General features: G+C 33.4%; 1 protein-coding gene and 1 long non-coding RNA gene across 29 annotated transcripts in view; both read right to left on the bottom strand.

Annotated features, from left to right (window-relative positions):
• Window positions 1–2,817, bottom strand: part of LOC107845265 (protein LATE ELONGATED HYPOCOTYL) — a 46,722-nt gene extending 43,905 nt beyond the window's left edge. Inside the window, exons 1-6 of one of the 7 annotated variants that reach the window (XM_016689483.2) lie at window positions 2,499–2,757; window positions 2,364–2,389; window positions 1,894–2,095; window positions 1,697–1,808; window positions 1,484–1,519; window positions 1,328–1,389 (exon numbers count right to left, since the gene is read on the bottom strand). In XM_016689483.2, the coding sequence (XP_016544969.1) occupies window positions 1,328–1,389; window positions 1,484–1,519; window positions 1,697–1,808; window positions 1,894–1,932 (249 nt within the window). In that variant the 5' untranslated portion in view covers window positions 1,933–2,095; window positions 2,364–2,389; window positions 2,499–2,757. Of the gene's footprint in view, window positions 1–1,327; window positions 1,390–1,483; window positions 1,520–1,696; window positions 1,809–1,893; window positions 2,096–2,215; window positions 2,390–2,498 lie in introns of all 7 variants that reach the window. The other 6 variants (XM_016689484.2, XM_016689485.2, XM_016689487.2 and 3 more) reach the window with 6 other exon arrangements.
• Window positions 2,818–26,336: 23,519 nt separating this feature from the next.
• On the bottom strand, window positions 26,337–37,989 carry LOC124887999. Of its 22 annotated transcripts, none has more exons than XR_007045780.1 (7): window positions 35,108–37,989; window positions 34,888–34,957; window positions 34,715–34,771; window positions 28,471–28,525; window positions 27,970–28,050; window positions 27,711–27,814; window positions 26,337–26,746 (listed from the first exon to the last, which is right to left on the bottom strand). It is a non-coding gene; the product is annotated as an uncharacterized LOC124887999 (long non-coding RNA). The 22 variants fall into 22 exon arrangements; XR_007045797.1 differs by having other exon boundaries at window positions 27,711–28,050; window positions 34,888–35,460; window positions 35,608–35,650; window positions 36,400–37,940; XR_007045799.1 differs by having other exon boundaries at window positions 27,711–28,050; window positions 35,115–37,988.
• Window positions 37,990–72,089: the final 34,100 nt, after the last annotated feature.

Raw genomic sequence — 72,089 nt, forward strand, 5'->3', positions numbered from 1 at the left:
CAACAAGACATTATTTTGGAAAGACGATTGGTTGGGCCCCATAAGTTAACAGGATTTGTTTTCCTGATTTATATGTCTTAACTCAGCACCAACAAAGTTCAATGGCAGAAATGTGGACTCCTTAAGATTGAGACCTGATTTTAGAAGACTAATGAATTATTGGTAGGTAACAAGGCTGATAGAATTTTACAAACATCTAGAAACATTCAAGGGATGCAGGGTGAAGTGGATTGTTTGTGGTGGAATGGACATAGTTGAGGTATATGCAAGGTGACGGCAAGCTATTAGATTTTGAATCACACTAAGCCACAAATCACTAACTGGCCATGGAAGCACATGTGTTAACTTAATATCCCTCACAAAGTAGCTTTCTTCATATGGCGATTAGCAACGGAGGCTGTTTTGACACATGAAAACTTGATAAGAAAGGAATATCCCTATGTTCAAGTCGTTACCTATGCGGGAATGATGCTAAGACAGTCAGTCACAAACCAGCTCTAGAAGAATCTATCTTAGAAACATTTGACGGACAATGCCTAGTAGGATTGTTGATACTCTTTTTAGCTGGGAGGAAGCTGAAGTTGATGCATGAGACAAAAATAGATGGAGGATTATCCCAGCATGTATATGGTGGAACATTTGGAGAGAAGGAAATGCCAGATGTTATGATGATAAAAGTAAGAAGTAACACAATACAGAAGATTAAGCTAAACTTCATTTTGTTATTTTGTTTTTGGTGTATAAAGATTTATTTGAGGATGCAAAAACAAGCCTAGAAGTTTTGGATTCCTGTTAGGACTGTAATTCAATTTTTGTTTTCATTTTTCTCCGTCTTTCTTATAAATATGGTTTTTTTCAGTATAAAATTTTGTTACTGGTTCAAAAAATGTAGAACAGAAACATCCAAACAAAGAGGATTGGCTAAAACATCTGAAATAGTAGAATTCACCTCTACTTAAAAGATTCAGGCTTTTAGGAGAGAGACACATTCACATTTCCTATTTATATTATGCTCTCAACACATTCACTTCTGCAGTTGTGCCTGATCCAAATAATTGTGAGTCAGGCATGTGGAAGTTTTTCTATCATAGGTGGCAAACAGACTTGAATATCATCGCCACTATTATTTATATGACTCACAACGAAGTTATCAATTTATTTATAATATGTACGCACTGACAGCAAACAATGATAACTATGTCTATAAAGTGTAATGCACACTAAAATTAAATCCTGCAACCATCAAGTAAATGATATAATAAAATTAAATCCTGCAACCATCAAGTAAATGATATAATCAAGCATAAGATCAAAGGTAGCTAATGACCTTTGTAAAAAACTTTTGCGCATGACTTCTGATCTGCACAGCAGTTTTTGTTCCTATGTGTTCTGCACAATAGCAAAAGAATAAAATAACTAAACTACCACATAAAAGCCTCAAGGTAAGAGAATACATCGACGTATAACAGATAGAATGTTGAACCCAATTCCTGAAAGACGAGATATTCAGTAGATTGAGCTGCAAGTGATAAAAGAAACATCACAAGAGTTATCAGATTAAGTTGATGGGGGCACAAACATGTGCACTAACCGATTATCTGCATATGCAGTTGTCAGGAATGATATTTATCAGAAAATTACTTAAGCTAATAGTGCAAGTTTCAACAAATAAACCGAAAGAGGAACATAAACTGACCTTCTATGCGCTGCCAAGCACGCCCATAGAGTTTCAAAGCTTCTAGGAACCTATTGTGCTCCTCCTCCGTCCATCGCTCACGTTGCTTAGTGATGGTATAAGGTTTCCTTGTCTGCAATAAAACATCAATCATTAGACTTGAATAAATAACTAGCTTATCAACCAAAGTTAAAAGTCATACACAAAAAACAAGTGACCTTAACGACAATTTCCTCCCCAGAGGAATAAGGGTCCATCAAAAGACCAAAAGTAGTAGCTAGCGTTGCTTCAAATCCTCAGGGACAAAAAGGGGATACAGAACAAATCTTCTTCTTCCGATTCTCCCCACAACATCAGTTACTATCAAATATAGCTTATCCGTGGTGTTGTAGTACAAACGAACCTGATAATGTAACACTACTGCAAAAGAGAGCAACATGTAATAAACAGACATTGTATAATGATCCACCTGCGTTTCTCCATATCGCAATACCTTAATTTAAATAAAAATAATTTTTAAAAATCATAAATATCTCAGACCTTTCTCCAGATTCTAAAACTCATAGCAAATACTACTATCTGCTAAATTAATTTTCATTTTTCTCAAATAATAATATTCTTCAAATTAAATCACAATCCACCAGCATAGACGTAGTAGACAGAAAATTCCTTATCCAGAATTGCTCACCAAAACGAACCGCATGATTCCTAAACCTTTAACAAAATTAAGCAATTCAGCATCAACTTCAAAGTCAGTCAAAAGAAAAAAAAAATCAAATCTCAAAAAGAAAACACAAAAACCCTAGAAATTCGGAAAAAGTACCTTCGAAGAAAGCCATATTGTAAGAAGACACTAGTAGCTTCGGTCATGCATGAAGTGAAAACTCATCCACCGCACATAGTTTTTTTGGTTAATATACTGGGTATGTTGTTGTTGTAATAGAATGACGCGGATCGACCAATCAACAAGTCAAAATAGCAGAATAAGCACACAGAGTATGAGAGAGCAACAGAGCAGCAGAAGAAGAAAGAAGAAAAGTTGAAGATGAAGAAGCACCAACAATTAAGAGGTTTTTGATTTTTCAATAAATGTGGAAAAAAATCTCAGCCACTAACTAGTTTTCGTCTAATAAATTTATTTTTCGATAAATAGAAATACAGAACAAATAACAAATAAATTAGAGGCTAGCAAAATACTAAGGGGAAAAATCCACGTGGATGTTTACGATTTGTCCAAAGGCCATTAAAGTGGGTCCCGCCTTGCACTTTTTCGAAACGATAGAAAGTGGAAGGGTTGCAAATCGTAATCTTAGCCACAAATTCGGTGTGACCAGTTGGGTACTGAGTTAGTGAGTTAACTCCATGAGTTAAGAAAAAAGGTTAAGAAAAGTGCTGCCACGTAAGCAATATGGGGCCCGATGGATGACGTGGCTTTTTGGGAAGCGCGTGTGTTATTGTTGCCAAGGAGTTCGTGAGGTCAAAATTGGTTAATAGGGAAATGTGGTTGATGAAAATGCCACTTGGCGATTATTGCTTTTTTGAAAAAATATTAAGTTCACGAATCTTCCAAGTGTTTATTTTTTTTATAAAAGTAGAAATAATGTTTATTTAATTTAAAAAGGAAATCCAAATGCTATAGTCAACAAAACTTAACATTAAACTTCTTTTTATCTCCATCTCAATTCATATTATTGTTTCTCACAGGTCACAGCAATTTTGGTACTACTCCCCTCCCTTCAACAATACTTATTGATTTAATAGATATTTAGTCATGAGTATTTAAAAAATTTGGAGTTAGAGTTGGAGTTGGAGTTGGAATTAGAATTGAAGTTAAAGTTGTATTTGATCATATCTTTTTGAAAAAAAATTTATACTTTTGAAAAGACTTTTTTAAATATAATTTTATATTCCTAATTTTTAAAAACTATCAAAATCCTTCACTTAACTAATTTTCCTACAAGATATCAAACGTGAGAAGAGACAATAATGTTGTCTTTGTTGTTGGTGTTGCAAAGAAAACAATTGAAGGTGTCTTCAATTTTGAGATCTTTTATCGATGGAAGTAGAAAAAAGTGAGCAATGTGGTAGTTAGGCATTTGGTTGGTTGAAATTAATAAGGTGTTTTTATAAAAATTAAAAAAAAAAAAAAGGGTCATTTGTAACAACAAATAAAGTTGAAATTAAATTTGAAATTCTCGTGGCCAAACACCCTAATTTTCACGACAGTGAAATAATTTTTCGGAGAAAAATGAAAAATTTTATGGCCAAGCGGGTCCTTCGCACATTTATTAATAAATAATAAATAATAGAAATAATTTCACTATATCTGTTACAAATGTATTATCATATATAGTGAATGTTTATTTATGAAGTTAGAAATTCAACTTCTGGAATAAAGTTAGTTTTCCCCTATAAATAAAGAGATTTTCCTTCGTTGTAATTAACTCTTCAAGAAATCTCTCGAGAGAAATAAGAATCACTTTCTCTTTTCTCCATTCTTCTTCTTATTATTTTATATTTCATAACATGTTATCAATACAAAACTGTAACCAACTTAGTCATTGAGGCCATGGTATATTATGAGATTGACAAAGCCAATTGCTCTTATTTTGATTGGGGATTGCTTAGGTACTACTTGTTAAAGAGCACTAACAAAAAGTTAGTGAATATAACAAAAGGTTAGTATGTCCTTCATATTTTATGTTTTTGAAATTTTGTTATTAATGGTACAATTTAATTGTGTCTGTTTGATCGGAATAACTAAAGTGGTTTACTTGACTATTTATGCATCGATTTGCTCATGAAGTAGCAATATATTGAAAAAAAATCTAAGCTATCATAATTTGATAGGCTTAAGGCACGATTATATTTCATTTTCGGAGAATGAAAATTTTGATTATTGTAAGCACAGATTCATTTGCTAGGGTGAAAGTGATCATACTTAGTGAAGTTTATCAATGCAAACGTACACTTGATTGATGGTATCACAATTCACCTTTGAAAGAGGCAAAATAATTAAGAAGAGTTATTTTGAAATCTACTTTCAATGTAGTAAATCTGAAATTTATTCATGTTATAATAAATCAGAAGTTTACTAAAGCAGAAATCACATATCATAGTAAACTTAGAGTTTACTTGTACAAACAAGTTCATAAGCTGATATGAACGATTATGACACCCGAATATGTGCATATTGAGTATTGGACACGTAATGAAGAGTGTTCTCATAATAAGTTGGTTGGACCAACTAATGTTGAGATTAAATTCCTTAAATCTCGAAAGGATAAAAGGTGAATATGGACTCGTTCACTTATCATGTGATATATATTAAGATGCATCAATATAAAATGATCGCATATGCGTTCCTTGTCAAACTACAACTTGACATCCATAAAAATGTTTGCTCAATATAAGTTGAGTTAATAGCATAATTTTCAGATTGATAAATATCCAAGTTGGTTTGATATTAAATGTCTTTAGAAAATAAGTTAAATCATTGCTTATGAGAACAAAACTTCATGTGTTGGTCTAAAGTATGATATATTGTATACAATAGCATTTATTTACATCAGATCAAAAATTATGATTAATTTCTCTCTCTCAACTGGTTCAAGGTCAATCTAATAATTTTTATGTGTAGCATATGATTAATGAATATACAATGATACATAAAGATAGATTCTCTAAAGTAATTTGAGATGTATGTTTGTTTTCCTAACATGAGAAGGAGATAATAAACAACTAAAAAATATGTTGTGAATTATCATCAATATGATCCTCATTCATAAAATAATTCAAGTTCAAATGCGGGGAGCATTTGCTGTTCCGATATTAATATCATATTTAGCTGTAAATGCTTCAAAATTGAATGTTCCTGAAGGACAAAATATACTACATACATGAAGCAAGGTAGATCAATTGATTTTGAACGCAATAATTCTTTAAAAAAAAAAAGTAAATGATCATAATAAAGAGGCAATGTGCTCTTAAAGAACCTACGACATAATACTTCATGAAACCTTATGAAAGGTTCAGGTACCTGAAAATAATAAAGTTATGAGATCTCAAAATGTTATGTCATATTATGAATCGATACAAAATGATATATCATCGATAATATATTGCGCAATGTTGCAAAAAATTACGAAAATCTGAATTCTATGTTTATTTAAGTATGCTGACATACAAACATCTATCAAGTGACATGAAAGGATGCATCTTGGTAAGTATAAAACTTATTTGATTTACAGTTCAGACACTTGAAGATGTCACATTTAAAATGTTGTATTGTCACTTGACAAATTCATATGAAAACTTCTTTTTAGGATTCAAAATGTTTGAAGCATATAAAAGTTTATGGAAACTTATTTATAATACTTATATCGCATAATTTTATAACTTGAAAATTATTGAAACTCTTTGAGAGTTTTCAAAAGCAATAGATTATCTGCTGAAAGAAGTCGACATGAGAAACATGCAAAATTGAATTGGATCCTGAAGTATCATATCTTGTGCAATTTATGAATTTACACATCTTGCTGCAACTATAAGCATGATATAATTTTACTTCTACATGGAGATAGTAAAGTAGATCACTTGCATATTGCAATTAAAAGTCTTTGTATTAATGTGTTTATGGTAACACATAGTGTCAAGTTTTTTAATACACATAATATTCATATGATCGACATAATGATTCGATACAAACATATTACCTGTTGTCATGAAGGGTCAATGTCATACCATGCATACATGACATTCATATTATGCAAAGACGATAGTTATTCATAAAACAAATCGAGAATGTTTGTGACTGGGGTTAATGATACATCTCATTTGAGAAAAATGTGGTTTGAAATGTGACAAAATATTTATGATTTTGTATGAAGATAATGCAACATACATAACACAACTCAAGAAAGTATTTATAAAAAGAGATAGAATGAAACACATTTCGCCAAAACTTTTTTTACATATATGAGCTCTAAAAAATGGTGATATCAATGTGCAATAAATTTATTCGGGTGATCATATGACTAATTTATTCACAAAGTCTTAATCAATTACAACTTTTGAGAAAATATTGCACGAGATTCAAATGTGAAGAGTCAAGATTCGAAATTGATGTTCTCATCAGGGGAAACAAATACACGTTGTACTCTTTTTTCCTTTCAAAGTTTTGTCCACTGAATTTTTCCTGTAAGGTTTTTAATGAGGCAACCGAAATGCGTATTATTAGAGATGTGTACTTTTTTTTTCCTTCACTAGGTTTTTTTTTCATTGAGTTTTTTCTAGTAAGATTTTAACGAGTCACATTATCTATCAATTAGACATTCAAGGAGGAGTGTTATAAATGTATTACCATATATAGTGAATGTCTATTTATGAAAAAGTTAGAAACCCCCACTTTTAGGACAGAGTTAGTTTTCTCCTATAAATAAAAGGGTTTTAATTCATTGTAATTAATTCTTCGTTGTAATTAACTCCTCAAGAAATTCTTCAAGAGAAATAAGAGTCACTATGTCTTCTCTCTCCATTCTTCTTATTATTATTTTATTTTTTATAACAATATCATCTTTTTAATATAATTAATTTATTATTTTAAAAATACATTAAATAATCAGCAATTATTTAATACCAATGATAAAATGGACTTGTATTGCCCTTTGATTTCAAACTGAATAAGTATTGTTAGACATCTACATTTAATATAGTGGGCAAGTATTGTTGGACGAAGATAGTAATAAATACTCCTTTCTTTCAATTTATGACTCTTTCACCACTCACTTTTATTTATGCACTTTTACTTTGCACATTCCTCAAAAAATAATGATTGATATGAGTACTTTATTATAATGCTCATATGAATTGATGGTTAATATCATGTCATGAATTTTTTTTTTTTGAAAATAAGTAATTAATGTTAATTATAAATATTAAAAAATAATTATTTTTCTTGATATTTTAAAAGTGACAAGCATCACACACCCTTTCCCTAAAAAAAAATTAGTATCAAATTTCAAGTTCAAAAAGGATATTCAAGTATTGTAAGTAACTAAAAGGATGTTCAAAAAGAATTTGGTTAAAACTCAGAGTCGCACTTGATATTAGTTTAGTGTGCCAAGTCACCTTAAAAAATATCATTTTTCGAAACAACTGACTCTTAAAAAATAATCAGCAATAGAGATTCTGGTTAAGGAATTCTATTGATCGAGGGAAAAGTGTGAGGCACCCCTCGATACCGTGATTTTAACACGATTGCTTTGTTGACCCTTATCGGTTAAACTAATACTATAACTGAATAGATTTCACAAACACACAAGAACACATACAAAAGTAAAAAGAACAATGTCCAGTCCAATTATATAGTTCAAAATAAAAGGTACAGAAAATAAACCTATGCTACCTACACTAGCCTAATATTATGTTTTACCCGACGTCTCGGCCCTTGTCTCGAACGACATCCAACACAAAGTACTTCGAACATTCTCCTACAAATGGATACATTTGAATAAAAACGATAACTAAAGGACATACGACCCCATAATCCAAGCAAACGACAATTATTGAATCCTAACGTTTGCCTACCCAATTCAACAAACTAACATGTTGCTATTAATTGAAAACAAATTCAAATCAAAACAAACTAATTTATATTTATTAATTTTTCCATCCTTTCCAAAATCAATGAATTTTTCTTTTTTTAATCATGAACTGATTTAGCAGACAATCAAAATCATTCATTCATCTATTTCAAGTGCAACAACTAATCAAAATTATCCATTCACACCAAATTTTCAAATAAACAAAAATCAAACACACAATATATTTAGTCGAAAGAGAATTTTAGTATTTCATAGAGACAAGATGAGACTTGTACCTCAATATCTCTGAATTTGTATGTTAACATCAATAAATTGACAAAGCTTTACTGTGAACCTCGAATGGGCTCAATTTCGAATCAATTTGACCTAAAATCAAATAGAGAACCCAAAAAGCTCCCGCTCAATTGTATGTTAGTGTCCCCACTTTTTCTTTTATGTGAATTGGGTTAGTGATTGATTTAAAAAATAAATAAAATGATGGTGTGTCGACTTGGAATTATCATTGGTGAGAAGTAGTTCGAAAAAGTGAGGTCGTGAATATGGCTGGATATATTTTGGTTTAAACCGAAAGACCAAACTAAAATTTTAATTTTGATTTGATTTTTCAGTTTTTCGGATTGGTTTTGATTTTTAATTTTTGAAATTCGGTTAAACGGTTTGGTTTTCATTTTTTCAAAAAAATAATTCAGATAAACCAATTAACCGAAATTCTATAAATAATTAATAATATATATTTTATTATATATATATATATAATATTTAATATATAATAAGATAATATAAATATATAATAGCAACCCTAATAACTAATAAGTAATAGCATGCCACATACAACTAACAACATACATCAGTCCAGCAGTCGAACAATTGATCGAACCATAGACTGCCGGCGAGATCTTCGTCTGTACAATAACACCAAAGCCGGCGACTATACGACTATTGTGGGTTGCAGCCTGCAGTGCCAACTGTGGTCTTTCCGGAAGCGACCACTCTTCCGAGTTTCGACTGTTTATGCAAACTTATGCATAATGAAGTTATATATTATGTTAAACTTATGGTTATATCATTTAGTTTCATCCATGTTGAGTTATTTATATCTGAAAATGAAAAATAGGTTTGAATTATTAAAAAAAATCATTAATTTTAAATGTCCAGTCATAACAAAGAGAAGTTCACTACTTTAATCTTCAAAACAGAAATAAAATCTAAAATAACCAAACCAAATTTATAGAAATCGGACCAAATTTATTTTGGTTTGATTATGATTGTCATTTTTGTCAATCTAAAAATCAAAAAATCGAACCGATATTAAACTATCAAATCGAATAAACTGAATGTTTAGCCCTAGTCGTGAGTGGATAAAAGGAAAATTGGTAGTTGTTCATGATATATTAAATGTCTGGATTTCACTGAAGCTTGGAAGTGAAGGTTGAGGTCGGCCTTGGTGTTGTGTTGTGGTCAATGAAAATTGACAAAGATGGAGGAAGCTTGGTTGTTGCAAGTGTTGTCCTTGGGTGTTATGTGTTAATGGATTTAATTGCAGAGATGAGGCGTGAGTTGAATTATGAGAGAGTGGTTTTTCCGAGTGTTAGTGGAGGGGGTATATCAGTGAAGGGAAAATTGGGTCATTCATGGTGGTTCTCTTTGGGTTTCTCTTCCTATATCGTATATGTATGTGTATGGTGTGAGAGGTGGGGTCCATTTGATTTAAGAAATATTAAGGAGCCACTTATTGGGGTGTGAGAGTGTAGGATAGCTCAAGTGAGGCGTAAGAAAGCTTCAAGAAAAGTAGGGAAGGGTCAGTTTTCAAATGAGGGAAGGTATATGGTAGTGTAGGTAGAATTTTTGAGTGATGTCCAAGAAAATAAATAAAACTAAAAAAATAAAAATACAATTTGTTAGAGAGGGGATAAAATAAAATCTTTCATATGACACCAATTTATTTATTGCTATTTTTTAATTTTAAAAAAAAGATTAAGTAAATTTAACACGATTTATTTGTTGCTATTTTTAATTTTTTTAAAAATATTAAATAAATTTAACACGATAAAATGATGTGAAGCTCATGAAGGGTCAAATCAAGCGTCTACATCTTGCCCCCTTTTTACTGAAAACACGAAGTGCTTATGAAAAAAAGTAGTCAACGAGACAAGCTTTGAACCGATCATTATTCAAAAGGAGAAAAGAAATGTAGAGTGTGATTGAGCCCTAATTTTGAGTATCTTACTTATCCCGGGTTATAAGAAAATCTAGTCATCTGCAGTTCAAAAGGAAAAAAAATAAGAGGGACTATATTGAGATGGAGAGATTGAGTGAGGTCCTATCGAGGTTCCAGTCTGCGACGCATTTCATTACATCATAATAAAAATAAAAAAGGTTAAAAAAGAAATAAAATTACAAGATTCTATATATGCAGCTTCTCCTGAATCTTAACGTGATGAGATATCCACTTTTCTCCTGAGTTAAACTTAAAAGTGAACTCTTTATCCATGTAGACTTTTTCTACCAGAGATAAACTTGAAAAATGGCCCTATTTTTCAAATGAGTTTCTCTACTTCTACCTTTGAAACTGAAAATTGATCCTATTTTTCAGGTGGGTGCCTAGCTTAAAATGAGAGTCTTGACCCTATTTTTTAGTTGGGTTCCTAAGTTTTGAAACTGAAAATTTTCATTGCCACACCCCATTTTTTCACCCCGTTGGGAGTGGTTTTTAAGGATTTTTTTAATTAAAGTGATATTTTGAAAATGAATTATTTATTTACAGAATTGCCACATGAAATTGAGTTTTGTTGTCCAAGTTATCTTACTTGGATCCCTAATTAAACGGAAATTTAACTCGTTATTATTGGCATGATTGATTTATCAACTTATATTTACATATATTGTATATGTTAATGCTTGTGATTTGCTTAAAATGTTTGATCTTTATTGTCCTTATAAATTAGAAGATTATCTTTTAGAGAAGTATTTTAGGTTGATACGCATGATTGCGATCTTACCATCTTGTTTACACGTCCATATCCAAGATGCAAAGTCGTGATCTCATTTAGAACGATATATAATGTGTGTCCTTGTTAATGTTTCAAGCATACCATAATAATTAAGGTTGCATTTATTTTTCTTATGATTCAGACGTTTGAATTTGAATGCACATCTGAATGATTAAGATGTTGTCTCTAGATATGAAAACTGAATGATTAAGACTGTTTGTTTTTCAACATCTGAATGTACAAAAAAAATTATTTGTATATATAATAAAATAAAAAATACAATTCAAATAAAAAACTAATTATATATCAGAAAAGTATATAATTTAATACAACAAAATTATTATTTGATTGAAAATAAAATATTTATGTTTGTTAGTGATAGTGGAGATGGTTTATAATGGTTGTTGCGGTGACAATAATTTATGTTAGTTATTAGCAATGTTAGTGGTGATAGTTGTGACGGTTGGTATTGTAGTGACTGTTATGATGGTGACGATTGATAGTGGTGGAGATGGTAGTGATGTGACGTTGCTTGATGTTAGTAGTTGGAGGTGTTGATTGTGATGACTGAAAAATGAATGAATGATGGTTGACGCTATGTTGGTGCTAGTTAGAGATATTGTTAGTTGTGATGGTGGAGATGATTGTTAGTAGAGATAAATTGTAGCGATGATAGTGAATGAAGTGATGGTAAAGGTGGCGTTACTAGTGATAATGGTGGTGACTACCGAAGAATGTGTGGAGGTTGTGATGTATTAGTGGTAGTTAGCGGTGGTGCTAGTTGTGATAGATGAGTTGATCGATAGTAGGGATTGGCCGGTAGTGGTTGATGATGGTGGCACTATTGACGGTGGTGGTAGCGTTAAATATAATTAGAATAATAGAGATAGTAGGTTTGGTAGCGGTTGACAATAGCGGTTGGTAGCGATATTTGTTGTCGATGGTGGTTGTGATGGTAGGGGTGGTTGGTGGTGGTGGTTGACAATAATGTCGGTGGCAGAGGTGGTGACTGATGATTATCAATAGAGTGACGGTGACTATTATCCAACACCAGAATACCTCTTCAGACCTATTAAGACTTGATTCTAGATTTGAATGATTAAGACCTATTAAGCGTTAAAATCTTAATAAAAAATAAATGCACTTAATGGTCTGAAGTCTGAATTATTCAGATTCAAACCTCCATTAAGTGCAAACAAATAAGTCCTAAGTCATCTTAATGCATGACTGATCACTAAAGCATGAACTGTTAATACAACTTATATAATCTAATATTAATGATTTTTTAACAATATAAAACAAATATATTTCAATATTAGAACATCAATGTTAAACAGAAATGAAATCTGGACAAACTTTTTGTTAGTTGAATCAAGTCTCATATAATCGTGAAATTAAATTATATAAAAGAAGATTGAGAATTGTCTTTTGCACAAATTAATTCACAACAAAGGCACAATAATCAACATTCAAAAACCACGAACTCAGAACCGCAGATAAAACCTTCAAACTCAACTTTATTTTTTCTCATTCTCATATTCTCTCTTTTTGTTTTCTTTTATTTTTGTTTTGTTTACTTTGTGTTGCATATTGTGTTCTATCTTATTTGTGTTAGGATAATTTGATTTATTGAGTTTTACTAGAAGGCAACGTGAGGAGTAATAGGTTATTAGTTGTATTATATTGTTATAGAAAATTCTCCAAACATGAGAGAGTATAATTGGTGGGTAATATATATAGTAGTAGAGATGTGTAGGTTGAAGGAGCTATAATCAATGGTGGTGAAGGATTGAGTTAGTTGTTATTGTTATTTCGCTTGTACTTCGGGTACACAGAATCTGTATATTACAACACTAACTTCAACTTGAGTTCAAGTATAAACAAGAATACAATGAAGTATATCAAATACCCTCAACACAAGATCAAAATTACCTTTCCAAGAGGTGTATTTTATTTTGCAGAAATTAAGATGAAACAGAAAATAGTCAAGTCTTCCGAATTCACGGATTTTCCTTAAGGAAATAATCCCCCTCACTGTACCCGAGGTTGTGGAATTTTTTCTACCAGGATAAAATGGCTAACAGACCAACAGTAGCGGTACCTCAAACGGTTGGAATATTTTCGAACTCACAGAACATTTTGAGTGATCACACAAAATATTTTTGAGACAAGAAGAGAGTTTTTAATTTGAAAATTTTGTACTAAACCTGTGGAAGAAACCAGGTTTATATAGCCACAACATGCCTCTTCTGAAAAGAGGCAATAGTTCACTCCAAAGGTTACACCTTTGCTGTAAGTTCATATCTATTCATTAAAGATTGCATCTTTTCCTGAGCAGTCATCTCATTTCATGAATTTGTGTGTCACTTCATTGAAGGATTACATCCTTCTGAAGCATCATTTTGAACGATTGCAACCTTCTGTAGCCTTAGTTCAGAACAATGTATCATTTCTGAAGCATTAGTTCGAAAATAATGCATCAGTTCATTTGCCGATCCAAATCCAAATCCAAATCCGAAGCCAAAGCCAAAGCCGAGCCGAGCGAGTGATGACGACGACGGCGCAAGGCATCTATTATTTCTTGCCTCACTTGCCATGTGGAGTAAGTGTTCTTGATTATAAACACTTTCAAGTTCTCTTCTTCCACCAATGTGAGAGAAAGAGTAAACTTTCTAATTTGGGAGTACACTTTTCATTTTAGTGTCTCCTTCCCCTCCACCATTTTATTCTCCATTTTTCCATTCACACTTCTTTTATACACTATGAACCCAACAATCCCCCACATGAATGATGAATGGCTATTTTTCGAAAAAATTTTACGAATAAGTATGTGATCATCAAGCAAAGACTGATTGCATCTAAATAAGTGGGTTTCTCTTTGAACTTTCTGTAGTGAACATGCATCGGATGCACTCGGTCAATCGGTAGATTTGTTATCTTTAAACCGTCGAGCTTTAATGTACACCTAGATAATACATGTCACACAACCAGCCTTTTAACGTTTATGGTTCTCATGGTTTTGTTATTTTCAGCCATGAACACGTCCGATTTCATGAGAGCTTAGAGAATAGGCCTTTACTAACATTCTCTTTGAAGCGGCTTCCACTTCACCCTCGCATAGGTGATTTTTAAATGTTCATTCCTATAGATTAAACTATTTGGTCAAATTTTCCAAATTTAGATAATCATTAAAAGACTTTTCACCTTAAGTCTTATCCTAGTTTACTATACATTGTCTACATCATGAGAATGGATTGCGTAATTGACAATGTTGAACCTGTCAGACACAACTTTGTTTGATCTCCTTGAACCTAGCTCTTGATATCTCCAGTCTGCTAGGTAGAGTTACCGTCATGCTGATTCGTCCTAGGCCTTAAACTCATTCCCTTGGATATTCTTTCCACTCCTTATCTGGATGGACCTTTTGTAAGTGAATCTGACACATTATCTTTTGACTTTACATAGCCAATAATGATAATTCCACTAGAGAGAAGTTTTCTAACGGTATTATGTCTCCGTCGTATGTGACGAGATTTATCGTTGTGACGAGATTTACCATTCCAAGAAATTTCGGAGCCATTCTGCTTCTTCACCGGCTTTATCCAATGCGATAAATTCAGATTCCATTACAGAGCGAGCAATACAAGTCTGTTTGAATGATTTCCAAGAGACTGCTCCTCCACCGATAGTAAATACATATCCACTTATGAATTTTACTTCATTCAATTTGGTGATCCAATTTGCGTCACTATATCCTTCAAGTACCACAAGATATTTATTATAATGCAAAGCATAATTTTGAGTGTATTTAAGATACCCTAAAACTCTTTTCATTGCCATCCAATGAGTTTTATTGGGATTACTCGTGTACCGACTTAATTTACTAATAGCGCAGATATGTCTGATCGTATACAGTTCATTATATACATTAAACATCTCAATACTCTTGCGTACTCCAATTGTGAGTCACTTTCACCTTCATTCTTTCGAAGTGCAAATTTCACATCCAATGGAGTCTTGGCAATACCGAATTCCATATACTTGAACTTGTCAAGTACTTTTTCGATATAATAAGACTGTGACAATGCTAACCCTTATGGAGTTCGATGGATTCTTATACCTAAGATTACATCTGCAACTCCAAGGTCTTTCATATCAAACTTGCTCTCGAGCATTCATTTGGTTGCATTTATGTCACAAATGTCTCTGCTGATGATCAAAATATCATCCACATATAAACAAATAATGACTTGATAATTTGGTGTGTCTTTAATATATACACATTTGTCATATTCATTTATCTTGAATCCATTTGCCAACATGGTTTGGTCAAACTTTGCATGCCATTGCTTAGGTGCTTATTTTAGTCCATAAAGTGACTTAACAAGTTTACACACCTTATTTTCTTTTCCTGAAACCACAAAACCCTCAGGTTGTTCCATGTATATTTCTTCTTCTAAATCTCCATTTAGGAACATGATCTTCACATCCATTTGGTGGATTTGAAGATCATATACCGCCTCCAAGGCAATTAACATTCGAATCGAGGTTATCCTTGTTACTGGCGAGTATGTATCAAAGTAATCAAGGCCTTCCTTCTATTTGAAACCTTTTACTACAAGTCTTGCCTTGTATTTGTCAATAGTACCATCCGCCTTCATTTTCCTTTTGAAGATCCATTTAGAACCTAAAGGTTTATTTTCGAGAGGAAGGTCAACTAATTCCTATGTATTGTTGCTTAAGATTGAATCTATCTCACTATTGACTGCCTCTTTTCAAAAGAATGAGTCTGACGACGACATCGCTTCTTTAAATATTTGACGCTCATTTTCTAAGAGAAATGTTACAAAATCCGATCCAAACGAAGTTGATGTTCTTTGATATGCACTACGTCTTGTATTTTCTTCATTATGTACATTTTCACTTGGTTCATCTCAAGGTCGTTTAGATCCTCCACTAAACTGTTTATGTCTAATTTTATACGGGTAAATATTTTTAAAGAATTCAGTATTGTCTCATTTAAGTACCATTTTTTTTCATTAATATCCGGATGTTTGGATTTATGAACCAAAAATTGACATGCTTTACTACTTTTAGCATATCCTATGAACACGCAGTCCACCGTTTTAGGTCTTATCTTAACCCTTTTAGGTATAGGAACTTGAACCTTCGCTAGACACCCCCACACTTTGAAATATTTCAAGTTGGGTTTTCTTCCTTTCCATTTTTCGTAAGGAATTGATTGTGTCTTACTATGGGAAACTCTGTTGAGTATATGATTGGCCGTAAGGATAGCCTCCCCCATAATTTTTGCACCAGAACTTATAAGTAAGGCATTCATTATTTCCTTCAAAGTTCGGTTTTTTCTTTCCACAATTGCATTAGATTGAGGTGAATATGGGGCTGTATTTTGATGGATTATTCTATTCTCTACACATATTTGCGCAAAGGGAGATTCATATTCTCCACCCCTATTACTTCTTATCATTTTGATCTTTTTATCTAACTGATTTTCAACTTCAGTTTTATATTGCCTAAACGCATCTATTGCTTTATCCTTACTATTTAGAAAGTAAACATAACAATATCTAGTGCAATTGTCAATAAAAGTTATGAAATACTTTTTTCCACCGCGTGATGATGTTGACTTCATATCACAAAATCAGTGTGCATTAATTCACTATAAGCATGGTTTGCATACTTCTATTCCACACAGGTTTGATACTTTGATTTATTGCACTCAAAGTTTGACAAAACTTCTAAGTTAATCAGTTTTCATAATGTTTTGTAATTAACATGACCTAAACGTTCATGCCATAAATCATAAGACTCAAGCAAATAAGAAGAATTCGAACTTTTATTTATTTCAACAGTCATTATATTCATCTTATAAAGGCCTTCGGTCAGATAGCCTTTTCCTACATACATTTCTCCTTTGCTAATTACAATTTTTCCAGAAACGGTTACACATTTGAATCCGTTCATGTCTAGAAGTGAAACAGAAATTAAATTCCTACGTAAATCCGGAACATACAAGACATTGTTAAGTGTCAAGAACTTTCCGAAAGTTATCTTTAAGCAAATTTTTTCTGTTCCTTCTACTATAGCCGTAGCGGAGTTAGCTATGTAGGTCATTTCTTCTACTTGAGCCGGAGTGAATGACGAAAACAACTCTTTGTTGGCACATAAATGGCGGGTGGCTGAAGAATCCATCCACCATTCGCGAGGATTCCCCGTCAAGTTGCATTCTGAGAACATAGCACACAGATCATCGCATTCTTTGTTGGATTCAATCATATTTGCTTGATCCTTCTTCTTGCCTTTCTTTGGGGCACGACAATTTGTGGACTTATGGCCAATCTTGCCACAGTTGAAGCATTTTCCCTTGAATTTTTTCTTGGGTTGATTGCTTCCTTGTTCAGTTTTCTTCCTTTTCTTGGAATTGTTTTGGTCATCTTCTACAATATGTGCTCCATTAATTGTAGAATTCCCCTTTGACCTTCTTTTGGCAGCTTTATTATCCTCTTCAAGACGAAGTCGGACAATAAGTTCTTCAACAGTCATCTCCTTGCATTTATGCTTTAAGTAGTTTTGAAGTCTTTCCACAAAGGTGGTAGCTTTTCAACTATCGACGCTACTTGGAAAGCATCATTCACAATTAAACATACAAAATAGTTTATGTGAGTATTAGGAACATTTTTAATTTGTTCAACCAAGGTATTTTTCAAAGATATACCTTCTGCTAGGAGATCATGTATGATGACTTGCAAGTCTTGTACTTGAGAGACAACAGATTTGCTATCTATCATTTTGAAGTCCAAGAACCGTGCAACAAGGAATTTCTTCATTCCCGCATCCTCCGTCTTATATTTTCGTTCAAGTGCACCCACAGTTCCTTTGATGTCTTAGTTCCACAATAAACATTGTAGAGGTCATCTTGGAGACCACTCAAAATATAATTCCTGCAAAGGAAGTTCGAATGTTTCCAAGCTTCTACAATAACGAAGCAGTCTTTGTCCAAGGTTCCCTCAGGCACCTCAGGAGCGTCTTCGCTAGTGAACCATTGCAGACCTAAAGTGGTGAGGTAAAAGATCATATTTCGCTGCCATCGCTTGAAGTCAATGCCTGAAAATTTTTTGGGCTTCTCCGCCGGTGCCATTGTTGGCGGAGTATTTGTGCGACTTGATATGACAATATTTGTTTTCCCCACAGACGTTGTCTCATCCATCATTTGACTTTCGTTAGTCATCTTTCCTGTCAACACAATACAGAAAAATTTAGTATTTTCAGAATACTACTTATAAAGTTAAATAACTTTACAACTTTTCTTCTTGTTTCTAATTAACGATGAAGTTTTTATAACTTCAAATCGTCAACCGAGTGAACTTTAACTTGTGATAAAGATTTTATGTCTTCTAATCACTAGTTAAATTCAAGCGGAGTAGAAAGCTTAAAGCTTTAATCTCCAAAACAAGTTCTATAGATTTTGTAAAATTAAATTATTTCCTTAAAATTGTTATTTCGTTTGTACTTCGGGTACACATAATCTGTTTATTATAACACCAACTTCAACTTGAGTTCAAGTATAAACAAAAACACAATGAATTATATCAAATACCCTCAACACAAGATCAAAATGACCTTTTCAAGAGGTGTATTTTATTTTGCAGAAATTAAGATGAAACAGAAAATAGCCAAGTCGTCCGAATTCACGGATTTTCCTTAAGGAAATAATCCCCCCTCACTGTACCCGAGGTTGTGGAATTTTTCTCCCAGGATAAAATGGCTAACAGACCAATAGTAGTGGTACCTCAAACAGTTGGAATATCTTCGAACTCACAAAACGTTTTGAGTGATCACACAGAATATTTTTTAGACAAGAAGAGAGTTTTTTAATCTGAAAATTTTGTACTAAACCTGTGGAAGAAATCAGGTTTATATAGCCACAGCATGCCTCTTCTGAAAAGAGGCAATAGTTCACTCCAAAGGTTACACCTTTCCTGTAAGTTCATATCTATTCATCAAAAATTGCATCTTTTCCTGAGCAGTCATCTCATTTCATGAATCAGTATGTCACTTCATTGAAGAATTACATCCTTCTGAAGCATCATTTCGAACCATTGCAACCTTCTGTAGCCTCAGTTCAGAACAATGTATCATTTCTGAAGCACTAGTTTGAAAACAATGCATCGGTTCACTTGAAATAGTGCAACTGTTACTGCATGTATATATAAATGGAGGTCCAAAACTGCAGAAAATTTTTTACTGCATTTTTCCTTGGCATTCTTCGGAATTCAAATAAAGTTTGTCCAAAAAGATAGATCTCATCGATAGATTACTTGTCAAATCCAAATCTAAATCCAAATCCAAATCCGAAGCTGAGCCGAGCGAGCGACGCCGATGCCGACGCCGACGCCGACGCGAGACATCTATTATTTCTTGCCTCACTTGCCATGTGGAGCAAGTGTTCTTAATTATAAACACTTTCAAGTTCTCTTCTTCCACCAATGTGGGAGAAAGAGTAAACTTTCTAATTTGGGAGTAAACTTTCCATTTTATTGTCTCCTTCCCCTCCCCCATTTTATTCTTTATTTTTCCATTCACACTTCTTTCATATACTCGTGCTAAGCTCGGACCCAAACTACATTAACATTTATGTTTGTAAAGATTTTTCTATTTTTTTGTTCCTCTGCTTTTCGTCTGTTTTGATAACATTATCTATAATTTATATTTATAATCTATAATCTATAATATATTAAAAGTGTGAAGCCCTTAGAAAAGTGATTTCCTCTAGACAATATTGTCTTTTTACTATATTTTTTTAATTTATTATTTAATTATTTTTAATATATTAACTAGATTTCTAAAATATCTTAACTCCTACAATATATGAAAGGAGAAACAATTAATATAAAAATACTACTCTATTAGAAAAATACTCCTATAAATATTGTCATCTATGTTCGTATGTTTATTATCATTATGCTTTATCACACCTAATCGTGCCATCAAACATCTCCCATTCATCAAGAAGTCAACGCCAATTTGTTTAGCAGAGGAATTCTACATGATTTCCAACATTGATGCTAAATCCAGTGACTCCTTGTACGTTGATGAATATGGTATCAATAGTTTAATAAAATAGTCATGACTGCTTTATATATTTTAGGATATTTTGATATAAGATGATACTTAATAGATCTAATGTCATAGTAATTTCTCTCGACTATAATAACATTGTTGGTCAATTGAATGATTTACGTTGTTCAATATAATTGGCAAGGCTGAAGATGCTTGAAGCATGAGCTTAGTAAGGTTGAAGGTGCTTGGAACAAGGGCAATTGATGGAGATACGATCGACATATATATGTATGTAGTTTAGCGGTAAGGACCCTCCACCTCCAATTGATAATCATAAAGTTACTTTTAGAAGCCAACAAACTTTAGAATTTGATTGTAGTTGCTTGAATATTGATTAAAAAAACTCTCACCTTCAATCCTAAGATAATCCAAAATACTTTTAGAAGCCAACAAACTTTAGGATTTGATTTTTATTTTCAACAATGCTAAACAAACACACAACATATGTTCTAATATATGTTAGGTCGTTATTAAAGTGCTATTGTTTCAGGTATTAAGAGAATTCATAATTAAAGAGTTTGAAAATATATTGTAAGGAAATAGTATATGATTAGGATAAGAACTCATAGCGTGTTACTCTTGTACGAAAGAAGAACATTTTATTACCGTATCACACCAAGGTAAAAGTAATACTTTGAGAGACTATCAAATCTTAATTATAGTATTTATTTAAGCATGTTATATTTTTGAGTTATTTGTATCAAATTATGATATTTGATGATTGGATTTAAATAATTTATTTTCTTTAATTATATGCAAATTAGTTATAAAGGTGTATTTTTTGTGAGAATATACTAGATATATTGTATGTGTTATTGATTATGGGTATATTGTATTATATTAGAAGATGATAATTGGATATTTATAAGGTAAATCTGATGTCAAAAGGTAGAGTAACTTACAAGGGATTTCAAATTGATAAAAGTAAAAATCGAGTTAGTTAATATGTCCTACATGTCTACACACTAGGGTTATTATATTTATATCTATATTAAAAGTGTGAAATTTAATTGTTTTGTACTTTGCAATAGATAAAATTATTTTTTCACCTTTTTTCTTTAATTATTGTATTATTATATCTTTATAAAATAAATTGACTATAATAAATATTTGAAAAATAAATAGAGAAGAAGTTTTATTTAGACGTAAAATCGACTCAATTTTTCTATTATTATGGAAAAAGATTTGTTTTCGTAATGGTGTGTCTGTGTATGTAATGTTAGCTAAATTTTTGTATATTTATGGAAAATGTTGGTTTTCTAATGTATGCAAACTACTAAATTTTCTTAAGTCTATGGGAAAGATTGTTTTTTTAAGGCAGGAAAATTGTTTTATGGAAAAAAAATTATTAAAATATATGAATATATGGAAAAACAATTATTAGAATATATGAATATACGGAATATTTTTAAAATATTAATTAAGTACTATTATTTCAATTTTTAAGTATTATTTTCATCTATAAATTGTTTGTTTAGATATTTTACTATGTAATGTATATTGTCTTTCTAACAATTTATTAGAATATAAAACACGTCAACTAGAAAATATGCCTCCGATTGTTCAAAACTCAAAAAGCAAAAAAGAATTGAATCTATAATGTTAGTGAAATCCGACACTTAATTGCAAAAAGTAGACTACGAATAAAAAATATAATATAATGAATTTTTTCCTTTCCTTTTATTTTTATAACCAAAATAAAATAAAATTAAGGTCCCTCATTGAAGCTTGGCTTTAAACCTCAAACGGTATTTAGTCGTTTCTGCAATATATCTACAATCTACATCAACAATCAACATATATCTTTACATCTATGAGCAGTTATATATCTACAATCTACATCAACAATCAACATATATCTTTACATCTATGATATATTAAAAGTGTGAATCTAGTGATTTAAACTTTTTATCCTTCATTCAAAGCCTCTGTAATAGAAAAAAGTCTGTCTTTTTACTATTTTTCTAATATTTAAAATTTAAGATTTAATTTAATTTCATGAATTAGATTTATCTATTCACGTAGGAGACATTTTCACTTTGGATTCCTTTCAGATTTAGTAATCTTATGTTATTAAAAACCTTTAAAATTCTTTTACATTAAAACAATTATGAAACACTTCAATTTGAACTCTTTTTGGATTTAGCGAAAAAAAAATTGTTCGATAAATTAATGGATTTGAACTCTGGGAAAGAAAAAATGTAATAACTATTACAGATTTGAATAAAATCCTTATTTTGGTGGCAGGAGGTAATAACTTTTTTTTTCCTAATGTGTTTTGGTTAACGTGTATGTGCATGTCATATATATAATGACGAGTTCGCATATCTATAATTGATATCCATATTCATATTCATAATATATTAAAAGTGTGAACGAGTTCGTATATCTATAATCGATATCCATATTCATATTCATAATATATTAAAAGTGTGAAGGCCTTTAGAAAAGTAAATTGAACTTTTTGCCCTTCATTAAAATAGTCCGTTTTAGACAAAATCATCTTTTACCCTTTTCCCTACAGTAAATTTATTCAAAATAAATATACTAAATTTTTCCTACATTTAAATTCTAACCAAATTTAACTTTTTTCTCTACTTAATTAAAACCCACGTTTTTTTCCCTACTTCATTAAAACAACCAAATTTAGCTTTTACCACATTTAACTTTTTACTCTACTTAATTAATTAAAACTCACGTTTTTTTTTCCTACTTTGTTAAACATCCTTTTTTATATCCCATTTGATTCCTACTTGGTTTCTTCAACCAAAACACACCTTTAATTAATTTCCCTATAATTAAATTCTTTCCAAATTTAATTCCCCCCCCACCCCACCCCACCCCCAAGCACCTTTTAAGCTTTTTTTTCTACCTAATTAGATGAAACTACTGTACTATTTTTTTCTTCTATTTGTTTCCTGCTTGGTTTCTTTCAACCAAAAAATTATTTTTTTCCTACACATCCAAATTTGTGTATTTTTGATTTGTAAATTCTGTCCTTCTATATAAATCCTTGAGCTTTTTAATTGTTTATCATTATAAGTAGTTGTGATCTTTCATTGTTTTTCGTCTCAACACAGTTTCAACAATTTTATTTTTAGGTTTTTGATGTTATATCATCTCTCCCTTTTGTTAATTTAAACACAATATTACTTGTTATGCCAACATAAATTGCTTAGTTTAATTTAGCTTAATGTGTCACGTTAATTCAATATATTTTGTTTTCTACTGCTCATAACTAACCTTCTTTATCTATCAACCTACGACATATTCAAGTATATTCTTCTCATCTCACAAATCTACCTCTATTCTACGTTTTTATCGTTCTATGTGTCCTTTTAGTAGAATACACTATAGTAATTTCTATTGCTCATAACTAACCTTCTTTATCTACCCACCTACCAACACGATTCACAGGTATAATTCTTCTCACCTAACAAATTTACCTCTACTATGAAATTATACATTCTTCGTATTGTTTTGTTGCAGTTTACAGGTGATGATGAATGTTGATTGGTTTTGAGATTTTTTTTTGGTAAAAGTTAGGTTTAATTAAATAAATTCTCCAAAAGATAGTTGAATTTAATTATTGTATTTATCTTTATTATTTAAACAAATATCATATTTAGTGTAACATTTGAACTCAATAAAGTGAGGTACACGCGCGAGGCGCGTACACCTAAACTAGTAAAAACAAAAGAGAACACAAGGATAAACTTATTTTTTGAGTTTTTTTTAATTGTTTTTTTTTAATTTTTTTTGTACGGCAATTTTTTAATAATATTTAATTTGCATTACATTGATTTTGTAAGTATTTTGAAGATAGATAATATCTATAATATAGAGGTATTGAATAATACCCTCTTTTTGTTCATCTTTACTTGTCCACTTTTTATTTTGGAATATCCAATAATATTTGTTCAGTTTATAAGACGAATGGATAATTTATCTATTTCTATCCATTTTACCCTTAGCATTAAATACAATTTATTATCTAATGTACTGTCCAAAGCATTAAATTTATTTCTATTCAATGGACAGTATAGTAAAATCATCCTTATTATTTATTGTTTTTAAATCCACCTGTTAATAGAACAGTAGACAAATAAAGATGGACGGAGATAGTGTAACTTTAAAGGTAATTTAATTTTAAAGATTTTTTTCTTTTAATAATATTACGTATCAAGCAAAAAACGTTTTTGATGCATTGAAGTTGAAGAAAAGAAGATATCTGATTAAGGGTGGAGGAGTTTCAATAATTCCATCATAGTTCGATTATGAATTTCCCAAGATAATCATGATAGTATGTTCTTGAAGTATACAGTAAATAAAATAATATGTATTCTTGACAGACAATTGTAAATTGAGAGTTTTTTTTTTTCTAAATCTTAATATATCTTAAGATCAAAGAGACAAATTTCTTTGTAATTTCTATAATTTTTCTATGTTAAATTTGTTGGTGATTTGAGGTCAATTTATCACAATTTTAGTATGTTTTTGAAATTTACAATAATATATTTATCATGTATTATTCTTAATAAACAATTGCTAATTGAGAAGGGTTTTTTGTGTGTATGAAATATTAATATTTTATATGATTGAAAAGATAAATTTTCTTGTGATTTGAGGTAAGTTTATAAAAATTTTAGGATGTTTTTTATGTTTACAAAATAAATTTAGTATGTTTTTGTTATTTTTACATCCTCCTATGGTATTTATGTATAGTTTTTGTTCTATTGTTTTGTGAAATTAATTTTATGTGTTTCAATATTTATCTTCTCTATTTGTGATAGATGTTGTGGCAAAGACTGTGATGTTATTAATCTCTTGGTGGATGTCTTTCAGTTTTCTTCCATTGTAATTGTGTTTTACCATAAACTGTTCTGTTATTTTTAATTTGTTACAAATAGTATTATATTATTATGTTCATATATCTCTGTTGCCCTAACCTCCGCTACTTGATTTTGTTCGATAAGACAACTTAAGCTCATAACCTCTTCTGTCCTTTATACACGTTAAGAAGATGTTCATGTAGTCAAAAGACATTGTTTAAGACTTCACTAAAGTAATTTGAAGTTAAACTCTTTGTGCTACTTTAATTTTATTTTATAACTTATTACTTATTAACATTATATACACGTGCAAAACACGTACACTTGACTAATATTAGTTAAAAGTAGTTAGATAATCTTTAATATTTTTGAAAATACTAAATCACATATCTGTTTTAATTTTTTCGTCCAAGTTTTTTTAAGTTCATTTTAAAAAATCTCTTTCCTCATTTGGGAATCATGTAGGAATACAATATTAAAGAAAATTTTGGTTTTTTCCACATATCTTAAGTTTAAAACCATAAATCCAAAAATCTTTGTTAAGTTTTAAAATTTATCCTAAATCAAAATTAAACAAATAAATTAAAATAGAGGGAGTAAAAAAATTTTTGCAAGTTAAAAAATAATATTTTTTTCTATATTTCGACTCTCTTTTATTTTTTAAACAAATACATGCACTAAAAATCTTCTCCTTTTTATTTTACTAAAAATTTTAAAATTAAAATCTTTAACAGTCTAAATTGATTTTTGTCTTATGCTGAATTAATTTGATTATTTTTTCTCAATTAAACTCATTAATTATGGCTAACATATTTTTCTAAAAAAAGTACAGTATTTAAATAATATAAAACATATTTGATACTAAAATTATAAAGTAAGAAAAAGAAAAGGCCACAAAAATTACTACCCTCTCCGTTTCATTTTATGTGATTGTAAATCATCTTATTAGGTGTAAAAAAAAAAATAGCATTAGATTATTATTAATAAAATAGTAAGGTGATTTTTTTTTTAAACGATTAAAAAATGTCACATAAAATAAAATGAAGAAAAATAATACAATTCCGACTACACCAATTATTGATGTCACGTTAAATGAATTTAATGAAAAGGAATGAATATAAAATTGAAAAATGACAAAAGTCAATGGTTATCCATGTGTACCAAGATGATTCGTCAAAGATGCAAAAATCTTTGGTTGTGAGGACGACCAAAAAAATTTATTGTCTCTTATATACTAGACTAGATGGTCAGTGCCCGTGCAATTTCATTGTACAAAAGTGGCCCCATTTAGATGTGCATAGTAACTGAAAAAGTGCAAGGCCAGAATATCCGGAAAGAAAAACTGCAATTTGTTTTCGGCACTACAGACTTCACATCCTTGAATTTCAGCCTTTCGCGCTACAGCTTCCAAGTCCTCGAGCTTCAACCTTGTATCTTTACTATAAAATCACAGTAACATCAAAGAATTCAACATCATTCATAAAATGTTCCTTGATAAATCACCTGAAAGTTGCAAATTTTGTCGGATAAATTAAATCACCAGAAAATATATACTTATGCTGAAACACTAAACTGTATCTAATTTTCTTGTCAACCTAAAGTTAGACAAACAAGAGTCACGCTGCAATGGAGATACACATGTAAGCAAATGTAATACCATTTCCATGTAACATCGAAATAAGTTAAACAATTTGTGGGGATTGTCAAAGTGAAGCAAGAAGGCAATTAAATTATTTAAGTGTGATCTGGAGAGGATAGAATGTACATAGACCTTTATCTTTTATAGTTGTTTCCGTGCAGTTTTATGATATATTGGGCGAACATCCTAAAATTCGCAACTTGACAGAATTGATTCATCTCATCCAAGTTCCACTTTGTTGATCTTTATGAGTCTTCTACTCCATGACAAAAGATAAGTACCACAAAATGGAAAGTCAAAATACATCGAAACTGTGACTTGCTTTAAGACAGAAGTGTACAAAGATTTAGGTCCCTTAGAACAATCAGATCACCAGCCTTCATATATCCAGATGTGAATTTAGTGATCATCATTGTCCCTTCCAAACTGTTAACATATGTCCTCATCTGCATGTATGTGCTCTCTGTAGAGGCTATTCAACTTCTGCTCGTAGTTCTCGACCTTCTTAAGGGCACAAATTTCGTATTTTTTGTATATACTTGGTATATTTTTCTAGATGCACAGTATTAATTTCAGGGAAAATGGTGTTCACCTGGCTACCCTCCACTGTTTACGATTACTACCACTAAATGTATATCCAACATAGGTGCGATAATATTTTTGGCAAATTAGAACAACATGGTTTGTCAAGCTTAGTAAATTCATTGACATACAGATCTTTCTTTACAAACTACTGTGAAGAAATTGAAAACTAGAGCTCGAGGGCGTATAGTTTTATTATAAACAGATCGACTTGTCAATAACTATTGTACAACAACAACAACATACCTAGTGTATTCCCACCAAAGTGGGGTCTGGGACCCATTGAGTGTACGTAGTTCGTACCAGTACCTCGATGTGATCACGTAGAGAGGTTGTTTCCGATAGAAAGGCTATTGTAATTAAAGATATATTTATAAATAATTAGAAAACTTACAAGCTTGTTGATAATAATGATATTGTTGAAATTGTTAGAGGCAAATTATAATAAGGAGATGAATTAATGAGACTTTTCTTGATATGATGAAGTAGTTCAGGAGGAACAAACCAGATAACATATGTTTGTAGATTAAAGCTTGTAGTTGAAGTTCTTGCCACTGAGCCAAACTGAAGCAACTACTTTCCATTCCTATAGTCCAAAACAAGAAAAAAAAAAAATTCAAGGATATGCTATGTATATAACAACTAAAAAGCTCTAAACTTTACAAACAGAATTGGAGTCAGTAATTTCACTAAGTGTGTTGAAAATTTTGTATATATATATAAAAAAAAGTAATGTTTGACTTCAGGCTGGAACAATACTTATAGTTCAAATCTTGTGTACGTGTTAAGAAATCTATTACATATATATAAAAAATGGCATTCTAAAGCGATAAAGGTCATGTCTTGAATACGTTCCTACAAATAAAAAAGCATCAACCTATACAAACTCATAAGGTTCAGATCATAAATTTATCTATACTACCAACTACTACGAATAAACTTCAAATCTTGAATCTAACACGAGAGAAACAGAAAGAAAGAGGGAGTAAATAGTATATTTACTCACTGGAAAATTTGGTGGCAGTGAGTGTTGAATCTGCAGAAAGAGTAAATGCTGACGACTTATTGTTGGTAGGTTCAGTTACAAATATGGAAGAGCAAAAGTATCAGTATCAGAACAAGAAGCATAAAAACCAGTAGAAGAATGTGAATAACAAGAAGAAAAATAAGAAAAGTCAAGTCAAGAACAAGTCTTGGTAACTTTGCAGTATTTTTTACTTCTTTTGACTTATTTTTCTTTTCATTTCTCCATTGCTTCAGGTTGAAATCTCTTATGGGGTTTGGGGGGCGGGGGGGTAACTGCGACTAATTTCATGGGATCCTTCAAAGCAAAAGTAGAATATAATTAAGAAAATAATGGTCCAACTTATTATAAATAGCTGATAAAGAATTAGAGTTAAAAAAATACACAATAATTACAATCTTTGAACATTAACAGATATAGAATCACATACGCAGACCATGTGTCGTGCTAAAGAAAGCTCTTATCCTTTTAGGAGCAAGATATCATAACTACTGCTTTACCCTACCAAACCAACAGTAGACTCTACACTTACACTAAACAAAGAACACTCGGAAAGGTCTGCCTTCACCTAGTTGAATCATCAAGATTTCAATGATTTAAATACATAAATATACAAAACAATAATATATAGCCTTTCTCAGGTAAATACATTCGCCCATTAGTTTCATCATGACATTGTCTTCTAAGAAAGTAAATGGGTTTTTGTCCACCAAAATCAACTTCATATACTGGGAACTGAATGCAACTGTTAGATATGAACACATCAATAGCATTGGTGATTTTCACTACATAAATATCAACGATATGAACACACCAACACTACATTAATTGTTTCACTGCATTGAATACTAAAGATACCAAACCAAATCATACCATTTATCACCCTGAGGTACCGTACGCCAAGCCATGAACACTATTTAAGAATTTCCAAAGATATTTCCCGAAATGGGAACAATTGCAACCTTTTCCACAACGTTCACGGAAGTTGATAGTTGTTCATGTTTATCTTGAGCTATACACTGATCAAAGTTGCCTATATATTTATTTAATCATGTAACTCTTCCATATGACATCAATTGTCGCTGTCAGTCGAGTGTAGGTTTGATTTCCTGCCAAGTACTTATAGCATTATGTGTTGAAGTCAAGCTATTTGGGGACCATTTAATACCATTTGAAACAAAAATGAAGGTTGTCGGATTAAAATAAGATGTAAGCTATAATTACACACTTATAGTTAATTCCACGTGTTATTAAATATATTGGCTTAAAATTTTGATATATGCCATATGGCTAATTATCAGCAGGTTTCGTGCGTATATACAATAGCAAGAGAGACAATCTTCACTGGAATTTTTCCTCATAAGCAGCATGAATTACTATTAAGGATCAAATTGTCCACCTCTTAAAATTCTTGGTAATGTTTAAATATCATGAACCAAATCTTTTTGTGCCAAAAGATAGATAAAAAAAACTTCCGTGCCTTTAGAGCTTTAACTCTCAGCCGACACCTGCTCCTACGTGAGAATTAAATGTAGGGGTGTTCATGGATCAGTTTGGGTTGGTTATTGGTCAAAACCATAACCAAACAAACTTAGTCGGTTTTTAAATTTCTAAAACCAAACCAAATCAAACAAAAAAATAACCGTCGGTTTGGTTCTTGTCGGTTTAGTTCGGTTTGGTTCAGTTTTTTCGGTTTATAACTTTAACGAATGACAAAAGTTGAAAATTAAAAATAAATCCAATCTAACATGTGAGATGTTAACCGAGTGTTGTATCTCAACCGTGAAACTAAGATATCAACTGAGTGTTATACTTCGGCAAAGCTATGAACAACACTATATGAACACTTCTAAAAAAATATTTTAAAACTACATTTAAAAAAATGATATGATAAACCCCCCAAAAGGTGAACACATAAACTTCTTACTCAACAAGGTTAAAAAAAAAAGTTAAAATTAATGATTATCTATAGTCAAATGAATCTCAGCTATAAATTTCATTATACAACAAGATATTATTTTCACAATTAGTATCATTTGTCATTTAAAGTGCAAAATTCACTTAGAATCTCATAAGGTACTATTAACTAGATGAAGAAATGACTTAATGTGTTACGACTAAAGTTAAATCATGATTAAAATATAAAGTGTAACAAATATTTAAATTGTATTTATGAATAATACATAAATAATTATACAATATATATATATATTGGTTCGGTTTGGTTATTTTGTCAGTTATTTTAGAGTAAAACCAAATCAAACCAAATTAGTATCGGTTTTTTTAAATTCAAAACCAAACCAAACCAAATCTAACCAAATATCGATTTTTTAATCGGTTTGGTTTGGATTGCGGTTCGATTTGGTTAAAAACCAAACCATGAACACCCCTAATTAAATGTATCCCTTCTCCTTATAGTAGTGAATAGCAGATAGTTAACACTTTGTTCAAGTTATATTCATAGATGGAAACAGAGGCGGCGTGTTCATAGATGGAAACAGAGGCGGTATGGGACATAAAAGGTGAAGAAAATATAATGTAGCTAGTAGGTTTTGAACTCACAACCGCAAGGGCTGAGGGATCTGCAGTCCACCCGGGCACCACTGAGCTGCCTAATTATCTTTTAATGTGGTTCGCATGCAGTAATTATATATTTATCTTCTTGATTTTTCAGTAAAAATATAGAGTCTACACGAAAGCTATTGGGTTCACCCCCACCCCCCTACAACGATGTAGCTCCACCCCTGATGAAAAACACTTTACTCCAGCATGCGAAAACAATCTTGAAGCACAAGTAACAGTGGGTACATTCGGTTACATCAATACTATTAACTCCCCCTCTCAAAATGAGAAATAACGTTTTGCTTGTGTGAGTGCCCTCATCCAAAAGATTTTAGCCCCAACCCCCAAATTTTGGTAATTTCCTTTTTCTACAGAGTTTGTTACAGTTTGTTAGAAATACAACTCGTGCATCGGTATAAGGTTTCTAAACAGATCTATTATGACCCTAGGCTGCCTCACGCGTTATCCTAAAGGTTTTGGGTTCAATTTTCCAGTTTTTTCATATGGTAACATAGCTAATCTTAGGTAAAAGTGTTATCTATGTATATCTGTTCTCACAACGGTTTTCTTTCTACTTTTAGTCCAATAGTATATTGTCTCTACCTAATCTGTTGCTTTGAACTTCGCTCAGTCCACTCAGCTTAATGAGCTACTAACTCTACCTTACAGATCTACAACATCCTGCACCTTGATAGGAGTTTCATAAAAGCTTTATTGTTGTCCTAACCTACTCCACGCATTATATTGAAGATTTGGATAGGATACGCAGATTCTATCACATTTTTTACATGGTAAGCCTTCAGTTTAGATAAGGAGGGATTACGAGCCACAAAATTTTAAGACCAGCACAATCCAATGAAAATACAACAACAACAACAACAAACCCAGTGTATTCCCACCTAGTGGGGTCTGGGGGGGTAAGATGTACGCAGTCCATACCTCTACCTCTGATGAAGTAGAAAGGTTGTTTCCGATAGACCCCCGGCTCAAGACACGAGATACCACACAAATACATAGTAAAGCACAGAAGCAGATTACATAACATAAATACGGCACCCATAAGTAATATAAAACAGAGGAAAGCAGAGGAAAGCACACAGATTCGTAATAAAACATGGAACACGGAACACGAAATCATAACAAGAATAAAACCCCCACCAAGTAATTCCCTACACTAGCGACCCAAACTGGCCCTAATCCTCTGCCGTAATTCGCGCCCTCCAGACCTTCCTATCTAGGGTCATGTCCTCGGTGAGCTGTAACTGTTCCATATCCCGCCTAATCACCTCACCCCAGTACTTCTTCGGCCTACCCCTACCCCGCCTAAAACCATCCAACGCTAGCCTCTCACACCTACGGACCGGAGCATCCATGCCCCTCCTCTTCACGTGTCCGAACCATCTCAATCGTGCTTCCCGCATCTTGCACTCCACTGAAGTCACACCAACCTTCTCTCGGATAATCTCATTCCGAACTCTATCCCCTCTAGTCAGTCCACACATCCAGCGCAACATCCGCATTTCTGCCACCTTCATTTTTTGGATGTGGGAGTTCTTAACTGGCCAACACTCCTCTCCATACAACAAGGCCGGACGGACTACCACCCTGTAGAATTTGCCTTTAAGCTTGGGCGGCACCTTCTTATCACACAGCACCCCCGACGCGAGTTTCCACTTCATCCATCTCGCCCCAATACGGTGCGAGACATCCTCGTCAATCTCACCGTTACTCTGGATCATGGACCCAAGATACTTGAACTTATCCCTCTTACATACCTCCTGTGCTTCCAGCTTCACTACTACCTTATTCTCCCGCCTCACATCATTAAACTTGCATTCCACATACTCTGTCTTGCTTCTGCTCACCCTGAACCCTTTAGACTCAAGAGTTTGCCTCCACACCTCTAATTTGTCATTCACACCCCCTCGAGTCTCATCTATCAGCACTACATCGTCTGCAAAAAGCATACACCACGGCACCTCCCCTTGAATGCGCCGCGTCAACACATCCATCACCAACGCAAACAAAAAGGGACTAAGAGTAGATCCCTGATGCAATCCTGTCAGGACAGTGAAATGCTCTGAGTCTCCTCCCGCCGTCCTCACCTGGGTTTTCGCTCCATCCTACATATCCTTAATTACTCTGGTATATGCCAGCGGTACTCCACTCACCTCCAAGCATCTCCAAAGCACCTCCCTGGGGACTTTGTCGTATGCCTTCTCCAGGTCGATAAACACCATGTGCAGATCCTTCTTCCTCTCCCTATACTGCTCCACCAACCTCCGCACTAGGTGGATTGCCTCCGTCGTCGAGCGGCCGGGCATAAATCCGAACTGGTTTTCCGAAATAGACAGTATCCGTCTCAGCCTCACCTCGACCACTCTCTCCCAGATCTTCATAGAGTGACTCAATAACTTAATCCCCCTATAGTTATTGCAACTCTGAATGTCCCCCTTATTCTTATAGAGAGAGACCATGGTACTCCACCTCCACGCCTCGGGCATCTTTGCCGTCCTGAAGATTTCATTAAACAATCCAGTCAACCACCTTACACCAGCCTCTCCAACGAACTTCCAAAACTCCACCGGTATCTCATCCGGCCCCGTCGCCCTACCCCTTCGCATCCTGCGGACAGCCTGTCTAACCTCTTCTACCTTAAAACGTCTACAATAGCTAAAATCCCGACACTCCTCTGAGTGCTCCAGTTCCCCTAACACAATAGCTCTATCCCCTTCGTCATTCAAGAGCCTATGAAAATACGACTGCCAATGAAAATGAATGTCAAATTCCTTTTTAAATAAGAACGACCGCAAGAATTTTGTCAATCCCATTTTTGAATCCTCATGTTTAATCCGTCTGCCAAGTACTTGTTTGTCGTTTATTATTTGGTCGTTCGTACATGTTTCTCAAGTCGCCTATCGCCGGGATCTATGTACTTTTTTCTGGTTCAACTAGGAAATAACTGATCCCGAAGTAATAGATTCTAAGGATCTCATGTATCACCAGGGTTCCTTTCCTTATGCATATATTCTGTTGTTTTAAGAGCTCCTGTGTCTTTACCTCATAATGGTGCCTACGGCAATGCTTTCAAAACCCCTTACTGAAGTTGTTCAACAGCAGCGCTCACCTCCATGAAAAATGATTACAAAATTCTTGATCAACATGTCGAAGAGATCAAGATAGTGTGATTCATCATTACTAACAATACTCCCCCAAATCATCTTAAAATCACAAACCAGAGAGAGCTTTGAGAAGTAGAACTTCTTCCTTTACACCAAGTTCTTCTGCAGGATTTTTTGAGCCTTTAGTATCTATGTTAAAAACCATATAATCACGAGATTTGGAAGTTACTAAGTTCCAATAATATTCTTCTAGATATTTGAACACCGAGCTTATAAATACACATCAAATAGAGCTAACATTCATCCTTGAAATAAAAGGCCCAAACATCATGAGGAACCTACCTACTCAATGCACATTCCTAATGATATGTTTGTCTAAGAAAATGGACAGGGAAGATATCAGGGTAAAGGTGAGAATATGGTCAGGAAGTCTCTGCTTCACATGAAAACACTAAAATTGGAAAAATTGTGTTGCCAAGAAGATATTTATATGTGCAAATAGTTACGACAGTTTCAGGCTAAACACAAAAGTTTAAACTTACAGGTATAAAACCAGAATCAATAACTTTAATGACCATGGAAATGTCAGCCTTCGTCATCTGCAAAAGCACAAGTTGCCAAATTTCAAACAATTTCACGGCAAGGAACAATTTTGTTTTCTCAAAGAGCTTAAAGATATAGCAATATATCCATTTAAAAATGATCTTCATTTCACCTTCTAACAATTCTTTGGCATGTTGACCAACCACATGAGAATGGAGACATTCCGATGGAAGGAATACCCTCTGCAACAACAAAAAACATTTGTTAGGGATCCACTGATGAGAGACAGGCATAAAATTGTGATCTTAGCATGATTAAGTAATCTCTGAGGGGGGTAATCAAGTAAGCTCTTCAAGGTGAAAATATGCATCTAGGATGAATCACTAACAAACCTTGTACCTGAAGACCTGTAAATCTTTTGTGGGATGACTGGATGGACAGCTATCAAGTACTATGGAGATTAACAACAGGACTTGATTAATTAGGATGTTAGCTTCAAAGAGTGATGTGGCAACTAAAAAGCAGATACTAAACCAATTTAGGCCCTCATAACATCTTCTGCAGAACAAAACAACCCCTCCAATCTGATAAGATGATTGCCTATGGCCTTCACAATGTCTGTTCCAATCCTATTTCTTATCATTCAATAAAGCCGTGGGGCTACAAGAGAGATTCTCAGCACTTGAACAACAACATACCCATTGTAATCCCACTTAAACATCCAAATTCATTTCAAGGCCCAACCCTACCAAAAGTGAGACCCAATGAGGTAAATGGAGCGCAAATGTGAAAATATTACATATTATGCTACTAGTTAACATTAATTAAAATAAGATCTATTTCTAGACAATCTTAGAGGCTAATGGCATGGAAAAGAAATAGCTACAAGTACTTCTTGCTAGGGCTCTCATGATTTCAAGATTGAGGGATGTGACCTGCAATAAAGAAAAATAAGTATTATGTCACATATCACCTGAGAGTCAAAGCAAAACATCAAAAGAGATCATCGCACGGAGACGAAGAAGTCTAACAAGTAATTAGGTCATAATCACTTCATTTGGTGCAGTAAACACCAAACTTGTCATTCCCTGAACACTCTAAATAGACATTTCTCAGGAGCGTAGTAGATAAGGTTAAGCAGATAAGAAATTAAGCATGGAAGTTTAGCATCCATAAGATCCTGGAAATAAGTGGAAAACAAGAGGAGGATAAAGACACATGCATGAACTATTGCATGTAATGTTCGTGACCTAAATGAAAGGTCATGGAACATAGGAATGCAAAAAAGAAAACAGGGTAGAGGCAAATATTTCAATGGCTTCGGCAACGGCACTGCTAGTCCTAAGTTACAAGCAGACGGTGAAAAGGAATAAACACAAAATATCAACTACATAATAGAGTTGAAATATGTGTCAGGCGGAACAAAAATATTACTTGAAAACGGAAAGGTGAGGGCTGGATCTTACTGAAATTCTTGTAGCAACAAAACCGGCCTTTACAAGAGGTAATGAGGGCAACATCAGAGGGTCACGAGGTTACTTGAAACTGAAATCTAGATCGTCCTTCTAGAGCACCAAAATTGGTTCGATTTATGTTTACTCATTTCATAACTCAAAGATTTTTGCAATGGCTAATGAACTTTACAAATACTGCTAATGACTAAACACACTCAAGTAGTATTAACCTGCACCATGAACAACAATAAAACTTTCTGAATCCCCTGCTGGTTGATCACCAAAATCATCAACGAAACTTGGAGCTTCAGACTTTCCCGACCTTTTACTCCAATCCATTCCAAGAACATTTGCAGAAGTAGAATTCAGAACAAATGCTTGACGAAGATGGGATGACACTTCCTTAAGATTCTCCTCATCTATAGTCTCCAATTTATCTTTACTTGTGATGGCTGCACCTCCTGAACTTAAAAGTAAACAAATAATACACATGACACGCTACTAAGTAGGGAAAATTTTCTATCCCTATGTTCACACCAACTTGATGTCACTAACCATGGCCTGTTACGAGTAACCTAAAATAGTTAAATACAACCTCAGAACAAAGCATCAACGGCTCCATTCTAATTATTAAGTTGTATTACGCTGACCAGAATATTTTTTTCCACAGCTAGTTAAAATCAATCAATCAATCAACTACATATCAATCCTAAACTGGTTGAGCTCGTCTTAGTGAAAAAATCAGAATTTTGTAAAAAGTGTTCAAGATTTAATATTTATGTATGAGAATTAATTTTTGACATATATGCTTCGTATGATTTTTCTATACATATGTATAATTTTTCAACGAACTGTATTCAACACCCTTCACTATATGTGGCTACGACACTGGTCGCCTACACGTATCCTCCGTTAAGTCAAAGGATTCATCTAGCTTGAATATTTTACAGTGGCTGTCAACCCTCTTTTATAGGTAGATTTTTATCACAAAATTAGTGGCAATTGAAAAGTAGCACAACTTTTTAGCCCATTTTGATTCATCAGACAATTTCTAACACTACGTAGACCCAAAAATGACTATTTTCCCAATAAAATTTCCCACTAAAAATTGTTCAGTGCCTATTACTCACATATATTTGGATTGAATCAGTGGGGAACCAAAAAATAGTAGTGTAAAAATTAGGAAGCTTTCCGGTGTTCCAATGAAAATATGCTTCCCACACTGCGTTTTTCCAATAAGCTAGTTCGGTGGGAAATAAGTGGAAAGCCCATGTTTCATAGCACAAATTACCCATTGAATGCTGTGGGAAAAACCTCTATTTCTAGTGGTGAATGCTCAACATCTTTAATATTGGTTGGAAAAGCAAACTGGAACTCTAATAAATTTACAACAGCAAGAGAAAAGAATAGTTCACCAAGTTTGACGATGCACATTTCTTCTTTAGTTGCTGTTGTTACTGCCACTTTAAAAACACTTTCACTTCTTTGTTGAGTAAGTTGACTACACTTGATGATCAATCCCAGAAATTGTTGGACCCCCACTTCGGTGGTTAAAGGATTCCTGACCCTTATATGGTCTTGGGTCCTTCACTCACGAGCTATCTATTAAGGTTTTCAAGATTGACTTAGGCCAAACTTCATTTTTTTATCATGTATTAGAGTCAACTCATTTAATTTATTATTTTTGATATTGGTCCCTGTCTTGTATTATCCATGCTTTAGATATTCAGCCTTGGACGTGTAGGGGTATTCGATTCCTTGATTTCTTTATATAATCTTGGGTAATCTTCCATCATGAGCTAGTTTTTGAGGTTGAATTAGGTCCAAAATTTATTTCTTTATCGGAAACAATATATATGCGGCAAGATAGTATTGATAATGTAAATAAAGAACTCAGGGATCATTTGGTGTGAGGTACTAAGGTAAATAGTCTTGAGATAAACTTTTTCATATATTGTTTGGTTAGCAATACTCGGGATAACTTATCTCGAGACTAATATAATTCCGGGATAAGTTATACCACATATTTGGTGGTATAAGTTATCCCAAATTAATTTATCCTTGGATAAAATTATAAATGACAAAAATACCCCCAAACCCTTTTCTTTCCACTTTCTCATATATATATATATATAAACCTAGTTTAGGTGTACGCGGCTCGCGCGTGTACCTCACTATAATGAATTTAAACGCTAAACTAAATATGATATTTATTCAAATAGTAAGAGAATTTATTTAATTAGATATATAGTAGTTGTAAATATCAAAGATACAAATGGGCTAGGTGTAAAATGTATTGACAACTCCTTAAATTACGGTTGGTGTTTTAGAAAGAAAAAATAATCATAATATTTTATATGACTCAAAATTTTGATCATTAATTGTCTATATCATCATTTATCTTTAAGATACCTACAAAATTGAAAAAAACAAAACCACGAAATCAATGCATCTAAGTAAATTAAATATTACAAAAAATATATTTCTTTGACGTATCTTGGCGACCAAAAAAAAAGAAGAAAATTCAAATCAAATAATAAAGAATCATTTAAGAACAAAAATAAATATATCTTGTTCCATATGTTCATATTAGATATTATTATATTTTTCTAAAAGAATTCTCAATTTATAGAAGTTCAAAACTTTTTTCTTTAATAAAGAAATTATATAAATATGATTGATTTTTGCTTTTTTCATTAATTATTTATCAATAATAGAATATTTTAAATTCCAAATAAACTAAACTAACACAAATAAGAATGATTTTTTTTAACCCTTTTTAGTTTTTAATGGATTTTTACTTTCCTTTTATTTAATACAAAATAGAGTTCATTTTTTTTAAAAAAAATATACGTAGTCCTAAAAAAGGGGTGGAAGTGGGGTGGGGAATTCGATTTTAGTTGGGTTTGAAGTCCTAAAATTAATTAAATATTATTAGGTAAATAGTAAAAAGACGTTTTTATCTAAAGAATAATCTTTTAATGAAGGCAAAAAGTTCAAATTACTTTTCTAAGGGTCTTCATACTTTTAATATATTATAGATATAGGTTATAGATATAGATTATAGATTAAAAATTATATATATATATATATATATATATATATATATATATATATATATATATAGTGCAGTAAAATTTATGCCGCTTCTGTTTGCTGCTGCTAGGCTCTTGATATCTACTAAATTGATATACTGAATCATGGACTCAACACACCAGCTGAGATAGGCGATGAAAACCAATGACCATAGTTACGAATGGAAAAGAGAGAAAAAAAATATATAAATACAAACAATATATTGATGGGAAAAGAAACATATGAATTTCTAGTTATGTAAAAGAGACATATTATAGTTATGTAAAAGAAACATATGAATTTCTAATTTGATGGGAAAAAAAACCATATAAATACAAACATAAAAATAATTAACGGTTATTTTTGTAAACACACAATGCACTATATATTATTTTTAGTAGCACAAACCAAACAACCATTAAAAAATAATATCAGCATAACTAATCTCGATATAACTTATTTTCAAACCAAACGACCCCTTAAGGTAATAACCTATTAAAGAAGAATGGTCACACGAATAAAATTTGGGAAAGGAAAAAGGAAAGAAAAAATGGTCATGGGAGAGATGATATTGGGAAAATTAAAAAGTGAAGGAAACAGACACGCTGCAGTGTCATTACCATAGAAGCCTCATTATTGATTGCAGTTTTAATTACGAAAATACCCTTGATGTTGCTATTAATTACCAAAATGCCCGTCGTTGTCAACCAAAACTCTCACTTATATAGTAGTAATATAGTATAATAATATAATATATATACTAGTTTAGCCGTACGTGTCTTGCACGTATAACTTATGATTATTTAAAATTAGATAATTTTATCTATTACGAAGGTTTTTAATGAAGTGCAAAAAAGTTCAAAACATAAATTTTATTGTAAACACATATGTATTTTACCATCAGAAGTTTCAGATGGTTAATAAATTTAATATATTATAGATCTAGATTTATAGACTTTTTAAATCTTGTTAAAATCAAATTTAGTTGATTTAAATTCTTATACTAATGAAAGAAATATTAGTTGTTATTAATTTTGATAACTTCTAATAAGGAAAGATTTTATCATAAATATATTTAATTAATCTTCAACTATTAAATTTACACCGATTTGCATGACTAAGTGGATAACTCGACATGGAAGTTACTACAAAATCATGTACAATGAAAAGAAATTAAACATTTAGTTACCATTAGAAATCAACATTTTATCTTCATTCATGAATCCTTATTGATGCTTATTCAATTTGAAGTACTTATTCAATTCAAAAATATTTTGTAATCTCAAGATTCAATTCTATTTGCAATTATGTAGAACAAAGATGAAAAAACTACATGTCTTAGCAAATCTAAGTTGCTAATTATCTTATTTACCCTAATTTTAGTTAGTTACTATCCAAGCTCTCTTGCTAGTTAAATACAATTTATAGCATCTCTTCTCCTTCTCTCTCTCAAGATCTTGCTCGCCTCCCTTCCCCATATCCGTCTCTCTCACTGCCTCCCTTCATTTATCTCTTCCTTTTGATAACTCTCAGTTTTTTTGTTCTCTATCTCTTTTTATTTCTTTCAAAAAACTTTAGTTTACTTTAGCAAATCATAATTGAAGTGTGCTAAATTATAGAAAGAGTGTGTGGCCATGACTGGCAAATAGTAAGTTGCCTAGATTTTTGTAATTAAATCTTTTCGTAAACTGTTAGGTAATTCTAAAATTTAGGAATTTCAAATCAATTGAGATTTTATTTTATGAAACTTCTTTCCATATTTGAACTAAATAGCACAACTATTAAGTATCTTATATGTTGACTACAACGAAGGTTTTCCTTTTTAGGGTTTAAGTTTTGATTTTGTAGTGAAGTTTGCTTTGTTCTAATCCATTGTCACAACCAAGTTATTTAATCGGTGTCTATTAAAATTTTAACTCTAATTTAACTGTTTTCTCTCGTAATTTTTCTATCAACTGTAACGATGAGAAGTTATCACCCCATCAAATCTGACAAAGGAAAAATTATTGGGGTCTCAAGGTTAAAAATGGGTACTCAAAAAAAATTAAAGAAACAACAAAAAAGAAACTATTTAAGAAAATTATAAACAAATGAATTTTTCTTGAATAGTTTTAACCATGATCTAAAATACAGGTGACAGAAAATTTATTCTATGAAACAACCTTACATGATTAATTTTTAGGCATCAATCTAATTGCACGAGCACAGAGAAGATTACTTATACATGGGATGCATGTAAGAGTATCCAAAATAAAGCTCACATAGAGACAAATAATGCAAGATTGGATTTAAGAAAGTATGTAAACAGAAGGCAACCTGCATCAGTATCAAGACATTCATCGAAACAAAACATAAATTGTTAATTCTACTTACCTTTGTCTTCATGCTGTGGCTACAAAGTAAAGCAAACATAATCAGAATTGAAGAGAAATCATACTAATAATTTAATCAATAAAATAGATATCAGGTAAAATAAATTTATAGTGGAAGAAGTTAAAATTTCGCTCAAAAATCCCACAAGAAAAACATGAGAATTGTTTTTTTTCTTGTGTTGCTTTCACTTTTTAAGTAAAAAGAAACCCTTCTTCTCTTTACATATTGTTGTAATTGACTCTTTTTTGACACTTTTCACGTAGAAAAATGTTGTTTTTTACCATCTCTTTTAGTACTTAAAATATATTAATTCTCCTAATATCTCTTATTATATATTTTAGAAGTCAATATTATATTTAATATTATAAAAATAATAAAATAATAATTAAAGAAAAAGATGAAAGACAATTTTTAGGAAAACTTTTAACGAAAGTCCAAAAATCCAAAGAGTTTTTAAACCTATTTTATAGAATTTTAGTGGGGCCTTTTTTCAAGTTAATGCCTTCTTTCTTTCCTTTTTTTTTAAAAGAAAAATCTTAATTAGATTTTTCCTTTACCAGAAATTTAAGACAAAATAAAACCTTTTTTTTATGTCAACCGGTCCTTTTTTTCTTTTGGAAAAGGTCACGAACAACAAAACACCAAATAAATATTTCCATAAATTTAGGAACGTCTCTTACCATATTTATAGATTTTTTAATACTCTTTATTAATTATCATATATTTTATTACTCTCTTTTCACTTACAAAATAAAACAAATCAAAATTTATTTTTCATATATTTTTCCCCTTACCATATAATATAGGACTCCTTAATCTTTTAAGATCATAATTAATTTTATAAAGCTAATTAAATAATAATTAAAGAAAATTGGTGAAAAGACGATTTTGTCAAAAGGAAAGATTTTTAATGAAGGGTAAAAAGTTCAATTCACTTTTTTAAGTGTCTTCACACTTTTAATATATTATAGATATATAAGTTAAAATAGTAATATGTTATTTTTGTTGATTGTTGTGTATAAAAAGATATCAAATAAGACATTAACTAATTGTTCAATATAAATCAAAATATAGATAAGTTCAAATAGCTAGACCAAGAATTAAAATAAAAATACTAAAATCACTAGCTTATTTATTAGAATCTAAACTCAAGAAAATTATTTGTTAAAATTTTATTTTCTTTTGAAACTTAAAAAATAAAATTCAACCTAAAATGTGATTCTATTTTTATAATTTTCAAATAGCAAAAAATGACACAAAAATTAAAATATCTAATGGAAACCTACAAAAGTATTTTAAACACTAAAATAATGTAAAACCTCAAATTTGATTTAAAAATTAGGAATTTGCAAAATGTCCCTCTTTGCTTAGGATCATGGAGAATTTTCTAACAAAGAGGTAAACACGACTGATTTTTGACCTAATAATTTATTCGAAAGTAGAAAAATAAATAATAGGAAAGAGTTGTTACCTAGTCCTAATTTTTGACAACCTACATATCTTAGGTTGTAAGAGAATTAGACCACGTGTAGTTCGGGTAGGCGTAGGGATAAAAGTAATAATTAGAGAGTCGAGTGGATTTTCGATGAGGTTCCTATCCATATCTCTAGTTATTACATCAGAAAAAATGAAACTGAAAAGAAAAATACAAGATTCTATCTACTCTACTTGTCTTGATTCTCTACCTTTAGATCTTCCTATGGGATCTTCAGTTATTGCCTCACCTTTTTTAGTAGGTACCTTGATCCTAAAATTTGATCTTGAAATAGAATTTGAGACTTGAAATTAAAATTTGGAATGAGTAGTTGGCGCTCTTCCAAATGACAGTTTGTAGATTATTCTCGAATACTTATTTTCTTGATCAAAAGCTAAGAAGATGAATCTTGAGATGTCGAGTTGCTGCATATGTCAAAGCTGACTCTAACTACATTCGAGATTGAACATTCTTCAATGCTCTAACTGAGGATGAGATTTCATCCTTGATCATCAAATCTGTGTTTTGCAGGAGAACCTCCAAGTCACCAAAGGCTAACAAAATAAGACAACAAAACTTTTTGTCCCGGTTGTTACTAGAAAATTTTTGTGAGTTATTAGTAAAACTATAAATGACTGCTCTAACAAAAAAGAATGACAATGGTAGATATTTAACCTTAAGTATAAAAATAAATAAAATTCTTCTTCTCAATAATGCAACCATGGGATCTCATACCTTGTGAAAGCATGAAAAAGAATTAGGATCTCTGTTTCCTAATAAAGTAATTAGGAAATTTGTACCTTGTGAATATTTAAAGAAGAAAAATAGGGGGTTTTGTTTTCTAAAAAGGTAACCAAGAAATGTTGTTGTTCACACCTAATTTTTGCCCTTCACGACTAAATTTAATTTTGAGTTTCTTCTATTTTAAATAAATTACAATATTTATTTTATCCAAATAATTTTTTTAAAAAATATTTATCTGGATAATTTTATCATTTTAAGTAGCGATTATATATTTTTGTATTTGTATATATAAAATAGTATAATTTTGTTACTTAAATAATTATTTTACGAAAAATCTAATTTTAATCAAGGGTTATCTTGGATAGATTCAAATGGGTAAAATCTTGATTTGAATATAATTTATTCTTAAAAATAATTTATTTAAAAAATATTTATTTGATTTTATTAAATCAAGAAACTCGAGATTAAATTGATTGTTGATTCGTCGGATTGTGATTTAATTTAGCCAAACTTATTAAATTTGACCGTAATTGAAATCAAATTGATCACAATTGCAATGCAATTGACCAATTGATTTTTAATTTGATAAAAAATTAAATGAGATTGTTAACTCTAATCTAATTGAGATTATCTTTTAAATAACTCCAAAATCCTCAACATCAATCCACTCCACCAATTCCTGACCCAATCCATTCCACCAAAACCCCCTCTATTCTAAACTAAACCAACCGTCCCAGTCCAATACCCACTGACCCTAACTCGGCCCAATCCCTCAATAACCTCATTCTTTCCCTTTACCCGTACAACACAACCCAAGGACAACTACTTCAGCCAACAACGTGCAACAACGACAAGATACAAACAATCGCGTACAACACCAACACCAAATATCAACAACTTCAACAACAAATTTAGCTAAAAACAACAACCAACAATACCAACGTTGAACACCACCAACAACCCAACGCAGACTCAAATTTTCATCCAATTTGTACGTGATTGATGAGTTGTCCGCTTCTAAAAGAATCTAGAAACTGTCCAAGTGTCTCTTTGAATGACTCAATCTCATAAATCATGGTGGATTCCGCTCTAATATGTTTGATTGAGTTTGAAATAGTACATATATGGATGGTTGATGATTAATCTTATTTGAATTTTAAATCTTTTCTTCCAATTTCTATTCAATTTTCCTCCCAATATCCGTTTATAAATACCCCTTTCTACTCACTGTTTAAAGGATTGGATTTCGAGAAAAACTTACAAATTTTGAAGGAGCATTCCTCTAATCCCATGTAACCAAAACTCAAGAAGGAACACACTCGAAAAATCAATTTCCATAAAAAATTAAAACTCCGACGAGTAAAAATTAAAATTTCAGTAAGAGCAATCATAAATTTTGGTGGAATTCCATTAGTTTAAAACACGTTGTCTTAGTTCCTTAGTTCCTACCCCCAAAAAGGTAAACACACCTTTCTCTTTTTAGTTCATTCTTTTTTTCTTCATACTCTTGTTCTTCATATTAGTAGCTATATTAGTAAGTGTAGTAAGGATGGAAATGTTTGTTGTGGACGCCTTAAAGATGAGAGGGTTTTGTCCTTGATGATTGTTCGAAAGATGTTATCGATATATTAGTTGTTTGTTGGTTTGAAATCTAGTTTCATTTAGCCTTATTAAGAATGACATCGTTATTGTTCATCTCACTGGTAAGATTTGAAACTAGGACTATAAAAGTGAAGGTATTTTTATTGTCGTGTGTAATTCTTCTTTGGATATATGTTCTTGTGAAAGCATATTACAAGTTGTTTGTCATTCTTGGGCAAATTAATTAAGGGTGACAAAAAAATTTCAAAACTAAAAAGGAGTGACACAAGTCTTAAATATTAAATAGAGGTGACAATTTTAAGATTAGTGTCAGTGTTAATGACACTAATTTTAAAACTCTCAAGTTTTATTATTTACACAAAGATCCCTACACCATCACCACCACTCCTCCTCCACACCCTTTTTATTGCCGCCGCCGTCACCTCCTCTTCCTCCACTGTCAATATCACTACCATGACCACCTCTTCCAAATTCACCATAATTTCCTTCCTCTACATAACCATCGCCTATTTTTCTTCTTTCTCCTCCATCACCGTCGCTATCAACACCATAACAAATGTCATCTTCTCATTTGGCGTCACCACCAGCACCATCATCTCTATTTTTACCATAAATATCATTTTTTTCGTGGGCTCCTCTTCCAACTAGATCTTTTTTCAGAAATTAAGTAAGTCTCAAAGTTGCTGCAACAATTTCGATAGTTGATGCAACAACTTCGATAGTCGCTAACTGTAACACAACAACTAATATTAGTTGTTGCAGCAATTACCTTTGTTGCTGAAACAACTCTCGTAGTTACTGAATTTGCTGAATTATTTCTTTATTCATTTTTAAAAGAAATAAAAAATTTTCTTTTCAAACTTTTCTTAAAAAAATAATCTATAAAAATTAAAAAAGGAAGAACGAAATGAGAAGAAAAAGAAAAAGAAAAAGAAGAAGATAAAATGGAAGAAGAGGAGAGAAAAATAAGAAGAAGAAGATGGGAGAAAGAAATTGGAGAGAGAAAGAAAAAGAAGAAGAAGAAAAATTGAAAGATAAGAATGAGAGGGAAATTTTAAAATTTGAAATTAGTAGTTGGAGGATTTTTTTTAAAAATTTAAAATTTTTTAAAAATTACTCTGTACACCTCAATTAATTTAATTACAATTTAAATGATGCATTGACCTTAGCTAGTCAAAGTTGTCATCATTTTTAATTTAAAAACTTTTTTGTCATTTCCCACTTAATTTTCTTGTCATTCTTTTTCCCTTTTCTGAAACAACATTGCAGATTTTAGATGGATAATGACTTGACAATTGGGATTGTTTGATGTCTCTTAGATTGGCAGTTAGCATGAGTTAGCTTAAAAGAGCTTTCTTTTGTCGTGGTTGCATCCTTAATAACGATATCATCTAGCTTACTCAATCTGAAATTCAACTCCCTTTCTTATAGTTTGTCTGTATGTAGAACGATTCGCTGTTCTTAAATTTTTTCCCTCACTCGGTCTAAAATCGAGTACTTTAAGTTTTTTTTTTCTTTCACCCAACATAATGTGATCTGTAGGTTTTGATGGCTTGTTAATTGTTGTAATTAATTGAGTTTGTGAGTTGGTTCCTTGATTTGTTAAAAATCTCTTTTCAAGAAGAATGATATCTGCTTATTAAAACTAATTGGATTTAGTTAATTCTTGAGAGGTTCCTTTTGTTAAATGTTCATGTTTCTAGTTTTCTTATCAAATTTAATTGTTGAAAATTCTTGAGATATGCTTCATCTGTTGAGGTACCTTTGTAGTATACTAATTCATATCTTTTTGTGTACATGAATATCCCGATGTGAGTCATCATGGACTCTTAGCCTTGCATTTTCAATGCTTAACCCCTCACCCTCTCAAGACAAGCCTTAATAAGTCCAAAGTGGACTGATTAGCAGAAGAACATGGTTGGTATATGATGATATATATCAAATATACAGTAGTATACAGATGATGCACTGATCTAGAGAGCAATTTTAAAGGTATTGAAGTAAATATATAGGATAAACAAAGAAGTAAGTCACTGATATACAACAAAGTATACAGAAAACGCAATAGAAAAGGGTATTGTTATACAGACAATATACAACTGGTATACACAATCGAAAGGGCTGAAAAGTCCATACAAATGGGGCCCAAAAATTGGCCAGATTCTAATAGGCCAAATCAGGGGCCCAAATCTTAAACTTCTCCCCTTTAGTTTATCTAAAATTTATATAAATACACAAGTTAACTATTAATTATTACATAATATCCCTATTTTAAAAAGTAATTACAAAAATCTCATATTAATAACACAAAATCCCTTCCTTTTATTGTTTTTCTCTCTTCCTTCTTATACATTCCAAATACCCGTCTTTTGCTCCAACTTTGTGCTCCTTATTATACGCCTAAAATCAAGCTTTTGTAATTTGGGGGATTTCAAATTTTTCAGTTATCATGCATTAACTGAACAAAGTAATTATCTTCATCACCTTCTTCATTTAAGTTTGAGGTTTTTTTTTTTTCAACTTTATCAAATAAAAAATTGTTTCGATTTTTTCTTTATTTCATGTATGTAGTTATCAAATTATCTTCTTTTGTAATGTCATACCATTGTGAGAGTTGAATTTTAATTTTTCATCTATTCCAAGTTAGATCTTTGAATTTTTTACTTTTTATTTGCAAGTGGTTAATTGTAAAGTATAAGCTTTGTAATGGAGTCTAGTCCGAGCTTTAGTTTAAGACTTAGTCAGTTAGATGGTCAAGAACAAATAATTTCCGTTGTTGTTTTTTTCTTTGTACTTTTGATTATGAGGATCCCAATTTCCCAGAGAACCGATCGAACCATCGAAACAACCTAGTAAAATGAAGAAATTGAAGGAAGTTGCCCGTACAAGTTCAAACAAGTCAGTTACAAAATCGTCAAGTAAGAAAAAAATTGATGATTCAGGACAATCACGACTACCAAAGGTATAGTTTTTATAATACATAATTTACTTCAGTAAATTATTTCTTATTCGTTGATATACATAGTGTTAAAACATACATCATAATGGTAACATTATACAATAGAATTGTAGTATAACTTACATTAACAGTTTTGAACTCATACATTAGATTAGTTATACTATACATTAGTTGGGTACATTATACTTTACAATTGTAACCTTATACACTGGATTTATAATACGTCTTAAGTCTACTGGGTTAACCTCATACATTTATGGTCACATTATACATTAGATAGTTTATATTATACATTAGGAAGTTTATATTACATATTAGTTTTCATGACATTTTTATTTTATGTATAAGGTTGCACTACATTTAGAAAGTTTACACCATACATTAGTTTTCATGATATATATTCACAAATATACTATGTATAAGGTTACATTATACATCTGAAAAGTATATATTATATTATGTATAAGGTGTACACATACATGTGGACCTGTTGTATCAGGTTATCTTTATTGATTTGGTAGTCTACTGCTATGTTTACCTTTTTTGTGTTTGTATTTTTTTTATTTTTTGTTGTAACCTGATTTTTTTGGTGATGATCGTGATAACTTTGCAAATATATACTATTGTCTCAGGGCATGAAATATTGTATTGACAAAGTTTCGTCTTACCCATTACATATTGGTAGCTCATGTAACCGAAAGTTTGGAAAAGATATAGAGAATTATTTTGGGGAAGAAATTATTAGGGCCTTTAAAAATATAATTTTTAGTGTATTCCTCGACATGCCTAGGTGTAACTGGATATGCCAAATACCAAATGTCTTCTTATGCTTGAAATCTAACAGGACAAATATGACGAGATTCATGTTTTTGTACAGGGTAATATCCTGAAATTTTCTATGCTTGAGTTTGCCATAATTATCGATCTTAAATGTACCAGTAATATTGATGAATATATGTATACTTTATCGCCCAAATCAACTTTGATGTCAAAGTATTTCACCAATGCTAAAGCTGGAATACTAAGAAAACATTGATTCAATGTATGAAGATGGAAAACATTGATAATTCTCAAGATGCGCTGAACATTTCCATACTTTACTGTGACACCCTAGGATTTGGACCCTTGCAAATTTCTCAAGTTTTGAACCTTTTTGACTTGGTATGACTCAAGGGTACCAATCATACCCTTTAAATACGACTTGTAGGCTGTCTTGAGGGCTCACTTATACCCTAAGCAGTATGGTTTGCTTGGATACTGCCCAAGATACGACTCACTAGGGTACAAATCGTATTGGAGTATATGAGTGGTGTAGTGCAAGTCGTACATGATCGTCTTGATCTTATGGAGTCTGCCCTAGATACGATTGGTGGGTACAATTGGGGGTGTCACTCATACCCTTAAGGTACGACTAGGGAGGTATGATTTGTATAGAAACCAGTAGGTAGGGTCTTGGCTGGTCTTGGGTACGAGTTGGGGTACCACTCGTACCCTAGGATACGGATGGTAAGAATGAGTCGTACCCCTGGATGTGGCTTGATTTAATTTTTAAGTCAAGGGTAGTTTGGATATTTCCTACTCATAAACCCTTATGTCCTCACGTTATATAACCCTTGGTGGCCTTCTATCACACTTTTTAAAGGGCTAAAACACTTCAATTACTCTGTCAAACTCACTCTTGAAGATTGGAGGCTAGGGTTTCTTCATGTGTTCTTCAAAGGGCTCAAAGGTCGAGATTTTTTTCGTGAATCTTCTTTTATAAGATATGTACTCCTCCCTCCATTGTTATTTTCAACTTAAGGCATGTGTATTGTGTTTTAAACATTGATTTATGAATCATGAATGGTGGTTTTCAAAATATATGTTGAGGGTCTTGATGCATATGATTTGGTATTGGTTTAAACTATGTTTTACATGTTTTTGGTAATGGTTTGCATATGTGGTTATTAGTTGATTACAATTTAACAAATGGGTCTTGAGTAACCCAAATAATGGTGGTTTATGCATTGGTTTTGGTCTTTGTAAAGATATGCTATCAACATGTTTGATAAAATGCCTCAAAAAATGTTTTCACTTTATTGTTGAACTTTTATTAGAACGCTTCCATGGTTTGGGTTGGTAATGGAACTCTAAATGGTTTTGTATAGTTTAAATGGTTTAAATGATATAAATGCTTTAAATGCTTGGTATGGTCTAAAATGGTTTGAAATGATTTAAAGGGTAAAGGTTTTGGTGGCCATGGTTGGTCTATTTTGAAAATCTTCTGGGATACATGAAAATTCATCAAGTGAATGCATTAATGGAATTATTTTAAATGGTTTAGAAAGGTAAAAGTCTAAATGGTTATGCTTATGGGTAACATGGAAGTCCCCCAAGTGGTTTAATATGATAATTGAAAAGGGCACCTGAAAATCCCCTTAAATCTATAAATGGTTGGATATAGATGATACTTGCAACTAAGGGTTGGTATGACGATACCAATATTAATGGATTTGGATAATAAATGGATAATGATTTGGTTATTTAGAAAATGGTTTTAATTGATCAATAATGGCGGAATGTGTAGAAAAGCTGTAGAAGATGGAGGTCCCGGGGGGGACCAAAACTGGAAACTCATATTTGCTGATGTGAGGTTGGTCTTGGTGACCATGTGCATGATGTCACACTATATTTTGGGTGATGTACTAGTCATCCCTAGTTTTTTTCCCTTGTCATGTGGCTACACGCACTGGGGCCCTTTCAGTAGAGGGAACTAAACCCATATAGCTCATGGGTGGCTTAGGACGGTAAAGCTACACAACCCAAGTAAAGGTTTTAAAGTCATACTAAACCTGGTCCCCTTTCCCAGCATGGTTATATATATGTATGGTTGTAATGTATATGGATGACTTTACTTGGTTTTATAAATGACATTATCTTATCCTTATCCTGAGTGGATGCTAATGTTCACCCACTAACCCGTCTCCTGGTGGCTGTATACCCATGCTATATAGGAACTGGCCATTCCACTTCTCCTGCTTAGTGATTGAATTCGGGAACAGTGGATGTTGGATTGAAGTGGTGAACTTTCAGAGTTTGGAAGATATGTATTTCATGTCATGGGTTACTTTACATATCTTTTGTCTTTTATAGACTTTGGTTTTTGGCTATGGTCGGGGGTGTGTCTCGACTAGGTACTCTTTGATTTGTCTAGAGGCTTTGTATGGACAAATGTGGACTTAGGTATGGTATGAATGGTTTATGTTATATATATATACATCCATTGGATTATTACAATTGGTTTTGGTTATTGGTTTCCGCATTGGTTTAGTTGGTTATTAGGTGGTTAGACTTGATTGATTTGGTCTCGGTTATAGACTTATCCCAGAGTCACCACATGGTTGGATACACTATCTTGTTATATATTCGTACTTCAGCTGACTCAAGGTATGCATTTGGTGGTTGGGTTGGGTAACGAGGGCGGTTCCCGATCTTGATTGGGCTTGGGATTACCCATTACAACTAGGCCCTTGTTCAGGTCGTGTCATATACTTTGTTCATACATTTTTATTTTCTCAACATCGTAATTCACCAATTATTTTATCCCACTTCCAGATGGTTGAGGATGGTCATTACAGACATTCTCCATGGGAAAAAAATTTCATTTGAGAAGTTGATGAACTCATGGCGACAAGATTTCTTCATTGCAAAATAGTTATACTCTTTGTGTGGAATGCCAATATTTGGATGTTTGAGTGCTGCTCTAAAGTTGATAAAAAAATTGCGGTTTATCTGAGAAACATCATTCCAAGGATATTCAACTAGTTTGTAGAGTGTGTGAGGCCTAAATATGAGTTTTATGGCTGGAATGTTCAGTAAGATTGATGTATCGCCTTTTCTTTATTTTTTTTCAATTTATTTTCTTGTTCTAATTCTTTTATGTGGCTTTCACTTTAACAGTTTGCTTACAAGAATTTACAACCCACACATGGAGAAGTTCAGAGGTTGGATTTATCTTTTACAGAGGATTTTGAGATATATGATGACTTCCAACATCTGCTGCTATCACATATGCTGATCGAAAGTTAAAAAGGGTAGCTGATAAAAATCAACCACGTATTATTTCTGCAGCTGAAGATTTTGGTGCTTTCAGAACTATACCACCACGAGAAATTCTTATTAAGACTAGATTTATCAGCTAAATAAGCTTCTAAAAAAGGAAGGACGACGAGTTTGAGGAAGACAGTTCAGGTGTGAAAGATGATGAGATTTCTATATGTGCTTGTTCATTACGTGATATATCGGGGTCTTTTTCAAAAAAATCAGATGCTTCAACAGATAAGGCATCATTTTAATTTGAACATAGTCAGCAAGGAAAACAGTTATGTCTCCAGAAGTGAGCAAGTCAAGACTTTTTCTTCATCTTCCACAGTGCCTCATGGGACTTCTATGTTGAAATCAGATGTGGATGGGATAAAATCGTACATCAAGTATTACGTAAGTTAACTTTCTTATTGATATTATTGTTTTAAATAGATTAAGCTGTTACTAATATTTGATTTTTTGTACGTACTAAGGTTGATCAAAAGATTGCTGACCTGGTAACATCAATATCAAATATATCCGTCGAGGTTGTGAAAACTTTAAAGCAAGAAAAAAATAAAGAATAACCGGTATAAATTTTTATACAGTCAATTTTTTAACAGTGAAGAAAAATATTGATACAATCATAATATGATTTTATTTAGGATGAGAAAGAGGCTGCTAAGTAAGAAGGTGGCACAGAAGAACAAAAAAAGGATTGTCCAATCATAGAGGCGTTTTCGGTATTTTTTGATAGATGTGTTTGTTAGTATAAGTATATCGTTTTACCATTGGTAAATATTTTTTTCGTTCTTAAATAGAATGATAATGGGGGCAAGGGTCCATTGAGTGACATCCCAGCTGATGATTTGGTTGAAATTCAACCAATTAACACGAATTTTCAAGGATGTGTCAATCAAAATACAGAATATAGAACAACAAGTGATGGTCAAAACAAACACAAGGTATTTTGAAGAGATTCTTCTACATTTATTTGGGAGAACTGATATGTATGGGAGCTATGTGTCTAGTTGATAATCATATTACTTTATTTTTTTTGTTTTGTGATCATATATAATATGTTTTAGAACTGCTTATACATATATCTGTTATGTATAGGAATTTACTATGTATGGTAGATATGTTATGTAGTTATAATGTGTTTTGGAACTGCTTATACATATATCAGTTACGTATGAGACCTGCGTAAACATATAACTGTTATGTATGAGAACAACTTATACATATATATGTTATGTATGGAACTGTTATGTATGAGAGATTTGTGTATAGTTGTGAATTATATTACTTTGTTTTTTTTGATTTGTGATCATATATAATATGTTTTGCAACTGCTTATACATACATATGTTAAGTATATGTATTTGTTGTTTTTAGGTACCAGTGTTTTATTATACATTTAGTATATTGATAGGACGATAAAAATAATGTATTAAAAAAGATGATTGATATATATATATTAAGCATAGGAAAATTGATTGTTTTATTATGTGTAAAACATACATTAACATATTTATTTTTTCATTGGCTCTTCTAAGCAATTCATTTATCTATACATAACACAATAAGAACCATATATGTAAGATGATTTCATTGGCACAATAACAGATTCAGTTTAAGACGCTGTTGATGCACTTATTGTTGGAATGGTAACACCATCAACTTAAAATCCTATGAATGTTGGTACTCCAAATATAATGACCGAGAGCCATGAATGCTTCCCAACAATCAGTTTCCACCTGATTTTTCAGATGCTTAAGTTTGGGATCATGATGCCATGAAAGCACCAAATAAAAAAGACCGAAAGAAGTTTAGGATTTTCACGTTACCGTTCCTAACAAAATTTGGTTCAAGTTCAAAGAGAGATAACAGTTCTGATAATGAAGAGAAGCAGAAGTATACCTTTGAGGGGTGTACCATTTCTCAAGTGTTTCCTAGTGAATTAATGTTGGATTACTCTGAATGGATTGTAGAAGGTTTACTGAAATATCATGTTGGTAAGTACGAAATTTCAATTTTCTTTTTTATAAAATTTAGTACGTCAACATAATCTTATGTAACACTTATACATTGTTAATGGTACAAGAAATAGAATGACATTCACTACTTAAAAAATTACTTCGATCTAGGTTATCCAGAGTTGAATTTTATCGTTTCTCATCCACAATTAAAGAATTGGTTCTACATGATGTCGCAAACTAACACATGCTGGAACGGCGAGGTAAATTAAACTAACATTTTTAAGCAACCAAAATTTCATATATAATAGGTATTGTATTGCACTCTCTCATACAATAACATTCAAGGTTTTTACTTACTGCTGAAAATGAATACACTGGCATCACACATAGATAGTAATATATTATACATTCTCATACATTAGTTGTTCATACACTGTTAATTATGCACACAGTAATCTTTAGCCAAATGTATAATATTTACCTATACATATATTACTAATGTATTACGTGTTCTGGTTTGCTTAGAATGCCTGTTTTTATCCCACTAGATTTTGATATTTTTTTATATTCAAATGTATAATAGTAAATTATACATTAAACTGTTACTTAATGTGGTGTTTTGGTACGTCATGTATGTGGGTCGTTATGTATTATACTATCTTGTTTTTAAGATTAATTATTTTCTTGACGATTCATCATATTTGATCTCTTTTCCTGTTTGTATATGTAGCATTTAGATGTGATCTTCTACCAACATTAGGGTGCCAGTTATTTTTCTAAGACAGACCTTAGATCCGACTATCATCATCTCAGAGTAAGAGAATGTAACATTCCAAAAATAGGTTTTTGAACCTGGTATGATCACTTCGAGTTTCTAGTTATGTCCTTTGATCTCATAAATGCCCCAACAACTTTCATGGAATTAATGAATCATGTGTTCAAGTAGTCCTTGGACATGTTCATTATAGTCTTCATCTATGGCATTCTTGTCTATTCTCGTAGTGAGAATGATCACGCAGATCACCTCAGAATCACACTTTAGACTCTTAGAGCCCATCAGTTGTTTGCCAAATTCAGTAAGTGCAAATTTTGGCTAAGGTCCTAGTATTCCTTAGTCATACCATTCTCGGTGATGGTAGTAGAGTTGATCCTCAAAAGACCGAGATGGTGAGAAACGAGCCTAGACCTATTTCTCTATCAGATATCAGGAGTTTCATGGGTTTAGCTGGCTATTACCATTGGTTTGTTGAAGGGTTTTCATTTATTGCATCCTCCATGTCCAGATTGACTCAAAAGAAAGTTAAGTTTTAGTGGTGAGATTCTTATGCGAAGAGCTTTTAGGAGTTGAAGACCCGACTCACCTCAGCCCCAGTTTTGACATTATTAGATGGTTTAGATGGGTTAGTTGTGTATTGTGATGCATCCAGAGTAGCTTCAGGTTGTGTCCTCATGTAGAGAGGTAAGGTCATAGCCTATGCTTCTAGACATCTTAAGCCTTATGAGAATAATTACCCTACCCATGATCTTGAATTAGAAGTTGTTGTTTTTGCCTTACAGATTTGGAGGCATTACTTGTATGGGATGCATGTAGATGTGTTAACAGATCACAAAATCTTGTAGTATATGTTCTCACAGAAAGAGAAGGTGGTTAGAGTTGTTGAAATGTTATGATATGAGTGTTCTGTATCATTCGATCAAGGCCAATATAGTGGCAGATGCCCTCAGTAGGTTGTCTATAGGTAGTGTTGCTTACGTTAAGAATAGTAAGAAGAAGTTATTTCAGGAAGTTCATCATCTTTCTTGACTAAGTGTCCGATTGGTCGATTCAGCAGAGGGTAGTGTGTGGGTACAGAGTAGATCAGAATCATCTCTGGTTTCTAGAGTAAAGGAAAAGTAGGGCAGAGATACCAGTCTAGTTAAGCTGAAAAAGTAAGTTGAAGATAAAAAATTAGAGGTTATCTCCCAAGAAGGAGATGGTGTGTTACGTTGCCAGGGTCGATTATGTGTGCTAGGTGTAGATGACTTGAGACAAGGAATTCTTGCTGAAGCACATGGTGCGTGATTCTCGATTCATCCAGGGGCCACTAAGATGTACCACAATTTGCGGAAGATTTATTAGTGGAGTAGGATGAACAGGGATACACAGAGTTTGTAGCTATGTGCTCTATATATCAGTAGGTTAAAATTGAGCACCAGAAGCCTAGTGGGTCTATGCAGGAGTTTAGTATTCCCACGTAGAATTGGGAAGAAGTAAGCATGGATTTTATGATGGATTTGCCTCGTACTCATCATCAGCATAATTCAATTTGGGTTATCGTAGACAGAATGACCAAATACGCTCATTTCTTGCCAGTTCATACTTCCAATTCAGCTGAGGACTATACCAAACTCTATCTCAGAGAGTTGGTTAGGTTGCATAAAATCCCAGTATCCATCATTTCAGATAGAGGTACCCAATTTACTTCTCACTTTTGGAAAGTTTTTCAGAAGGGTCTCGGTACCTAAATTCACCTCAGTACAACCTTCCACCATCAGACAGATGATCTAGTAGAAAGGACCATTCAGACTCTAGAAAATATTTTAAGAGCATGCATTGCTAATTTTAAAAGTAGTTGGGATGACCATTTGCCTTTGATTGAATTTATAATAGTTATTATTCTAGTATTCAGATGGCTCCGTTTGAATTTCTTTATGGTAGGAGATGTATATCCTTAATTTGTTGGTTTGAGTTAGGTGAGGCCATAGTATTAGGGCCTGATATGGTGTTTGATGCCTTAGAGAAAGTTCAGTTGATTAGATAAAGGCTTAGGGCAGCGCAGAGCCAACAAAAATCGTATACAGATATGAGGAGAAAGGATCTTGAGTTTGAGATTAGCAATTATGTGTACCTAAAAATCTCTCCCGTGAAGGAAGTGAAAAGTTTCAAAAAGAGGGGGAAGCTCAGTCCCCGATATGTAGGTCCTTACAGAATTCTCAGCCGTTTCAGAAAGGTAGCTTATGAGCTTGAGTTGCCTTCAAACTTAGCTTCAGTGCACCCAGTATTCCACGTCTCCTTGCTAAAGAAATGCATTGGTAACCGAATAGTTGTAGTCCCTTTAGAGGGTGTAGATATTCAGAATGATCTCTCTTTCGAAGAGGTTCTAGTTTAAATCCTCGATCGACAGATTCATAGACTAAGGAACAAAGAAGTTCCCTTGGTAAAAGTTCTTTGGCGGAACCAGTCAGTTGAGGGAGCTTCTTGGGAAGCAAAAGCAGATATGCAGACCAAGTATCCTCACCTCTTCTCCACAAACTCAGACTCCACTTGAGGTAACAATGTTTCTTATATTTACTCAGTTCCATGTTCAGTTACAGTTACAAACCTTAGTATTAGTTACTATTGCATATCATCTTCATGACAGTCATGCATTCATAAATCAGTTTAGCCATGTACTCATGCTTTAGTTTTGCATGTTTAGTATGTTAACTCAGTCTATCAATATTTATCAACTTAATTAGTCTCATTCGAGGATGAATGTTCCCAAGGGGGAGATATTATAATACCCAGTTGTAATACCCTGTACTTTTTCCTAGCTAATTTCATTTCAAGAATGTCTAATATAACCTTTTAAATTGAATGATGGTTATTCCATGAGGAATATTCAAGATTTTCACTTTCTATCATGTGGTAAATTCAATAAGCTTTCCATCGATATAAGATTCGCCTAAATCCAATAACCGAGTCAGAAGTTACGACTATTTTAAGTTTCCATCATAAAACAGTGCCATATTAGTCAGTGGCACGCCGTACCACGCCACTAGAGGAAATGGCATTTAGAAAATTCCAGTATGGGTTCGGGATTATGGTATGTCGTGCTAGGGCCTAAATTTAGAATTGTCCTTTTCCAGTGTCTTAGCGCGATTTCCTCCGCGTCGTGCCAAAGTTCCAGGTTGCAAAAGAAGGGGCAATGCGATGGCTCCACATCATGCCATCCCTCAGTTTCCCAATTGTCAAATTCCAGTGACACGGCGTGATTGCGCCGCGTCGCTCCAGGGCCCAGTTCGGGAAAATTTACTGAAATTAAATGATGTGTGCAGGGTTAAAAAGGTCAACTTCCCACCCTTATTTAATCCCTTTAACACGTGATTCAGCCACTCTTCACCTAAAATACACTCTCTTCTCTCAAAAATCTCTCAAGAACAAACTAGGATTTTCATAGAAGATCCAATTCCAAGAAAGTTTCTCCGTCAATCTTCACAAAATCACAAACTAAGGTATGCGTAGTGTTCATTTATGGACTCCTTTCATCCATGAAGCCCAAGAATCTCTTTTCTAAGTTTAAGTTTATGAATTTCTTTATGAATTTCATGTTGGGTTCATTTTGTTTATGTTGAGAATAATCAATTGAATTCAAATCCATGTTTGGCGATCAATTTTATATGGAATTGATTTGTATAGATGTATATTTATGTGAACCTAGGAATAAACCTTAGGATGATGAAATTAGAGATGAATCATAATGATTAATTATTGTATAATGTTGTCTACATGTTCTATGCCTACCATGTGTTTGATTAAATGCCTAGATGAAGGAACAATGTCCAACTAGTATGATATCATGAAATCCCCATGTATGTACAAGTTATGCGTATCACATGTTTTGATGGAATACTTCTATAAACGTATTATAGATTATGATATTAGTTATATGTTCAAGTAAGTTATGCTTGGTCAGTTTTCTTTCATCGAGTCCTGGGGGTACTTGTATCTGAAACATTAGATGTGAGCTTAGAACCATGTCATGTTTTCACGATACTCTCAGTCAAGCCATGATCCTTAGACTTCAGACAGTCTTATGACTCAGGAAATCTCCATGATCTCATGAACTCAGTCAGTTGTTAGATATCAGTAGTATTTCGTTAGTCAATAGAAGTCAATAACTCAGTCCATGTTCAGTTCAGTAAATCATGTTTAGTGTCTATTCAGATAGGAGTAGAAATTAGCACCGAGCAAACCCAAGGGTAGGAACTCACCTGTTACATGAGGGTGTGATTCTTAGAAGCAATCCTTGTATTCCAAAACTATGTAGCCAGCATAGTTTGAGACATCATAGCCTACTATATGAGGGTAGATGAGGTGGCATAACCTACTGTATGAGGGTTCCCACCATTCTCATTAGAGTTACCTGTTATATTAGGGTCACTCACATGTTGTCCTTACCAGTGGCGCGGTATTGACACCCTTCTAATCAGGGCATAAATTGGACCCCAATTAAGCTATAATGCATTATTTGGGGAATGTCAGTTAGATGACTACCTCCCACAATCTTAGTAAAAGAACTCAGATAGTTCTTTAGAATCTAGGACTGTCAGATACAGTCAACTCAGATACAGAATAAAACTCAAATAGTTCCACCAGATTTAGGACTATCAGATACAACCACTCATGTTATTAGTTATATCAGTTATCGGTATGTAATGTTATCAGTATTTAGATTCAATACTCATGCTATCACGATTTTAGATATAGTTACTATATATGCATGCATGTATTCTCATGTTCATGCATATGCGTACCCCATATGCATACGAGTACATTCAAAGTAATGATGCATTTGTTCTATGGTGTCTTATACCATAGGTTTAGAGACACGATCTCTAGATCTGTAGTAGATTCCAGTTTCAGTAGTCAGAGTTAGAAGTGAGTCCTTATCATTCGAGGATATAATTATTTCTCTATTATCTCATTAATTAGTTTATTAGTTGGAGTTATTTGGGGAAATATCCCATCAACTCCTTACTCAGACAATTCAGTTAGTTAGGCTTTCTAGACTATTATGTTTCAGAGTTTAGTATTTTTAATTTTGTTTTGGGTATTTCATACCCATTTAGATGTTATATTTTACTTCAGTTATGTGAACCTTATGGCTTTTCAGTTCATGTTTTCGCATTATTCAGTATTTTATGAAGTATACAGGTACAAATATCCGTCATGAGTTAGCTTATGGCCCTTCGGGGTCATGAGCACCGTGTAGCATTCTGGGTATCAAATTTGGGTTGTTACAAAGTTGGTATCAGAGCCTAAGGTTCAATAGAGTCTAAGGAAGTTTGAAAGCCATCTCTAATAGAGTCTTGTACATGGGTGTGTTGCACGCGACATTTATGTACAGGAGGCTATAAGATATTTTAGGAACAGTTTCCCCTCTTTCAGTATTTATGTCGTGCCAGTGAGCATAATCTTAAGTCAATCTCTTAGTCTAATCCATTTCTCCCTTTCTTTTATAGAACATGCCTCCAAAAAGAAGAAATAGAATTTAGTCAGCCCCTTAGCTTGAAGATCCTTTGGGCGATCATGTTTCTCATGTAGTGTTACGAGCTGTATTCACTACTCTTGCTAAATCAGTTGCTTCTCAGAATAAATGACCAGCTGTCGTTCCAGCCAATTCAGTGGCCAATTCAGTTGCAGCCTGGATTTAGGATTTTACCCAAATGAATCCTCTATTCTTTCTAGGGTCTAAGACAGATGAGGACCCTCGAGAATTCCTAGATAAGGTGTAGAAGGTGACTGGCATCATGGGGGTTACTACTGTTAAAAGTGCTGAGCTAGCTGAATATCAGTTGTAGGATTTTGCTCACACTTGGTTTAAGCAGTGGAAGTCAGAGAGGGCAGATGATGCAGAGCCAGTTGAGTGGGAGGAGTTTACATTTGCTTTCCTCGATAGATTCTTTCCCCTAGAGCTTAGGGAAGCTAAGGTGTTAGAATTCAATAACCTCAGGTAGGACAATATGACAGTGAAAGAGTATTCTCTTAAGTTTACTCAATTAGCCAGATATGCCCCTCATGTGGTTGCAGATAGCAGGGCAAGGATGAGTAAGTTCATTTCAGGGGTGAATGATAGCGTGGTTAATGAGTGCAGATCCGCCATGCTGAATAGTGACATGACTTTAGCCAGGCTTCTAACTCATGCTCAGCAGATTAAGGAGCAAAAGATTAAGATGAGGGAGAAGCAGAATAAGAGAGCGAAGACAGGTAGTTTTAACTTCTTTCAGCCTAAGTTAGAAAGAGGAAACCATTCTCAGTTTCATCCCAAGTCATCAGTTCTAGCTCCTTTTTTAGCCAGTGCTCCAGTTCCTAAGTTCAGAGAGGGTAACAAAGATAGAACTCCAGGCTCTAAGTCCCAAGACAGTGTTAGCAGTGCCCGCACCTATCCTTTTTGTCAAACATATGGCAAGCACCATCAGGGTATTTCCAGAGCTGGCACTGGTATTTGTTTCAGATGAGGAAAACCAGGCCATAAAGTTAGAGACTATCCTTAGCAAGGTCCTCAGGGTCAACAGAATCGCTCCTCAGCTCAGTTCGGTCGCCCAAATCAGCAGGGTGCCACCTTCAGTGCTACTAATGGGCAACACCCAAATCGTCTCTATTGTCTTCAGTCCCAACAAGATCAGAAAAATTCTCCTGATGTAGTTACTTGTACGTTACAGATCCTTAATATGCATGTTTATGCTTTGCTAGATACAGGAGCTTTTTTTGTCATTTATTACTCCATATATAGCAGGCAATTTTGAAATCAGTCCTGAAATCCTAGTAGAGCCTTTTTCCGTCTCTACCACACTGGGTAAAACCATCATAGCCCAGCGGGTATACAGGAACTGCCCGGTTATGATATTTCAAAAAGTCACTTCTGTAGACTTAGTCAAATTAGAGATGACGGAATTTGACGTCATTATCATCATGGATTGGCTTCATTCCTGCTATGCTAGAATCGACTGCAGAAACAAAATAGTCTAGTTTCAGTTCCCAAATGAACTCGTCCTTGAGTTAAAAGGTAGTGTGTCCGCTTTCAAGGGTCAGCTTGTTTCCTACCTTTGAGCAAGGAAAATAATATCTAAAGGATGTGTCTATCATTTTGTTTGAGTTAAGGACACTAGTTTCGGAACTCCCAGCCTTGAATCAGTCCAAGTAGTGAATGAATATTCAGATGTCTTTCCCGAAGATCTTCCAGGAATTTCTCCTGAAAGGGAAATAGACTTTGGTATTGATCTTCTTCTAAATAGCCAGCCTATCTCTATTCCACCATACAGAATGGCACCAGTAGAAATCAGACAACTGAAAGAACAATTGAAGGATCTCTTAGATAAGGGATTTATCAGGCTCAGCGTTTCCCCATGGGGCACTCCAGTATTATTTGTGCACAAGAAAGATGGTTCTCTCGGAATGTGTATAGACTACCGCCAACTCAATAAGGTCACAGTCAAGAACAAATATCCTCTTCCCAGAATCGATGACTTATTTGAACAACTTCAGGGTGCCTGTTATTTCTCTAAGATAGATATCAGATCCGACTATCATCAACTCAGAGTAGGGAATATGACATTTCTAAAATAGCTTTCCAAACTTGGTATGGTCACTTTGAATTTCTAGTCATGTCATTTGGTCTTACCAATGTCCCAGCCGCTTTCATGGACTTGATGAACTGTGTGTTCAAGCAGTACTTAGACATGTTTATCATAGTCTTCATAAATAATATTCTGGTCTATTCCCGCAGTGAGTAGGATTATGCAGACCATCTCAGGACAATACTTCAGACTCTCAGAGATCATCAACTATTCACCAAATTCAGTAAGTGCAAATTTTGGCTAAGGTCAGTAGCATTCCTTGGTCACATCATTTCTAGTGATGGCATTAAAGTTGATTCTCAAAAGACCAAAGCAATAAGAAACTGACCCAGACCTATCTCTCCATCAGATATTAGGAGTTTCTTAAGTTTGGCTGGCTATTACAAATGGTTTGTTGAGGAATTTTATTCCATTGCATCCCCTATGTCCAGATTGACTTAGAATAAAGTCAAGTTTCAGTGGTCAGATCCTTGCGAAAAAAGTTTTCAGGAGTTGAAGACTCGACTCACCTCAACTCTAGTTTTAGCTCTTCCAGATGGTCTAGATGGGTTTGTAGTGTATTGTGATGCTTCTAGAGTAGGTTTGGGCTGTGTCCTCATGCAGCATGGTAAGGTCATATCCTACGCCTCTAGACAACTTAAGCCCCATGAAAAGAATTACCGTAATCATAACCTTAAGTTAGCAGCGTAGTATTTGCCTTATCTATACGGTGTTCATGTAGATGTGTTCACAGATCATAAGAGTCTTCAGTATGTCTTTTCTTAAAAAGATCTCAATCTTCATCAGAGAAGGTGGTTAGAGCTCTTGAAAGATTATGACATAAGTGTCCTCTATCATTCGGGTAAGGCTAATGTAGTGGCCGACGCTCTCAGTAGACTATCCATGGGTAGTGTTTCTCATGTTGAGGATAGTAAGAAAAAGTTAGCTCAGGAAGTCCATCAGTTTGCTAGACTAGGCGTTTGCTTAGTCGGTATAGATGAGGGTGATATATGGGTTCAAAGTAGTTCAGAATCATCTTTGGTTTTCTAGGTGAAAGAAAAGCAAGATAGAGATCCTAGCCTTGTCAAGTTGAAAGAGTCAGTTCAGGATAAGAAAATAGAGGTTTTCTCCCAAGGGGGAGATGGTGTTTTGCGTTGTCAGGGTCGTCTCTGTGTTCTAGGTGTAGACGACTTAAGGCAGTGAATTTTTGTAGAAGTGCATGGTGTACGCTACTCTATTCATCCAGGGTCCACAAAGATATACCGTGACTTGCGAGAAATCTATTGGTAGAGTGGGATGAAGAGAGACATTGCAGAGTTTGTGGCTAAGTGCTCTACATATTAGAAAGTTAAGATGAAGCATCAGAAGCCTAGTAGGTCCATGTAGGAGTTTAGTATTCCTACTTGGAAGTGAGAAGTTGTGAACATGGACTTCGTGATGGGTTTGCCTCGAACTCGTCATCAGCATGATTCAGTCTGGGTCATTGTATATAGACTGACCAAATCAGCTCATTTTCTTTCAGTTCATCTCTCTTATTCAGTCGAGGATTATGCTAAACTCTATATCAAGGAGTTTGTCAGATTGCACGATGTTTCGCTATCTATTATCTCAGACAGAGGTACCTAGTTCACCTCTCATTTTTGGAAAGAGTTTCAAAAGGGTCTTAGTACCTAAGTTCATCTCAGTACAACCTTTCATCCTCAAGCATATGGTCAAGCAGAAAGGACCATTCAGATGTTAGAAGATATGCTAAGGGCATATACAATCGATTTCAAGGGAAGTTGGGATGACCACTTACCTTTGATTGAGTTTGAATATAACAATAACTATCATTCCAGTATTCGGATGGCTCCATTAGAAGCTCTCTATGGTAGGAGATATAGATCTCTAATTGGTTGGTTCGAAGTTAGTGAGGCCTCAGTCACAGGGCCTGACTTAGTAATCGACGCCTTAGAAAAAGTCTAGTTGATCAGAGAAAGACTCTGGGTTGCTCAGAGCCGATAAAAGTCTTATGCAGATATTTGTAGAAAAGATATCGAGTTTGACATTGGTGACTATGCCTATCTAAAGATATCTTCCATGAAGGGAGTGAAGAGATTCAGCAAGAAGGGAAAGCTCAGTCCCTTCAAGATTCACAATCGCTTTGGCAAGGTAGCCTATGAGCTTAGATTGCCTTCAGATCTAGCCTTAATTCATCCAGTCTTTCATGTCTTTTTACTCAAGAAGTGCATAGGTTATCCATCAGTTGTAGTCCCTATTCAGAGCATTGATGTTCAAAACACTCTCTCTTATGAAGATATTCCAGTCGAAATCTTAGACTATCTGACTCATAGATTGAGGAACAAAGAAGTCCCTTTATTTAAGATTCTTTGGAGAAATCAGTCCATCGAGAGAGCTACTTGGGAAGCAGAGGCAGACATGCATACCAAGTATCCTCACCCCTTCTTTGCCAACTCAGATCAAGCTCAAGGTAATAGTTCTCCTTAAGCTTACTCTGTTTCATATTCAGTGTTCATCACAAACTTGGTATGCAATTTCATGCTCATGTTCCCATTATAAACTTGGTATCAAGTACCATTGCATACTCAGTCATGCATTCATGAATCAGTTACACATACATCAGATATGTATGTTCAGTATTATACTTTCAACTTGTCAGTCATGTCAGTCATGAGATCATGTTCAAGTTATTCATATTCAGTATGTACGTTAGTTTTCTTTTCTTCTCTCTCAGTTAGTCTCATTCGAGGATGAATGTTCTCAAGGGGGAGATATTGTAATACCCCATACTTTTTCCTAGCTAATTTCATCTCAAGAATGTCTAGTATTAGTTTTTAAATTGAATGATGGCTATTCCATAAGGAATCTTTAAGATTTTCATTTTTAGTCATGTGGGAAATTCAATAAGCTTTCCATTGATATAAGATTCGCCAAATTCGATAACCGAGTCAAAAGTTATGACTATTTTAAGTTCCCATCATAAAACAGTGCCATATTAGTCAGTGGTGTGCCTCCCCACAAGAGGAAATGACATTTAGCAAATTCCAGTATGGGTCCGCGATTATGGTGCATTGCGCCAGGGCCTAAATTCATAATTGTCCTTTTCCAGTGTCTTAGCGCGATTTCCTCCGCGTCGCACCAAAGTTCCACGTCGCAAAAGAAGGGGCAACGCAATGGCTCCGTGCCGCACCATCTCTCAGTTTCCCAATTGTCAAATTCTAGTGACACGGCACGACAGTATCGCGTCACGCCAGGGGCCCAATTCCAGAAATTTTTTTGAAATTAAATGATCGTCCAGGGTTAAAAGGGTTAACTTCCCACCCCTATTTAAGCCCTTTAACACTTGATTCAACTACTTTTTACCCAAAATTCACTCTCTTCTCTTAAAAAACTCTCAAGAAAAAGCTAGGGTTTTCATTGAAGATCCAATTCCAAGAAAGTTTCTCCGTCAATCTTCCGAAATCACGAACTAAGGTATGCGTAGTGTTCATTCATGGACTCCTTTCATCCATGAAGCCTAAGAATCTCTTTTCGAAGTTTAAGTTTATGGATTTCTTTATGAATTTCATGTTGGGTTTGTTTTGTTTATGTTGAGAATGATCAATTGAATTCAAATCCATGTTGGGTAATTAATTTTATGTGGAATTGATTTGTATAGATGTATAGTCATGTGAACCTATGAATAAACCCTAGGATGATGAAATTAGAGATGAATCATGATGATTAATTATTCTATAATGTTGTCTACATGTGCTATGCCTACCATGTGTTTGATTAAATGCCTCGATGAAGGAACAATGCCCAACTAGTATGATATCATGAAATCTCCATGTATGTACAAGTTATGCCTATCACATGTGTTGATGGAATGCTCCTATAAATGTATTGTGGATTATGATGTTAGTTATATATTCAAGTAAGTTATGCTTGGTCAGTTTCCTTCCATCGAGTCCTAGGGGTACTTATACCCGAAACATTAGTTGTGTGCTTAGAGCCATGTCATGTTTTCACGATACTCTCAGTCAAGCCATGACCTTAGACTTCAGACAGTTTTATGACTCAGGAAATCTCCATGATCTCATGAACTCAGTCAGTTGTCAGATGTCAGTAGTATTCCGTTAGTCAACGAAAGTTAGTAACTTAGTCCATGTTCAGTTCTGTAAATCATGTTCAGTGTCTATTCAGATGAGAGTAGAAATTTGCACCGAGCGAACACAAGGGTGGGAACTCACCTGTTATATGAGGGTTTGATTCTTAGAAGCAATCCTTGCATTCTAGAACTATGTAGCCAGCATAGGTTGAGATATCATAGCCTACTATATGAGGGTAGATGAGGTGAATTAACCTGCTATATGAGGGTTCCTACCGTTCCCATTAGAGCTACCTATTATATTAGGGTCACTCACATGTTGTTCTTACCAGTGGCGCAGTATTGACACCTTTCCAATCAGGGCATATATTGGACCCCAATTCAACTATAATGCATCATTTGGGGCATGTCGGTTAGATGACTACCTCCCACAGTCTCAGTATCAACCTCAGTAAAAGAACTCAGATAGTTCTTCAGAATCTAGGACTGTCAGATACAGTTAACTCAGATATAGAATGAAACTCAATAGATTCACCAAATTCAGGACTGTCAGATACAGTCACTCATGTTATCAGTTATATTAGTTATCAGTATTCCATGTTATCAGTATTCAGATTCAGTACTCATGTTATCACAATTTCAGATATAGTTACTATATATGCATGCATGTATTCTCACATTTATATTAGTCAGTTAGCTAGTATTGTTCATGCATATGAACCCCATGCATTCATCCTACCCACATGCATACCAGCCTCCTAAAGGCATAACTCATAAGCAACTAGATAAAATGCTTAAATCTATATAAAATTAGTGAAAACATAAAACTTCTCTGAACTTGATCAATATAAATATGAACTTTACAAGATTACAACTCTACTTTTACCAAACGAAACTGAAACTGAATACATCAACTTCTACTTACTGTCTATGAAGCCTTTACTGGTACTGACTTTAGATAGTCAGGTCATGACTCCCAACTATCTAAGCTCAATATGACTAAAATTAGAAAATACAATACTTCTCGAACTGTATAACCAACTCAAGCCAAATCAAAAGGACTCGTCACCTGCTGATTGGGGGCACAGACTGACTGAATGCGGTATCTGTGCTATAATTTATACCTACATTATAAGACAATGTAGCACATAGAAATATGCGGGGGTCAGTACTTTAAGGAATGTACTGAGTATGTGGGGGTGCAATGCAACATTATAAATAATATCATAAATGATTATGAAAATCATGCATGCTGACGATAACGACTTTCTTTGCTTGAATTAACTGAAATATATTCCTTGTAAATCATCAATAGTAATGCAATATCTCATAAATCAGTATACTCAACTCAAACTCTTTAACTCATGACTTAGAGTGACTCGGTAACTCATGAAACTTGAACTCTTATGGACTTGGGAGGTTCTTATTACCGACATAAACCATGTGAGCTGCATGGAGTCCAACGTTTTGCCCTCCTAAGGAGAGAACACCACATTGGCGAGAGCGTCGTACAACCTAAATTTAGTGATCACAATCTCATACTCGGCCTCCGGCCCACAATTATCAATATCAATCCTACGATGGCACATAGTTTTGGGGGAAATACCACATTTCCCGCTTGGTGCTAAATGCTACTCCCACAAATAAGCTTAGAACTCATTAGAAAATCCACCACAAACATGGCAAGGTTCTATCATGAAGACCAAATCAAATCTCTTTCTCATTTATCAAATCATAATCAATTCGTGGATTCCTAACTCGACTCGACTCAAATCAATCTTTCTCAATATCAAATGTATCAATTCATTAAGTCATGGAAATATCAATAACTGTGAGAAAATATCAAGACTCATTGTAACAACTCAATCTCATGAATCAATATACTCAATAATCCAATTATCATAAGGAAGCTTAAAGCTTGACACATGTCTTGAAAGCACTTGAAATACCAACTCATGGTAGAAACATGAAATTCACAATATTAAATATCAAGTTATAATTTAGAAATTTGTAAAATAATCATATATCAAAAACTTCAAGAAAACATCATAGAACTCATTCTTGACTCTCAAGCTCAAATACCAATATATATATTCAATAAAGTAATGTGGGTGTAAAACCACTTTGCAAAATCATGAATTTCAATAGTAGAAATTAAATCTTTAGGCACAAGAACGAAACAAGTGTTCTTGTTCAAACCCCACATACCTTGAATTATGATTTTAAGATGAGAAAGCTTGATTGGAAACTCTTCTTCACACTTTTGAGATAGGTTCTTGATGCCTTTGACTTGGAGAACTTGATTCTTGAACAACTTGGTGAAATCTTTAGAAGATTTTTGAATTTTCTTGTAGAAGATTTGATTTAGGATTTTGGAAGAAACCCTAGTTCTGGATCTTTCTTGGAAGAGAAATGAGAGAAAATGAACTTCTCTTCTATACTTGGATATATATATATATATATAGGACCAAAATGGGCGGAAATGACCAAAATGCCCTTACAAAATCGTTCCTTAATTGCTGAAAAAAAAATCGCTGATGACATCCGTGACAAACCGTCAGGCCCGTGATAGGCCGTCATGAATTGTCGTCACAAAAAGGTTGGATTTTATGATTTTTGGCTTAAGGTTGACGACATTTTGTGACAAGCCATCACAAAAGGTTGGATTTTGTGACTTTCTGCCTTAAGGTGACGACGACATTTTGTGACTAGTCATTACAAAAGGTCGTCACAGAGTTTCTAGGCTGACACGTTGGAGTAAAATAAGCATAATTCTTTGCTCCGATATCGTATTGTAATGAAATTGGTATCGTTGGAAAGATAATTCAATTTTCTATGTTTTGGTAGGTCATGGGATCAATGATTCATAGTATAACGAGATATATGATCATTTGAAGTTGGATATAGAAAAATTCTTCCCAAGAATTCAATCGGTAAGGAATGTGTTGATTCACCTAATCGCTAGGACATCTTTGAGGCCTTAATACACATAAACCTTGATTAGAAAACAACCAAAGCACTATAATTTATTTCTCATGATCTTGATTCATGGTTGCACTATTGGTTAGAGTCTCGGGGTATTACAAAATGGCTATAACTCCCACACCGGGTGTCCGATCCGGGTGAATCTTATGTCGATGGAAAGCTTATCTAATTCTCCACATGATAGAAAGTGGAATTTAGGGAAATACAACACGATATAAACAAAAATCACTTTTGAAGTCATCTACATTCACTCAAAAGATGGATTTAGGCTTAAGAAACGATCGGGGTATTACAATATCTCCCATTGGAAACATTCATCCTCGAATGTTACTGTTTGGCCAAGAATACAGAGAAAATTGAAGACACAGCTGAAAAAACTTGCTAATCTAAATCTATATCTTTCTAAACTTTGAAGTATTCGTTGAATGTATAAACTCATGATGAGAATAGCTATACCGCTGGATCCGAGAATGGAAAAGAATAGATAGAGGACAACTGTAATTCTTGACTGAATTTGAGCTGATTTGCCTTTTGCTTATATTAAAGAGCGGGCTCATTCTGAGAGTTTAGAATTCACTTGATGTGATAAGGGTGAAATCATACTCATAGATGGCGAAGAGATAATTTATGCAGGCATAGGTCATAAGAAACAAGGATAAGACTACACAATTGGTATTACATTGTCTGGATTAGAATACTTGGAAAACAAAGATTGTTCAATGAATGCTTACAGATTGAATCACAATTATATATCCGAATCTGAAACTGATACTTGATACACATAATAAACTAAATTCATAGATTTTCGGTGCAAGCAACTACTTGCCGGATTGCCCGTACTTATGAAACTTCGAGTGGTAAGACCAGACTAGTTTGAAAAAATGGAAGACCATAGAATCTATCTGCTAAATTTTAAAAACTGGGTTGCTAACTATGCAAACTGAATCGTACTAGATACTATACTTAAGTAGAGGATTTCTTCAACATCCTCCCAAGGAATTCTAATGGTCTGAAGGAGCAAAGAACTTTAGGCAAGATCTAAACAAGATATCTGAATCAGAGATCATAGAATTACCATAATCCCATAACTTAAAACCTAAACTTATAAATCATAAGTCAGGATAAAAGCACTAATCTTCAAGCAAGGCAACTCCTTACTCTCAAACTCAACCACACTTCTCAAACACTCTCTCGACTATACTATACCCTTTTGATACTATACTTGATTGATTCGACTTACAATTCTCACATGACACTGATACTTCCATCTATTGATATCCCCTCAAACCAATCCCCCTCATCATCTTCATGCCTAACCTAGAACCACAAGATTCGCCACATAACCCCATTCTGAATCATAAGCTCCCACACATCTACATTCTTACAACCTCTCAATTCAAGAGTAATTCTCATTACCATTTCGAAAACTCCAATCCACCTAGTACTAGCCATTTACTAATGCGCAAGGCACCCATCCGCATGCACACAAACATGACATTCAAGCCTATCCTTATACCCTACACTCCTCTTATTAATAAAAAGTTCCATTCATTCACCTCAAGCAAACCTGACATACTCCTAGATAATCAAGTCCTATACAAACACTTCACTCCAATTTTCTTTCCAACTAATGGAATTACACAAAATGAACACACCACAATCTTCCCAATCATAACACATTAAACTTAAACTAACCATAACATTATCAAAAAATTAGCTTCAATCTTACTTCACATTACCGCCAATCCAAAGTAGGCATGCCACCCTCTATTGTTGATAAGGAAATACCTCCTCTCTCTCGACTAAACAACTATTCACCACCACTATCTTGGGTAAGGAAAGATAACTAAAAGATTAGAGCATGAGGATTTGACACATGAATAAATGCTATGAATAACTTGACACTCAATTGAGGCTTGACGAATAGAGGATTTAACATCATAAACCTATCAAAGAAATACAGCCCGGGGACATGCACGATATAAATCTGAATTCTTTTCTTTGTTGATCATTAAAAGTAGCGCTTGAACATTGGAAATGAACGTGTCATAAAACCTGAGTACATAAGTCATGCGTTGTATGACCTAAATTGGGAATTCGTAACTATGAAATATGATTCCAATCGGTGAAAGGTCTGAAACTCCGCATTTCAGTAACTAAGTGAGGATAGGATTCTTTATGGCATGCCTGGACATGAATCATGATCATGGAATCAA

Source organism: Capsicum annuum, chromosome 10 (genome assembly GCF_002878395.1).
Source record: "Capsicum annuum cultivar UCD-10X-F1 chromosome 10, UCD10Xv1.1, whole genome shotgun sequence".
Lineage (NCBI taxonomy): Eukaryota > Viridiplantae > Streptophyta > Magnoliopsida > Solanales > Solanaceae > Capsicum > Capsicum annuum.